Below are 61,017 nucleotides of genomic sequence, written 5' to 3' on the forward strand. Positions count from 1 at the left end.
GAGTGTTAAACAAATGGGATAAGCATTGACATCTTAGGATCTCCAGGTGGAAGGGAGAGACTGCACCTTTTGTAAATCTCAGAGGAAAAAAAATAATAATAATCCAGAAATGAAATACTTATTATTACCTCCGGTGTTCATACAATATTAAACAAGCGTTTTAGGTGCTGTGGAATATGTGTTACTACAGGAGTGCAGCTAAGTTATTCTGGAAAATAAAAATAGATATATGAATTTGAGAAAGGAAATTTCCATTACTAATTATTCATACAAACAGTAAACAAACAGAAACCACATCTTGCTGGTTTCGAGATTGGGGAAAAAAAAAAAATAAAAATAAAAATAAAATAAAGGAAGGCTTGGGGAAAGATCATCAATGATCAAGACAGACAGGAGGAAGGTAAGGTGAATCTTAAAAACAGTACTGCATGACTTCAGTTCATCAAAATGTATATGATCTATTTATGTGCATGCTTTCTCTAAATGCATGTACGACATGAGAATACAAACTACAGCTGTGGAAATGGAAATGAGTATGAAAGGTTGATTGGATGGAAAACCTGTGAAAAAATACTCAAATTTCTAAAAAAGTACTAAACTCTTTGTGACAGCTCATACATTATCTACCTAAAGTAAAAGCGCTATGAGAACTGAAAGGCTGAGCTGATTTTTTAATTATTATTATCATAATTAGCATTAAATAGATTAAAGGAATCTTTAATATATACCAATATCTAAAAAAAAAAAATTGCTCAAAAAATATTTTTAACCCAGCTTAGCAAGAAATAAAACACAGAATGGAAAATATCCAAGTCCCCTCAGCCTTCCCAAGATCTTTACTGCTTAAAGTATATTCTAAAATTCCCTCTTGTTCCACTGAGCTTTTTATTCAGTAGATAAGAAATTATATATATATATATACACATATATATACATTAATATACATCCATATGTATACATACATGTCAAAACCTAATGCCAGTAATTTATGACACTTTGTAAAATGGAGCAAAAGTAGAGGAAAGATCGATCTTGAAAACACAGGATTTGAGATGTAGACAGTAATATAAGGTTATAAAAAGGTTTACAGAGCAGTAACACACTTAAAATCTCCTCATGCAAGCTTTCCCAACAACAGCCTGAAAGCAGGTGTGCCAATTAGTCTGGTCACAGATTGTGCAGTGAAGACAGAGGCCTCTTTAGTGAAAGTGTCTTGGAGCATATCCAGTACCAGTACACGACAGTGGATATGACACTGTCAAAATCAAGGCTGCTATGGCTCAGATTCATAAGTCACCTTGCTATACAGATGGTCTGAGAGATGAAGCATGGAGGAAGAACACTAAAATGCTAGTGGCAGAAGTCATGAACTGATTGTGGCCAACTGCACAAAGCAACATATGACATAGCCTGCTGTGGCAGAGAAGAGTTCCTTTGCATCCCTGTGCTTACAACAAATTCCTGGTCAGACGGCTTGTTTAGGGCAGTGAACAGTTTGGTATACTCAGTTTTCAAGATAATCAAATCCTTATGGTTAACATTTGACAGTGCAGGTAAGATTGCTCTAATGTGGACTGAGCTCTTGGCATCTGTGGTCTCAATGCAGTTTCTAGAGGAAAAAAAATTGCTCAGGTAATACAGATTAAAGTTAAGTAATGGTCAAACAGTTATACTCAAAAATTATTAGGGACTGAGTAATGATCATCTTAGGTCAGAATTAAAATTACTACATGAACTACACATTATTTTCAGACTTCATGCAAGGGATCTTCCTTGGTTCTCTGCACTTGTACTATAGAACAGGCAGGGGTTAGACAAGAGATAAATATGGAACAGCAACAGCAAAAGGCTTCCTTCACTGAAGAGTTTATAGTCTAGTAAGGTAAAAATCTTGATAAGAATAATGTGCTCACTGTGTGGGCAGCCTAAGTTTTATGTGTTCTTAATTATTTATTTCTTTGCTTCCAAGTGCTTTGGTTTATAAATGATGTGTACAAGCAGTGTTGGTAGTCAGATAACTTAATTGTTTTGGTAGTATAAAAAGGCATATGATGTAATGTCAATAGACTGCACCTTGTGTGCATTACAGAGATTTTCCATGTTGATGCTGATCCTCTAGCGACAAAGCTAATGATTCCTAATATGTATACAGGGTAAGAAAGAGGCTGCTGCGATAGACACTTAATAAATGGTTAAACAGATTGGTGGGAGAGCCAAGAATAAAACCCAAAATCACATCTTGGCTTTGAACTGTTTTTGGAATGATATAAACAGATGCAAAAGATTTGAATGCAAATAAAACAAGAAAAGAAAAAAGCCTGAGGGCAAAATTACCAAATTAATGCAGCTATTTGCCCATACGTACAAACTTAGCTTCCTCTCTTCACACAGACTATCCTAAAAATATGCTCCAAACAATGCCAAATTTAGGGGATGTTTCCAGTAGTAATCCAGGCTCAAAAATATTAGTTAATTACTGTAAGGCGCAGTGAATTTCCTTTTGTAGGTGTTTCAGTAACATAGTATGAAATAGCTAATTAAAAAATAAACATCCAAGTGGGTATTCACACCTTCTAGCTGATATCATCTGAATTATGCTCTAGGAAAAGTTTCTCTCCACTGTGTGGTGGTTTTACTCGGGTGGGGGGCCGAGCTCCACTGCAACCGCTCTCTCACTTCCCCTCCTCAAAGAGGAACAGGGAGAAAATACGATGAAAAGGGCTCAAGGGTTGAGATAAGGACAAGGAGATCACGCAGTAATTATCGTGACGGGCAAAACAGACTCAGCATAGGGAGATAGTAAGATTTATTGCCTTTTACGAACAAGCTAGAGAAGTGAGAAACAAAGGAAAGAAACCAAAAGCACCTTCCCCCCCATCCACCCTCTTCCACCTCCTCCCCCCGAGCGGCGCAGGGCAACAGGGGAATGGGGGTTATGGTCAGTCTATAGTGCTTCTTCACCGCCGCTCCTTCTCGGTCACTCTCATCCCCTGTGCTGTGGGGTCCCTCCCACGGGATGCAGTCCTTGCTGAACTGATCTGGTGTGGGCTGCCCACAGGCAGCAGCTCTTCACAAACTGCTGCACATATGGGTCCGTACCATGGGGTCCATCCCTCGGGAGCAAACTGCTCCAACCTGGGTCCCCCACGGGCAGCAGCTCCTGCCAGGTCACCTGCTCCTGCGTGGGCTCCTCTCCACGGGCTGCAGGTCCGGCCCGGAATCTGCTCCGGCAGGGGTCTTCCACAAGCTGCAGTCTCCGTCGGTGCAGGTCCACCTGCTCCACCGTGGTCTCCTCCACGGGCTGCAGTGTGGAACCCTGCTCCACCGTGGTACTCCATGGGCTGCAGGGGGACATCCTGCTTCACCATGGTCCTCACCACAGGCTGCAGGGGACTTCTGCTCCGGCGCCTGGAGCACCTCTCCCCCTCCTTCTTCACTGACCTTGGCGCCTGCAAGGCTGTTCCTCCCTCCTCTCACTCTCCCAGCTGCTGTGTGGTGCAGCGTTTGTTGTTTTTTTTTTTTTTTCCCTGTCTTAAATATGCTCTCAGAGGCGCAAACAACATCACTTATTGGCTCAGCTCTGGTCAGCAGTGGGGCCCTTACCAAACATTGGGCAGCTTCTAGATCCTTCTCACAGAAGCCACCCCTACGGCCCCCTGCTACCAAAACCTTGCCACATAAACCCACTACACACTGACTCACTGAAAATCTACATTTCTGATCATTTTACCTGAACAATTTAAAGTAGATGGTTTGCATCCTTTACTATCATCCATTTGTGCTGAAGCAAAGTAGAACAGGAAATACATGAAACAGAATGAAAGAAGAATAAAACCTAGACAGCTATTCTCATTGTGGTCCAGCCACCCAGGACTGGGAGCATTAATTGCTCGGGTTCTCTTAGAAGATGACTGTTAGGTAGCAAGAGGAGCAGGAAATCACCTCCTCTAGTCAAAATAGGAGAAGCGGCTAGAGCAACTGTCTTTCCTCTCAATAAGCTGATACATATCTACCTGCATAAATCTCAAAAAGCCTGAGCGTCATGTATGAACATTTGGCACACTGAAATGAATTTAGATTTTGGCAGTGATTTCAGCAGGATCAGAATTTTATTAAACAGTTTTTAGTAGGCATGACATAGGAATGTATCAACAGAATGGGAAGAAGACACAGAATAGTTTGTATATGTAACAACGTCTCTAATGAAGCCTGTAAAGAAAGAGATCTATGCAAGTCACTACCATCATTGCTGTGATTCACATTTTCTTTTTAGCTGCATGTCTACTAACCCCTTCCTTTCCCTCCAATTAGCCAGATTTACATTCTACCAGCCCAAAGTAGGGCATCTGACACTCCTGAGAGTAAACTGATTGGATGAATAAGAGCAAAACCATTATTTGTGATATCACAGACACATCAGTATAAAATAAAGTATTTGATTACCAAGAGGAACTAAGAGGTCATTTACCCTTTTCCCATTATTTAGCTTAACAACTGAGACTTTGAATAATAATTTGATTTAAGTTGTGTCAAAAGCAGTTACACTACTAATAACAGTACTGCCTAATTACCAATATCATCATGCTTTTGGGTGAAAATTAACCTCATAAAACGCTTATGGTGTAGAAGGTTAAGTACTTAGATTACTTTGTACCTAGAATCTGACCCAGAATCTCAGTTTCATAATGCCAGACCAATTTGTAATTGATTTTATATCGCCATTGATTATTACAACAATGTAAGACTTCATCCAATTGAGTTATAGAGGGGAAAAAAATCTATCACAAAGATACAGAAGCATCCATCAAAGATACATTTAGAGCAAATGGACAATGCACTTTTTTTTTTTTTTTTTTTTTTTTAAGTTGTAATTGTATTCAAGGGAATGACATTTAGCAGCCATCGACTGTAGGTTATTGAAATATTCTGTGACCTTGGCTCCACTTTCAAATGGAAAGCAAAACCACAAATAAAACTGCAGGGAATAAAGAAATTGAATTTTGGTCGCAATTACTTGTTTTGAAAATGTTCAATAGTAAGATAATGATCTTAATTACTCTCAAAACTACCAATTTTGGAATCAGTGCTTAACCAAAAACCACATGCTGAATAACCCTATAATCTGTAAATGGACAGAGTTCATTGCAGATGGAACCTATCTACATATACACAAGTGCTTACTAGAGCACACCATTTATTTTGGTAAGAGCATGGTTTTCTTGCCAAAAAAAAAGAGTACCAGTATACTCCTTGGAGTGTATAAGCCTAAGGAACATACATGCAACATATTATAGTTTATTTCATCATAACTACATAAGATGATAAAACTAATAAATATTAAAAATTATAATTTATCTATTTAAAATTATAAACTATGATGATAAAGTTGCAGCCACATTGGGTAGGCATTTTCCACCCTACTACATCCTGGTACATAAAGCAGTAAGTTTATGTTAAACAGTAAGACTTTCTAATTCATGTTACTACTTCCTTTAATGCAAATCAGAATGCAAAATAAAATATTTTTTTTTCTTTCATTTCAGAAAGGACAGAAAAGTGTAGAAGTTGAAAGTCAGGCCCCAAAGTTCTAGTTTATTGAAGAGTTATTTATTTACAGCTTGTAATGTCTGTACAACGAATTTAGCTGTTAAGTAAAGGAGTAGGAAGAGAGGAGAAAGAGAGAACAGAAGCTCTTTGCCTGACAGCAGTTGTTAGAGCAGCACTCGTGATTATCGTAATGGGTTCACTTGTCAAATGCCTTTCATACCAAAAAGCTGTTAAATGTGAAGTTGAGGCTGTGGATTTTTTTTTCCAAAGAACAAGCACTCCTTTCCCCCACCCCCCACCCCCCTAATGAACATTAAAAGCATTTTAGTGCTTGAAGGAATCTTATTTCCAGGGGGATATCACAGCATCTACCTGTCTTCCATTGGTTCTGAACACTTTGTTCATAACTTCAAACAATGAGTCAGCATGTAAGATTTCTTTTAGAATTTACAAGTAACAAAGATATAATTTTATCTCTTTGACCAGCAGCATTCATAAATAAACTCTATTTCTCACTTTGCGTTCCCTAAAGAGAATGAACATTCTACCAACTGAATTGATAGCCTTTGCTCATCTTTTCAGCTTTTTAGTAGTGAAGTTTCTTTAAAAAATCAAAGATTAGTACTGTTTCTGTATCAGTCAGTAACCTGACCCTAAGACTACACAGTGACTACATGAATGTATGGACTCACACCCACTGTAAATAAATAAATAACCCTTCCTCTACTGCCTCAGAGGCAAAAGCTTTGAAGAGCAGAAAAGAAAACAAGCCTTTGGTTCCTTTCAAAGAACACTTCTCCCATGCCTTCTGCAGGGTATGGCAGTCACAAGCATGGCTGGTGCAGGTTGAATGGCAAAGCACAGTACTGTAGCAAACACAAGTGGCTGCTGCACTACAAGGGAAGGAATAGCAGGGCTTCCCCGTCTTCTTGTGCTGGAGAAAAAAAAAAAAACACTAGAGGGAACAGATGGGCAAGCAGTGAAAATTATAACAACTGAAAAGACTGATGATTGCTCTTAATAAACGAGTCGTTTAGGCAGCTACTCCACCCTTACAGTGGTGGAAGGGGAGCAGTTTTAGCCTTTTAGCCATCAAAGTAGAAAAAATACGAAGATGCATCAAGAGGAGAAAGGAAGGAAGCTATGTTACTTCTGATGTTTTCCCGTAAGCAATGCTCAGTGAAGGCAGTTATTCACTGGGTATGTGGTAGCCAATTATCAGTGGATCAGGAAACATATCATCCCAAAACATGATTGGGACCATGATATTTAATGATAATTACAAATATATATATAAATATATATATATATGTATCTGTATTTCCTCACTTTTTTTTTTTTTTTTTTTAAGGAGTGTTTTGAAACTACAACAATGTTGCTAGGACAAGATTTAGACACATAAAAATATATTAACAAGATTAAAAAGAGAGTTGAAATTGTCTTTTTTATTATTATTATTTCAGACTACTACTAGATGCATCACTTACACTTCCAGATATGCTAAAATAAATTCTAGAAGATGGAGTGTAATTTGCTTTCGGTGTTAGGCTGGGGAAGCTGGCTTACTTCCTTTGCCCTTTGGTGTAGTGCAAGTCATTTCACACTTGTATATGATAGCTATCTTGTTTCAAGGAGAGGGAAGAATAATGTTTGTGTGCCTCATAGATTTGAAAGAAATATATTTTTCTTTGCTGTGTTTGAAGAGAACTTCCAATTACATGTTGGAGAAGAGATGAGTGTAGGGTTCTGTATCTCAGCATTGCTTGAGCTTTATTGGAAAATACTCGTGGAATCATAGAATGGTTTGAGTTGGAGGGGACCTTAAAGGTCAGCCAATTCCAACCCCTGTGCCATGGGCAGGAACACTTTCCACAAGACCAGGTTGCTCAAAGCCCCATCTAATGTTGTCATAAACACTTCCAGGGACTGGGTATCCCCAGCTTCTCTGGGCAACCTATTCCAGTGCCTCACCACCCTCACAGTAAAGAATTTCTTCCATATCTAAACTACCCCCTTTTAGTTTAAAACCATTACCCCTTGTCCTATCACTACACTCCCTGACAAAGAGTCCCATCCCAGCTTTCTTGTAGATCCCTTTTACGTACTGGAAGGCCACTATAAGGTTTCCCCAGAGCCTTCTCTTCTGCAGGCTGAACAACCTCATCTTCTTCACAGGAGAGGTGCTCTAGCCCTTTGATAATCCTTGTGGTCCCCCTCAAATAGAGGCTTGGTCAAATAGATCCATGTCCTTCTTGTGCTGGGGACCCCAGAGCTGAATGCAGTACTGCAGGTGCGGTCTCATGAGAGCAGAGTAGAGGGGGAGGATCACCTCCCTCACCCTGCTGGCCACACTCCTTTTGAAGCAGCCCGGGATATGGTTGACTTTCTGGGCTGCAAGCACACATTACCAGCTCTTGTTGAGCTTCTCATCAACCAGCACCCCCAGCTCCTTTCATCAGAGCTGCTCTCAATCTGTTCTCCACCCAGCCTGCATTTGTTCTTGGGATTGCCCCAGTCCAGATGCAGGACCTTGCGCATGAGGTTTACAAAAGCCCACCACCTCCTGAGTCTGTCCAGGACCCTCTGGATGACATCCCTTCCCTTCAGCACATCACCTGCACTGCACAGATTGGTGTTATTGGCAAACTTGCTGAGAGTGTATTCAATCCCACTGCCCATGTTACTGACAAAGATGTTAAACAGTGCTGGTCACAATACTGACCCCCGAAGAACACCACTGATCACCGATCTCCACTTGGACACTGAGACGTTGACGGCAGTTCTTTGAGTGTGACCATCCAGCCAATTTCCTACCCACTATCCATCCATCAAATCCATGTCTCTCCACTTTAGAGACAAGGATATCATGGGGGACAGTGTCAAATGCTAGGATAATTATAATTATTGTTCCCAGCTTACCTAAGTTAATAAAGATCCAATTTATGAGGCATTTCTGAGATATTTCTTTTAGCTTTTAAATCATCAAAGCACCTTCAACTCACTTGAATCCTTAGAGACATCCATTTGTCTGCCAGCACACTATAGACAAATTCTAAGCGTAGTATTCCATTACAGATACTGCAGTCTACCAGCCTGCTTTCAGAATTAAAAAGGACAATAAATAAACATTTTAAAGGATAATGAAGAGGAGGAAGAGAACATAATGGGGAAAAAATCCCCCCCAGATGTGAAGCTAGATTTTCAATGTTTTTTATAAACCATTTCCAAGTCAAGGTAACAAAAAGAATGAACCAGCATATTCAAAAAAAATAATAAAAAAATAAATAAATAACTCAGTTCTTTGCTACTGTTCCCCAGGAGATGTACTCAAATGCAATTAATATCTTTCTGATAGACAGTGAGTTGGAAATATGGCATCACAGTTATTGGTTATGTCCTTTATTAGAAAGACAAGTGATTACTCCAGGTTTCCTATTATACATATTGAAGTAATAAAAGTTGCAAAAGGATTAATTCTGCAAAATAGCACAAAAAAAGTAGGAAAAAATCAATAGCAACAGGAATCTGGGGAATAGAATAATAAAAAAAAAAATAAATCACAAGTGCTAGAATAGTTACTTGTGAATGACAGATGAAAAGCATAAATCAATAGACAGCTTTGAAGAAGGTACCATAGGAGTAGATGAATATATACTCCAAAAAGATTAATGTTTTGTGTATTGCAGACAAAACCAATGGAACCAGACATCACAAAATGGAAGACAGCATTGCAGCCCATAACACTTGGTAATGATCTTGAAAGGTAGCTGATAGCTGACTGCAGAGAAATTACATCACACTTAATTAGGTAGGATTTTGTTCAGCTTTGAAAGTATTTTCTTGATCCTTTAAATATAGCTTATTACCTATAAACTGCTCATAATTTGAAAACATGCCTTCTTCTGAACCAAATGGAAGCAGTAGTTAATACTATAATTTTGCATTTGTTAACTGTTTTTTTATCAATTGAAATGCATCACTGAAAAAAAAAAAAAAAAAGACATTGAGAAAGAACTAGTTAGAAAGTTACCCATACACACTTTCTGATTTGAAAATGGTGATTCAAAATGGTTCCTCTTCTACAGCTTCCTGGAAATTTTTATGAATAAAACTTTTTCAAATTCCCAAGAAAATTTCTACTACTAAGCATGAATCTAGCAGTTAGGGTAAAGGAGATTAGAAAAAGGAGGAGACCAATTCATTTTCTCTGCTTAGATTTGACCAAGCAATGTCCCATCCATTCTGTATGTCAGGAGAAAAATCCCTGGGAACAAGTGGTCATTATTTTATGAAAATTTTCCTATCATTTTATTCCTGTTTCTGATACCAGTTGCTTTGTAGGGCTGTCATTTCCCAAATCCAAACTAATACAGAAGAGGCAGTTCTGTGTTTTTGTTGGTAATGAAGTTTTAAATAGATATAAAGTCCAGGAAATGGAGTCATCCAATGAGATTCCATGAGATTCCATGAGACAGCTTTTTTTTTTTTTTTTTTTCTTTTCTTTTTTGGTAACTGACATCTGTGTAGTGTGTACTTCACATCCTGTTATATATACTCTTGTACTCCCAATGCTAAAAGCAGACAAGCACGTATATAGCAGCTCTTTCTTTCTGAAAGTTTCCTTCTGATGCACATCAAAGGACATTAAAATTATGTAGAAATCATATAAATGATTGATTTCTGTGCTGTGGTGTCTTGAGCCTTGCCTTGATGTTAACACAAACAGTGTGCTATTCTCATATTGAACTAGCCCAGCTGGAACAGTTGTCACTAGATTAAGAGGCAGGCTACCTGAACAAAATGTCCTGAGAAGGATTTTGTTCCGTAGCTCCTATGCTCTGTTTCTGTCTTGGGACAGATGAGTTGGACAGGCATGAATATAAACAAGCAGATGAAGGAAACAAAATTGGGAGTTCACATTTTGCTCTGCATAACTGAGTATAACTGAGCATATCTTGGAGATTGAACCATCCTCTATTGTTCTTTGGTACTAAAAAAAAAAAAAAAAAAAAAAAAAAAAAAGTTATTACATCTTCAGCCCTACTCAGCAGACACGTAGCTCTGGATGATCTGGTACCTCATGACCTACCTAGTGTATTTTTGAGAAATTTGACTTTATTCCATTCCCTTTTCTTAGCTAAGCGAAAAGAAAAAACAAGGATATTGAGACTTCACTCTTTCTTCTTGTGAGCACATACCTATAAAAGTTTAAAGTTGGAATAATCTTTACGGAAACTTTGTGAAAATAGCCACAGATTTCCAGAATGAACAGGGAAAATGTGAATATTATTTCCCCATTTTTCTAATCTACAAGAAGCTATTTTCACAGCTGGTTTTCATCTTCTAACTTTGGTTTATACCTATACTAATAGCACTATCTATAGCTATTCTTCAGCTATGTTGTAAAAGTCTACTTCCCTTGTGTCAAAAATAATTCTATGCTGCCTCAGGCATTATTTCTAAACTTTTTTCACAGAGCAGTGTTTGCGAAGTCATTTAACTCTCCTTTTCCTGATAAGTTCTCAGTTGTACTTTTGATATATTTTACTCAGGGTTTCTCTCTGACCAAAGGATGGACACCTCTCTTTTCCAATTAGTTAATGGTTTTCTACTTTCTGCTGCTGTAGTTTCCCTCTCACTCATCATCCTCCGTGACCTCAGAGCAGCTGGAACTCTGCAATTAGATTAGACAGGCTCATGCAGCTCAGCTACAGAGAAGCTGCTATAGTACTTCTGTTATTTGCATCCAAAAATGTGCCTGAATTCTTATTTTGTTGTATAAATTGTAGTAATGACAGGTGTGCATGGATGGACATAACCATTTCCAATACAGATGAAAGTATGAAAATAATGCAAAGCAGAACAAGTAGGAGATAGGCACACTTGTTTTTGTAGCACAAACACAGAGACGACGTATAAGCCCTCCTAAAGGCTGTATTCAAAACAGTGTTCATTACGCTAGGAACAGTGCCACAAAAGGAGAGCTAACAAAGACAGAATGGTAATATAGTCCAGTGATTAGGAACAGCTTATTATTAAGGATTCCGTAATTGAGATTATGCCTGGTAAGGAACTAATCTTTCCATTTCAAGTATGCTATAATTTTAATGCTAGGGCAAGGCTACTGGTAATGCTAGTATGCTAGTGCAGGAAAAAAGGATTTTACACAGATTGACAAATCTCTGTTTTACCTTCTGTCTTTAGTGAAGCAATATTAAATGAGGTTGACCCAAATATGCTCTCTTATCCTCACTGCTTATATTTTACTAATATTTTAAAGAGATATGAGCTTTAGCAGCAACTACTCATGAGGAATCATTTTCTCCATTTCATTAGCCCAGTGTTGAAAAAGTAGAGTGAAGGCCATGTACCGAAAAAATCTCCTGAAATGATAGGTAGTAAAAGAAACAGAAGGTAAAAGCATCAGTTGAAAATGCAACTGAATGAGATGATAAAAATGAATCGCTGTTCAGCAAGTACCCATCACCTACATGAGGGTATGCCAATGTCCATACAGCTTAAATAAATACATACATACATACATAAATACAGCAGTAGTAGAGGAAGTAATTGTTGCTTCTATTATTTCCATCTATCTTCTTAGTACATGCTGAGAAAGGAAAACCTATCCCTATTTTTATAGAAGATGTTATGTTAGTTTTTTTCTTTTTCTTAAAGAGTTGTGGAATAAAATCTTGCACTCTTAGCAATGGTTCATCTTCTACCTCAGTGACTCTCTGCTATTAAAGTAAGGGCAAGATCACAGAGATGTTTGTGCTTTAGCACTTTTTTATTCAAGTTTCAGCTCCCGTGACTATGACATTTCAGTTTCATATACATGAGGGTCAAATATAGGCTGCTTGAGCTCTTTCCAAACATTCAGGAACCTACCCACCAACCATACCTTCTCTTAATCTCTTGCATTTATTCAGACAATGAAGAATCCACATCTTAAATCAGGAAACTGAACTCTGAAGAGTTGATATGGATGAATATAGAAAAATATTTAGGTCAGATTTTTCGACTCAGAAAGTCTAACTGATGTACTCTGAATACCAATGAATAATGAAGCTTCTATTTCTATGATGCCATTACTTTCATTATTATACTAATGTAAAATAATTTCCATGATTTTGCTGATGTAACACAATGCTTTGTGTAGCTTTTTCCCTCATAGTCCTCCAGGTAGTAGGCTGGCAATGGGCAAGAAGCTGGGAGAGGATACAGCTGGGACAGCTGACCCAAATTGGACAAAAGGGTATTCCATGCCATATAACATCATGCTCAGCAATAAAAGCAGTGGTACAAGAAGAAAGAGGGGTGAGGGTGGGGAAGGGAGAAGTCTGGTTTCCAAGGTGGACATTCCGCAGAGATTGTCTGATCAGTTTGCTAGCAGGAGGTAGTTCATGATGACTTTTGCATCATGTCTGTCTTCCTTCCTCCCTTCCTCCCTTTTTTCCCGTTTAAACTCATGTTGACCCATGAGTTTTCTTGCTTTTGCTCTTCCCATCCTCTTCCCCACCCAGTGGCAGGGAGAGGGAGAGTGAGTGGGTGGCTCAGTGGGCGCATAACTGTTGTCTGGGGCCAATCCAGAACATGTACTAAGATACTATATGTATTTTGTCTTTGCCTGTATCTTTTCTTGCCTGCCTACCCTGTCCTCTTGCTTTTGGACAGAAATAAAGGACATCATATGGAGAGCAATCCTCTTCTCTTTTAAATTGTCTCAAAGTACATCATTCAAATACGTCAAATGTGTTACACAGGGCACTGCGTTTTTAATGAAGCTTGGTGTTTTGCAGCTGACAACTTGACATAAGTCAATCCTGTTTAATTGAAACATTTTTTAAACTAACGTAATTGTTTCTCTAAGAAAAGCAGCTACCCATTGCCAAGTTCACCCAATCAGTTCTATTTGCATAAACTGATATTTCTAATACAGACACACATAGGTGAGTCCTTCAGTGTCTGCCTGAAACACAGTCCAAACAGTGATTGCACTTTACATCACTGTAATCTTGCTAGTTTGGGTATTTGTAACCCAGAGCAGCATGGGCTCAAGCTTTAGCCATATTAAGTTACCTGGGATCTCAGGGCACGTGCTCAGCTAGGTCAACCTGTAACCGTGTTCAGTGTAGCCAAATGAACTTGATGCAGGCCAGCTGGGTTATGTGAAGCTTCACTTTAGAATCTCAGTGAAGCCACAACCTCTGTTAGTTGCAATGACTCTGTATATGGATTCTCATAACACAGAATTATACGGTCATTCTATACATTTGCTTTGTTTACAAAAAAATGCTTTCCAGATACCACAGTCACAAGGCAAGAGAGACTATTTGCTCTGTCTAGTAGCCTGAGAAGTTTTCATTAAATTCCTGGAGGAATTATTCAGATATTTGGAGAAAGAATAGGATCATTGCAGATATTCCAGACAAGATTGTCTGCAACCACTTATTGGCACAATATCTTCCAAAAGGTCATTGATTATTACCAACCGTGTCTATTAAAATTCAATTTTGTATGACATTTTAAGAAGTGTGTTGGGCGATAAATTGCTAGATTTAAAGTATTTTTCCAAAGAAGAGAAGGTAGCCACAAGGGCGGATATGCATTGCAGACCAGTAAGATTGCAATAAACTAGAGTACACTATCAATCTGGTGAATTGATGCAGGGTTTTTCATCCATTGCATTTGCTGTAATAGAGACTGCAGTTGTCACAGGAAAAGTATAGCATTACCAGACTTGATAACTATTACAGTGATAAATACTAATGGATAAGACAATTCTTGAGATGCACACAGCAGAGTTGATATCTAATTTGTTGCAGCTGGGCCTGAAAAATATCTTTCTTTTGACCTTTTCTCCAGTGGACCCTATCATTAATGACCACTGGCATAAATGTGGGCCTGAAGAAGGGATTTAGGTGAAGTCTCTTAGGATTCTTTCCTCATCACCCTGTCCTGCAACAGACCCCTAGAGACAATGCTGCCAGCAGTGGGGAAGCCTAATGCTTGCGCTTATTATGAAAATAGGGAGAATCATTTTGCAAGAATGGGCTGTCTAAACAGTCCTATGATTCTCAATGATCAAGTGATTCTCTGATATGCTCGTGTTTTCCCCAGCTACACCAAAAACAAAACAAAAGTAGTAACTCATCAGAGAAATTACATTTAAAAAAAAAAAAAAATCTTTTGATTTATAAGTAGCTTCGGGAACAACAAAGATTATGAAAACAAGTAACATATAATGTTCCATATTTGAACTCTCTGGTGTGTAAGAACATCTGAACTCTGGAATAACCCTTCCTGTGAATGCATCAGTTAAATCTTTGTCCCGTGGGAGTTCTCTGGTACTTAACAAGGATTGAGCTCACCCCACATCCTTTCTTTCCTTTGAGGTGAGCTAGTACTATCTGTCTCTCCTGCAGCATCTACTGTCACAAAATGCATAAGCTACTGTCTCTAAGCATGTAGTATCTTTGTACCAGAAGAGTTAAATATCAAACTGAATGGTGGGAAAGAGAAATAGCCCAACATCATAATCTGCATCTTCATAGGAAACAAGGTTGCTTACTGCCTATGGGAAGGTAACCCTCAAAATAACTATAGGATATATGGGTAAGTTTTACATCTTTGCTATTTAATTGTAAGAACATTACTCATATACATTTAACTGGTGTAGAAACTTCAGCAATGAGGGAGTAAGAAAGCAAACATTTCCTGAACATCACTTCACACTAATGGAAGCATAAATCTGCAGTTACTCAGTTGAGTTCAATGAATCTGCTTTACATTTACACTGCTGTAGCCAAGCATGAAATTCATCCTGGTGATTTATTCCACAGATGAGATAGATCTAGGCTGGACTCAGTTCTGCACTTAGAAAATGTTCCATAATTGAAAAATTCCTAGTAACTGGAGATAAAATTCATGGTTACAGAGTGTTTCCAGAGCTAAAATTTTTAAATATTTCAGGGATTGAATTACTATGAAAAGCCAGAGATATGCAGCCACCTGTGACTTAAAGTCTGTGTGTTGTAGATATGGAAGGGCTCTTAGGGCTTGGCTGTAGACTATTTCTATAAAGCTTATTGCTCCTCACATTTCAGCAAAGGATTCAGCTTCATGTTGAAGCTTCCTAAAACTGTAATACAACTTCATACAGCAAAACAAAAGTTATAACCTAAGAGACAGAGTTGGTGAAGGAAATTAAATAAATCCAGAACAGAAATCAATTAATCACTGTACTCTGATCTTGAAATACAAATACTTAAACCACTTTCATCATAATTACATAGAGATTACAGATGTAAAGAAAACAGAGATAGACTCTTCTCAGTCATATAGATGGCATGACAAGAGGCAATGGGCAGCAGAAATTGAAATTCAGAACATTCCACCTAAATATAAATAGAATCCTCTAAATGAGGACAGTTTAAGATTTCTGTGATATTACTGCAAATTATTCAGTTATATGAAGCAGCATTTGAACTTATACAGAAATCAGATCATATACCAAAATCTATCTACATCGTATTTCATCAGGTTTGTGTGTGTATCATTGTTGTTGTTTTATTAAGATTTATCCATCTTTAGAAAATTAACTCTTGCTCCACAGCTCTTATTCTTCCTCTACAGAGAAAGCAGATGAACAATCATTGGCTGCTAATGATGGCAATTGATATCACAGGATCAAGGTCATTTGTATGGAACCCTTCACTTCTGCCCCAAGAACTGTATTTTAATTTACTGAACCTGCATTTGAATTTATTGAATGTTATTATTTAAAGAAAATTGAACCGGTAAGACGGAAAATGTCTTGAACATTGTCTCCTCTCTCTAAAGGCAAAGGAGATTTTCTGCATTGTCCAACATTGGTCTTACCTTATTATTATTGGACTGAAACTTATTATTATTATTTAAGTGTCTGATTGCCATCACAGCTTTGTATAAGGCTCCCATGTTCAAAACCATGAAAGAACCAGGAAAACAAAAACAAAAAACAAACACACAAAAACAACAAGATAAATTAGATGTTTTCCCCCTCAACTAACTACAGTCTCCACCCTTTTCAGTAGCTGTGCAATAGATGCTCTGTAACAAAGTTCAGAAGAAATTTACATACCCATCTGGGTAAAATATAAAATTCATTAACACCTTATCTTGTAGATGAAAATTGCAAATTTAAAACCTTTCTTCTTGTGAAAAACTGGAGACTTTTTTTTTTTTTCAGTAGTGTGAATTGATGTTTCCCATCTTTTACTTCAAGTGTTTGGTGGGAAATGTACAATTTGCACTTCAAAGACTCACTCCAGATTAGTTGTGTGCTTTGCTGCTTCAGGAAAGTCTTATAATTGTATCATTAAAGTCAATAGATTTCCATATATTTAAAGTGACAGGCTTCCATTTGTTTAATTCTGTAGGAAGCATTAGATTACATATTGTTCAGTGTGGCATTTCAGCATATTTCAATCTCTGATGTAGTTATTTAATCTCAGAAATGATGAACTGAGCATCTATTACAGTATGAATTCTCGTGTGTGTGAAATAATTTAACAAAAAATCTTAAAACAGGACATATAAATAAGCCACAGTCAATGGCCCAAAACAATCCACTCATAACAGTTCCTCCTGCTTCAAGCCATTACTCAAGTATACAGTTTAGCTTTTAAATCCATGTGGTACCAGACCAAACCCTGACAGCTTTACTCATGCAATATTCCTGATGGAAAATATCCTATCATGAAGATGTCAGAAAAGAAGCTGTCAGACTACCGATCAAGTCCCTGGTGCCATCAGATGAGTTCTGCTCTGTTTACAGTGAAACTCTGCAATAGCACAGAGGCTCTGAAACCCTCTTTCTTCTGATTCATATCATATGTAGAGAACATATCTTCATGAAAGTATTTGGAAAGCTAATGTGCTTTCACTTTAGCTTAAGCTAAAGTACTATCACAACAAGTAGCTTACATGGCCTTGCTCTCAGCTGCTAAATCTCTGCCAGAGCTCAAAGCCAGATCATTGACACCATGCCATGTGCCATTCCCAACACTGCTGCACTGATGTATGTGGCAGGAACTAAACATCACCTGCATGGCTCCAGGTGCCTGGGACAGAGAACTCTTCACCGTTTGGCAGCGGCCAGCTTCCCTCCACATGGAAATATATATTAAATAAATAAATAAACATGGCACACTGCTACCTAGGAAGAAGGGGCAAGCTGATTATAACCGTAAGAAATTATCAAACCCTTGGGGGCATTGTTTGCAAGAAACTCTGTGACATTATGGTTCAAGGGCACAGTACAAAGCACTATGTATCACACCATTCCAGGTGCCATGAACAGCTGGGGCCTATGGGCCCTCCCTCCCCAACCAGCCTGTCCCACAGCCCCACTGAGGTCAGCCGGGCCAGTAATGGTGCCTGGAGTGGGCCACAGCCCGGCCATCCCCAGGTACTACCACAGACCCCGGGCCTGGCTGGCAGGGAGCAGGCTCAGAGGTGTGCCCAGCTTGCTGGGGCCCGGGGCCAGGCTCAAAGGCAAGGCCAGGACTGGTGGCAGCCCCAAAGGAGGCCTCTCCCTGCCTGCCCACCATCCCTAAGGCTCTGCCCACTGCCACAGGGCTGCCTCCCCTGGGCATTGTGATGCTGATCTGTCACCAAGTGGAACTATCAATGTACAGTGTTTTATTTGGCTTTTTTAGCTTTGATTCTGTGTTGTCAGTGACAGCTTAATGCTACTGTCCTCCCCAACACAGCATTCAGTTAACAGAAGTGGTGAGGAATTAGAGCTCCCCCAGTTCAGCATTGCTGATTTAAATGCAGTCACCCCCTTTCCTGAGGTGGGAAAGGCCACAGGTCTGATTTTCCTATTGTGCCAATGAATTTCCTTCTAGTAAAAACGGCGAACAAAGAAGTTACACAATCAGAAGAAGAGATCCAACCCCATGTTTTAATTTCCATTACTTGATAACCTCAGTATAACAAAAAGCGAAATACCTGCTTCAGCGATTCCAGGTTGCCAAGCACTTCAGCTATGGGGTCACCACCCCTCGGCTAGGGCTGGTGAGGCTGTGGCATGTGAAAGTGTAGCACCAGGTTCTGGGCTGGGCATCTCTAGGCAGACCCAGACTGCGCAAAAAGAGGTTGTGCATTCCCTTCACATTATCCACAAGGCCTCTACTCTTTATCTGCAAAATCAAGTGTTTTGATTTCAGCAGTGTCCTTGGTCAACAGATGGCCCATGAAAATATTTCCCCTGGATGATATGAATGATCAAGTAATAAGAAAGCTGGAAAGTGTGTGGGAGGAAGAGGAAGACAAGCTCTCTTCACAGGCCTTGTTTTAGGATAAGTGATGTATGTTAATACTGTGTCTAGATGCATGACAAGTTTGATAAGTATAGAAGGAAGAAAATGCAGAGGTCTTGTGTAAGGTAAAGGTTTTAATTTGACATCAAGTCTAGCACAGCTTGGCCTGACTTGGAAAACAAACAAACAAAATAAACACAAACAGAAATCTCTGAGAGATCTAGTACTTAAACATTGTTAGCTAATCTGATTTTTAGGGGTAAAATAATGCTGTGGATAATACCTTTTTTTTTTTTTTTTTTTTTTTTTTCACTAAGAACTCTATCTTCTATACTTCTGCATTCCAAATGTCTAAATAGCAAGTGCTTTACAAGTTTTAATGCACTTACAACATTTCTGAGAGACAGAGGAATACCATTGTTTTCCATTTTACAGATGAAGAATGGAGACAGAGGATGTGGAACACTTTATTGATGGCCATGAGTTGGAATTGTCATTTCTAGGTTATTAGGCCACTGCGCTATATCAGGCAATACTTTCTACTAGATTTTTTTCACCTGATTATGGATAATTCTAGATAGAAACATCAATAACATTTCATAAAAAAAAAAAAAGTAGGGTGCCATTCTCTCCTTCCTTGGGGGACCAGTAGTGAGATCTCCCCCTATTCTTTAAAAAGGCTAGGAGATAAAGCAGAAGTAATAATAGACATCTGAACTGCATTCAGGAGATTCTGCTCCTTATCAACTTAGCCCAGAGCAGAAAAATCTGTTCTGAGAATTTTGGTCTCTGATGGGCCTCCTAAGCCAAAAAATACCAGCAATGATATAGAGCAATAGGTTTTGCTCTATATCTCCAACATGGTTTTAATCTAGTCTCCTCACACAGCTAGGCAGAGAAACTTTTGGAGGTGGGGATACAGGACCCATGGGACCCATCTTTTGCCAGAGCTGAGAAAACCGGATGATGTCCCAGATATAAGTACCATTAAAATCAGATTAAAATTACCAACACCTTGCTATATAGATCTACTTAGGTTAGCAGAGGCTTATTCTTTAAGATAAATTAATAGAAGCCTATCACTCTCACTCTCCCATATGCCATATAATTTTTAAATTTATTTTTTCCTCAGTAACTGCATCTCTGCAGACTCTTTTGCTGATATATAGGTATATTGTCATCTGGTTGAAATAAAGCTATGTTCGATATAAAAATTAGTAAGACTAGGATGAGGGCCTGAAACAAATTATGATCTTCATATGGCCTAGTGTGGAAGCCATCAGGAGACAGCATGTAGGTAGCCAGGCACTAATGTTATAAAACACAATAGCCTTTGCAAGAGAGACAGAAAACATCCATCAAAATTGCACCTTCTCCCTTGAAGACACAACACCTGGCCTGTTTTTTGACTCAGTCAAATCAGAGAGCAGATACATTCATTCACAAAAGAAGGCAAACAGATTACAGCTTATAACATTTAGCTATCCACATATACAGTATATGCTAATTTATAAACACTGTTAGTATCCTCGCCTCTATTCCCCGCAGTCATCCTGATCCCATAAGAAAATCATCTCTTGTAACAAGAATCTCAGCAGCTGTAAATCACATGGTGTTTTGGCTGCCAACAGGGGTCACCTTGACTAAGGAAGAGAATCAGTGGAGGTTCTTTCTGTAGGATTTACCACAGAACTGTCTTGGGGAACTTTGTCTTGGGAAGATGCTACAAACCCTTTGTTACTTATGATTTCCATGGCCCAACTGTTTCAAGCCATCACTAGCAAAGGAAATGTGGTGCCAACAGTAGTTGTGGGGAGAATCAGAATATCTCCCCAGAATGCTGCAGGTTTTTCTCCTGGCCTTCTATAAATGAGCCTGAATCCCTCCCACCTTCCAAACACATACTTCCTTCCAGAATACAACACATTTTTTTCCTCTATAGAATAAAACAATATAAGATTATACAAATGAAACATTGCTTACTTTTCCACTGCCTTTTGCCGTAGCATTTTCTATTGAATGGTATTCTCCACAGACATATATCTCTGCGTATTTATAGCTTATCTGCATAGATCATGTTTCTCCTGTGCACCTAAATTCTGAACTTTGTTCCAAATCTACTGAAGTCTTTATAATCTTTTCTCCCCCTCTGTAAGTTAAAACATGTTTTTGGTTGGTTGGTTGGTTGGTTGTCTTTCTACTAGGTAAAACAAAAGCCTATAAATTTAAGGAATCAGTTGCATTATTTCTGACTTGAATTTATGTGGTTAAACTCTTTGTGTTCGTAAACCTGTACCGCTTATGAATTCTTGATATAAGTGAATGTAATCAGAGTTAGTCATTGCTTGCATTGACAATTTTAACACTTCAGCTTAAAAAAAAAAAAAAAAAAAAATCAGTCTCTTGGAATTTGTTTTATATTTTCCAACCCTTTTGTTTTTACACACTGTATGGCTCTAATAAGATAAAAGGAATGCATAGTGCAAAAATGTTTTATTCTTTCATCCTCTTTCAGGAATTAAAACTCCTCCAATGTATTATAGATAATTGAAAATTTAAAATTATGGGCTCATTTTTAAATTAAAAAAGAAAACTTTTGCAGTACAATACAGTCTGGGAAGTCTGAAAGATAAGAGGAGCTGTTATGCAGCATTCAGATAAGGTCCTTTGCAGTGCTTTGCAATCAGGCAAGATTCATATTCATTTTAATAGAAAATTTGCAGAAGTGTGCATGGCTTTGATATTGAAAACTTTCATATATGGAAAGCATGGTCATAGGAAAGGCGTTTTTTGATTAAACAAGTAAAATATCTAATAAGGAATCTGACTGGAAAGAATGAAATACAGGAAGAAGTAGATCTACTGTCATCTCCACTAGCTGCATTGCCCTGGATTTGGAAAATTATATAAAACCATTAAACAAATTACTTCAATGGATAATGGACAAATGATAGACATCTGCACAATGAAGTACATTGAACTGGAAAATTCAAGATCACTGTTGAATGTTCTTGTTTATGTGTATGCATATCTATATCATGACAGTTTTCATGCTGAAAAACATCTTAAACATACATATATACATAAATTGTAAATACAGTACATAAATATATGTATATTTATATTGGCTTCAATAAGAATTCTTATAGTTTTGAAATTAGAATTTGCTCTTGGTAACTTTTTTAAATTGTCCCAGAAAATGCTGAAATATCATGACAGACTGAAATTCAAATCTTATGTTTTGTTTCTGGTTTTGTTTTCTTTTCCCATTACTAAATGACATCTGAGTAGCAATTACTCCTACTGATGTCATAATAACTGAAATATTCTGTTATTCATATTTTCTTTCTAAAATCAACATGAACGATTGAATGGTATCTTGATATGGAAAAAAATAATCTGTTGCAAAAATAAAATAAAATAAAATAAAATAATCAGCATAGGAACCTCAGAAGACAAGAAAATCTATTATAATCTTTTGAAATATGCCTTCTGTGTCTGCTGTAATGAAAACACTGTGAGAGGCACATACTCAGGCATCTTTGTATTGATTCACAAAACTCCTACTATTTACCATATAGCTGTAATGATTTCAAAGAAAACCTGAAATATGGACTAAAGATGTGCTTTCAGAGATGTTTCCTTCTTGCAGTAAAACCAGACCATTCCCATCCTCTGCTTAATTTCTTCTTCCCTGAGCTGTTCTATACAACTGTTCAGAAATCAGTGTGATAGGACTGATTTCTGCAATTTCCTGAGCTAAAATTATTTCAGAAATGTATTTTAGCTTACTTTTACCACAAAGGGGTTTGGTTGGTTGGTTGGTTGCTTGTTTTTCCATTGATCTCATTTTTTCCTTTTTAATAGTATGCTGGTAGAAATGAGAGAGCAATAAATTATGATGAAGGAAGGGGAGACGGGATGTTTCAGGTCACCTTGTCAGCTTAGGAAAAAGCAGCCAGGTTACGAAGTTTAAGGGCTGAAGAGACTGACCTGCAGAAAGCTGACATAAGTGGTAAGACTGCAAACTGCTCCAGTCACAACAGAGATTTCCTAACTCAAATCAGGCTTACAGTCTATTCAACAGCTCTGGTAGTGTGACCTAGCTATATTTGGGAGAGGTAACTAGCCACAGCAACTAGGGGGTCCACTGAACTAGAATGACCATGAACATCTTCTATGAACTACATCTAGAAATAAACAAGGATCTGAAAAAGCTCTTTTCATTTCTGCTTTAGTTGCTATTAATTTCAAGCCAGTCTATTTACTGACCTAGTTCATCCATATTGTGGATAAGATTTCCAGCTCCCTTCATTTTTAATCACTCAAAAATCACAAACTATTTATTGAGAAAAAAAAAAATAAAAATGTGACTGTACATACTTCTAACTAAGCGCACATCCACGAATCTTCAAAATGTTCACGCTGGAATACTTCACAACATAAGCATACCATACCAAGTAGATAATTACTGGCTTTCTTACTCTTGCCATTCTGCAATTTGCATTTCATTTTGCCAAACTGCTAAGCAAGAAAATATGGAAAAAGAGTGACAAAGAAAGCAAACTTGAAGTGCCACCCTTAACAAGTTAAAAGTCAGTAAAGATAGTTTTAATGATATTCTCTGGAATGACTGCAGTGTCAAAGCATATTGAAAAAAATAATGAAGTGCTTCAGAATAGGCACATAATAGACATTTAAAGCCCTAAACTTTGCAATATGCAAGCATATAATTAGGAGAGTGCTATATAATAAACACCAATTAAGCCAGAACAATCACAGGGGGAATAACAAACTGAACACTAAAGCAGGAATACTAAAACCATCTGCACACTGAAAAATACCATGAATTCAAAACAGTCTGTGCATAACTGAATACCTGAAAAAATTATTTATTACCAAACTGGGCAGAGATGGGAAAGGATGCCATAACAAAAAAAAAATCTTTTTACATATCTCTCCAACTGAGAATAAATTAATATATATGCAATACGTAAGAATTTGCTTCACAAAAGAAACTGCAAAAGAAAAAAAAAGTGAGAGTAAGAGAACCTACAATCAACTGGTTACAACAAGAAGTTTGGGTCTGCTCTCTGTCAGATTGAGCTTGCCACATTAGCAAGAACAACATGTCTATGGAGATTTATTGAACATCTTCATTTAGTGGCTCACCTCATCAAAGGCACACAAAACCTGGAAAGCAACAGCCTGCATCTGTAACAGTTATTTCATCCCTTTTCTGGCTAGTATCAATATATCTCCTTCACATTCATTTTTGATAACATATTGGATTCCTATTTATCATATCTAAAACAGAAGTGTTTCATTTTCTCGTATATGGACTTCTTGCTACCTCTGTCCACTAAATAAAGATTCTCATGAGGACTTAAATCTAACTTCATGAGGAACTATGTCAGTGGTAAAATTCACATCAACGGGTATCTGCACCAAAGAAGTACCCATCAAAACTATATTTAACCCTCTAGCTGTCACAGGAAACAAAACCTTAACCATGAAGGATAAATGTGTGAATAAACTGATGGCTTCTCACAGATTAGTTATTTGAAGAACAGTACTTCGGTTTCATCTGGCATTAGCATTGCAACCTGACATACAACCTTTTGGTGCCTGTGGATGCAGGTAGCCAAAAAATGAGCAAATTCCCCTTCCAGAGCTCTGCAAAGTGATGGCATCAACAATAATGACAAGAAGGAAGAAAATACAGAAAAGGTAATAAGGACAAGATGCAAGGGATGTAGTTTAATTAGGATGCAGTTTCATTAAATCTGGCAATATTTCTCAGCAATGAATTCTTCCTCCTTTTATCACTCCATCATCCATGGGGAGGGTGCTCATCAACCCCCTGACATGGTGGCAACACACCAATGGCTCCTTGGCTACAAATGAAAGAAGCTATGATGACTGTTATTTGTTACCCCGCAGTCTCAAGGAAAATTGGTACTCTGATGCCCTTCTCCTGTTCTTGCCAACCCATTTCCAGCCTGGTTTATTAGATAACCAACCCTTGTAATTCCCCTTCCACTGCAGATATGGCTGGATAAAAATCAAATCAAAGCAAAACAAATAAACTTATTTCACCTGCCCATACACGTGTGAAGGGAAAATTTCACTCTTGCTCCCTTTCAGTCTTCCCCAAAGTACAACAGTCAGTGCAGATCCAAACACAATCTTCTTCTGATCCAACAGGTGGAGAGGGAGGACTGAAACCAGCATTTGGCACTGAATGAATGTCAGGGCCAAAAGGGCCTGGGGTGTCGTTATTATTCCATCCCTACCATGCACATGATGCAACTTTCTCTAGTTCCTGAATAATAATCTCAGCTGATGATCCTCACTTTCCAGGTGCAAAAACAAATTCAGGAATGACCTCTCTGCAGAAACTCCCAGACTTTTCAAAACCAGAACCTCAATTTTTGTGCTATAGTAACAAAAAGACATCTACATGAGATGTTGGACATAGTCTGGGAAATAGGAGATCTTGCCTCGAAAGCAAATTGGTTTTAATTCTTTACATTCATGTCCCTTATGGACCCTTCTAAATTTTTGCCTCTGTGTTGTTTAACGCTAAATGATAAATTAAATATTAGAGTTCTGTATTTTTTGAGAACACATTGTTTCTATAAAATTAAAAGCCATCAGAGAAAATAAAATATTATACTCAACAATATTGATCAGTGTAAATTATGCATGACTCATTTTGAATTACTTCTATAACCCAATATTCTCCTCTTGCTAGTGGGAATAAATTAATTATAACATTAGGAGCCATCGTACAAAGGTTAAAAACAGGCATGCATGCATTCAATCTACAGAAAACTAAAAAGTTTAGGTTAATGAAATGTCTGAGGAAAAGAGTCTCATTAATTAGCAGATTCACAGCATTCTTCACAGCTATATTTTAGAGATGCCAAACTGTAATATATTAATGCTGTAGGCAAAAGCTGCATCTCCATCTAGAGAATCATTTCAAGCTTATTTTATTCAATCTTGGATTTTTTTTAACTGATTTGTATGCTATAAAACACTGACTCTTCTTCAAAGTATTGCATGAGACAGAAATGAAGTGTAATGTGTATGGCCCTGTACATAATGAGATAAAGCTACTGAAAGAGCTCTACTTATTTTTATTTTTTAAAATGAACTTCATATTCAAAGTTTCATTAACATGGTATGTGAAGTACATAAGTGTTTATAGATGTGTTCCCTTTATAATCTTTCTTTTTTTTCTTTTTTTTTTTTTTTTTTTGGAGGGGGGAGTGGGTGAGGAAGGAGGAAGAGAAGGGTTCATCCAAACCCACTGGACCAGCAGGATGCTTTCCATTGACTCTGGTGAATACTTTAGGACCTAGTTACCCAGAAAAAAGTGCAGTACTTTGCAACCTAAAAGACTTGGAGCTTTCTGTATAATATGTAGAGAAGATGGATTAAGAAGTATTGGGGCTGGCTTATGACAATATCCAACCTTCAGTTGTGACCTCAAAGCCATTTGTGAATAGATTTTGTAAGGATTCTTTTTTTATCCCTTCAGTCTTTGCCTTTTGAAGAATGTCAATAATGTTACTGTTCATTGGGATTGTTTTCATGAGATGGGCACCTGTATATTTTAAGCAGGAAATTCATTCTGTCACTGTGCATTACCTTTAAGAACCAAGCAGTTAAGTAGCATATGTGGTCTTGTGAGTTGTTTTTGTTAGGAGGAAAAATCACTCCTGGAGGGAGGAGCAGGAATGGGTGAACTGCCAGGCTCACAACCAGTTCCAGGAATGGGGACTTCTTGTTCTGTGCTTGAGTGGGCAGGAGGAGGAGCTGCCCACTGAGCCAAGTTTTGGGTGGCATGGCTCCCAGTAAAGAGTGTACCAGGGTAGAGAGCAGAGCTTACTGGAGGCAGCATTTCTTCAGCTGACAGACAGTTTAGAATCAAGCTCTAACTTTAAAACCCAATCATCTGAACTGGAACTGAGCCCATCTGGCTCATGGCTCATCTCAAAGCTGGATGCAGCTATGTATATGAACAAAGCCCCACTTTGGTCACCAAGTGCTTTCTTAATATGTCAAAGTTCTTTTTCTAGATAACACTGCACCTTAAAATCTCCCCCATTGTTACTCAGCTTGTTCCAGAACTTTTTTTTTTTTTTTTTTGGTCTTTATTTTAACTTTCTCTTTGTGGGAAAGGAATTCACAGGTGGCTCAGATCTCTACTTTGACCTGGCCCCACCAACTTCCGTCTTTTCCGTGCTCAGTGGTGGGTCCGGCGGGACTTCCACATGATTTAGAGGGGCATCCCCAGAGTTCTCACCCGCAATACGCATTAAAAGTCAGCAACAGTTCTGCAAGGGCTGCCGCTCCTAGTGTTGACATCTGGGCCGCGGAGCAGGCAACCTCCTTCTATGCCTCCCTAGCCTTTAGTGTCTCTAATACCATTCGCCACAACTCACAGACAGTTTTCACCTCCTTTTCATCTTTTGAATCCCCCATTGTAGTCCTTTCCCACATGGTATTCCCAAACTCCCACCATTCCGTAACAGAGAACAGCAGAGCAGTCTCTCTAAAATGTCCCCAACGTTGTCCCAGCTTAATCAGCTTAGTCAATTGCTTTCCCATTGTCTTGATACCTCTCTTAGAGTGGTCTCCAACAAGCAACGTCACCACAGCCTCTACTTCCATGGCTGCGCTTTTCCCTGGGAGGCAAGGTCTGTGTCTGCCCTGGCTATGCACACAAGCAGCACTCCTCCCAGCCATTTAATTTCTGTCCTAACTTGATTAACTTAGTTCAATTGCCTTCCCATTGTCTCGATACCTCTCTTAGAGAGAATTCCAATGAATAACATCGCTGCAGCCTCCACTTCCACGGCTGCACTTCGTCTGAGAGGTAGGGAGCAACCCTTACCCATGTCTGCCAAGCAGCACTCCTCTCAGCCGTTAATTTTCCCAATCCCCTCCTCCTCTAGCTGCTTAATGCAGTCTCGGAGAACTCAGTCGAGCTGGACTATCTGGCAAGTAACCATCCTCTGCTACCAGATGCTGAAAGGGAGATGGTCCCGGAGTAACGATGCAACCTCGATGCGAGTATAGTCGTCTTCCTTTACTGCATGTTCTAACAGAGTATATATAGGCAACTAACTACAGCACGCGCTGACAACAACTTATCATTGGTCTAGCTTCTCCGTGCACTCATGTCTAGCTTGTTTCCTCATTATCTCTAATTCAGGGACGTGGGAAAGAGCACAAAGCCACCTGCTAATTCCTTTCTCACATCTCTTCTTCTGTTTGTTTTTTTGTTTGTTTGTTTGTTTTGTTTTGTTTTTTATTTGTGTTGTTGTTGTTGTTGTTTTGTTTGTTTGGTTGGTTGGTTTGGTTTGGTTTGGTTGGCTTGGTTTGGTTTGGTTTTAAATTCTGTCACTTCACACTGCTGACCAGGTTGAATATTTGCATTCTTTTTTCTGGCTCCATTCTTTGATACAGGTCACCACTGTCCTGCCTGTTACACTGCCCTCAAATCTTCAAGCTTCCCAACCTATCCTATTAAAGATGACACACACAGTTCAGCTGGAGCGATTTAAACAGTAGGTCTTCACTATCAGTTAAAATACACTGAGGTAGCAGTTATATTTGTAGGAAAGGCAAAAGGCTGAAGAGTTGCCAGCAGATATCTGCCATCTTTCTCAGTGACTGTACGCACATTGTCCATATTGTTCCTCATTTAGCCTATCAGTCCTCAGGGAAATGCTTCAGTCATCTGGGTAGGTCAGCTTCTTTTTGAGTCTTAACACCTACTTGAAGATATTGGGTAAAGCCTTTGTTATTTCCAGTAAAAAGGTTTAGCTCCTGCTGACCTCTCCAAGACTACCCACCACCCAAAAAAAAATAAAAAAGAAAACCAACAACCCACAATTGTTTTGTGTGGGCTGCTGAAGAGCTGGTGGAAACTCTTGATCAGCAGTAACTTGGGCTTCATTTCATCCAGTGATGTTCCTTTTCTTTCCTCAGTATAACATGCAATAAAATATATATGTAGCTACTTCAAAGAACAACCAGACAGATAGTAAGAGCAAGAAAAAAATGTTAGATTCAGAAGACATATATATATATATTAAAAAATCTACTCTGTTTGATTGCAGAAGACAGGGCAGATGGACCAGATACAGTATAAATCAGCACAAGCTCTTCACTTGATAGAGCTAAACACTACACCATCTGACAACCTGACCCATTATTACGTTTGTTTAAAAATTGGTTCTAGTTTAAGACATTTTGTAGAAGTATTTTTTCCTCATTACTTCCTCAAAGTATATCTGGCAATTTTGCTGACCAGAACAGTTTTTCTCCTTTTTTTAGTTCAGGAAGAATGGAACATACACACACACACACACACACAAAAAAAAAAAAAAAAGAGAGAGAGAGAGAGAGAGAGAAAGGGCAGAAAAAAAGAAAAAATCAGGTTTTTATTAGATCTTTGGTAGATCAAGATACCAATTATCATGAGTGTACTAGGGATCCTATGGGTAAGTTAACAATAACCTATATGAAGGCTGAAGATTTTATTGCATACAAATATGTAAAGTGTAAAAGTCTAATACCTCTAATTAAACCAGACCCAGGAGGAGACAGATCTTAACAGACAAGCAGAGTCATACCATTTCTGGAAATTTTCCAGTTTATATGTGTCTCTTCAATAATGTGGACCTACCAGGATCCCATGTGTTTTGCTAGTCAAAACATTGGGGAATATCCAAAATTCAGCTATCTTAAAATACCATAATATGTATCATATATACCACAACACCTTCAAAACCGTAAGCACAGAGCTTGACACATTTCATACAGTTCTCTGTTCCTTTAAGGAAAATCAACTTAAAATCAAATGCTTTAAATTGAAAGAATTGTTTTGAATAAGAACTGAAAAGCCAAAGCTCCATCTGCTCTGCATCCACGGTGAAGGCATCTTGCTATATTTTATAGGAGTAGGGGTGTGTCTTGGCATTCAATACATGACAATGCATGCACCTCATGTTGAGCAGTATGCCATGCTATGATTAACTCTACGCCTTCCCCTGAGGTTTTCCTGAAGGGTGGAAACTACAGACTAAAAACATCCATGACCATGGAGTAGACAGGTGAGACAGAAGACTGGTAAAGCCTTTAGATGCACTTTGCTCCTTCCTTCTGTTGTAAACTTCCTTAATAGTAACAAAGGCATAGCTTTGCATAGTATGCACAAACCAAATCTTTTATGATACTTTTGAGCACTACAGAAATCTTTGATCTTTGAGCAGAAAGTAGTTAATTGCTTGAGACTGCAATTAGGGTCTTGTTTATGTGCTTGCTTAATTCTCATCTTAATCAGTCACTCAAATCACCCGGAGTTTAAGTGCTTTACTGACCCAAGCTCTAAAAACCTCTTTAACTGAAGTTGAGTACTCACTCAGCCAAGTACCTAGCCTCAGATTTCCAAGCAAGATAGCTTTCCAAACCATAAGAATATCTGGGTGCATTTTTTAACATTTGACACACAATAAAAAATATTCATTGACTTGCATACTGAGCAGGTAGGGTTCCCATTTTTAGAATTTAGCAGATGTATCTTCTGCAGATACTGTTAGGTTTGTTTTTACATTCATCTTGAAGATTAATAACATCATAATCTCCACTTTATTTTCATCTATCTTAACTTGCTACTTCTCACTCTCCTCCTGAAGAACCCATTTTGAGGATATACAAGGGACTTGCAGCTACAGAATTACATTAATATATATTCAGATATGGGGTTGGTGATTATTCTGATTCTTCTTTCACTTCCTTCATTTCCAGTGCCTTTCCTGCACCATAATTCTAGTGTTGTAATTTATTTCACTGGAGATATTTCTGATGTATGTTGCAGGGATTTACTGATATATCAACTGAAAAGAAATAGTAACCTGAGATAGAAGCACTTCAAAATAAGCAAAGTTCCCATTTTAAAGGTACAAAACCATAGTAAGTACCTTGTAAGTCAAGACTGCTAACCTTCTGATTGCTTTGCCTTTTTTTTTTCTTTCTATTTTTGAATGGATAAAATGTGTTTAAATTGGATTGTCTTGCATAGCTAGCATGTGGAGTTCCCAGTCATAAAACACAGTAGATGTTTATTCTGCATATATTGTTTCATTTGTTTTTACATCCATCTTGAAGTTAAATAACAATATAAACTTCACTCTCCTTTTCACCTGTTTTTTCTCACTATTTCTCAGTCTTCTTCTGCAGAACCCGTTTGGAGGTTCTAATTTTCTCTGTTACTGAGGAAGGCTACAGAAGTGATTAAAAAAACAAAAAACAAAACCAAAACAAATCAAACAATCAAACAAACAAAACAGATAGATGAATTGTGCTCCATGGCTCAACAGTAACTGCATTACAGTCCATTTTTGGACTTCCCAAGGGAACAGAGGCTCCAAGGCCATGTGGGCTACACTATACTGATGTAAATCCCTGTAGGTTCAAGGAGCTGGTTTAAGCTCTATCTACAAAGCTGATGGTAGTCTTCCTCTTTGGCCTGTATCCATCATTTACATTTTACCTTTTCTACATAAGGCAAATGAGTACCTACAGATAGATGAGATAGAAACTCCCTCCACTCCTGCTCTGAGCTGCTAGCCATGAGATAGCTCATGTTGTCAAGTCACTTGGCAATAATGGCAAAGTTAATAAGCTTTGCTGAGACTGGACATATTAATTTGTGTTTTAGGGAAAGGTCTTAATGCAGAAAATTTCCAATATATACTGCTACATAATTCATGTGCGTGTCATATTTGTTTCAGATTTTACAAAAAATACCTACTTATATTGGCAATGATCTTCTTAAAAACTTGCCTGGGGAGTTTGGAAGTTTCTGTTCCATTGCCCTGAACTTCTCAAGGCTAAATTCCTCACAAAGACACAACTACAAGGCTACTCCTTTTACTCAGGAATCAGAAGCTAAAACAAACACATCTTCATAATATTTTGCATCAATTAACAAATTACGTTCATTGAAATTTTAGGTTTTCTCTTTTTCCCCTGCAGTGATATATTCACTAGAATAGTTATGGACCATTTGTAGCTGGAGTTTACTGACTGCCACAAGATCAGTTTAGTCTGCCAATTGTTTATGATAGAAATTTCATTATGCAAAACAGTCTTCTTGACTAAATATTGTATTTACATAAATACTGAGACAGATTGATATGCTTAAGAACACATTAATAAATTACAGTCCATTTAATTTACTTGTGCTTTTTTGTTTCCTAATCTAAATAATGGTTTACCTCTCTGCAACAATATTTAGAACAAGTGCACTTTGTCTTTGATACCCGAAGTATTCAAAGGCAAAGTTTGGTTGCCTTTAAACAAAACAAAACAAAACAAAACAAAACAAAACAAAACAAAAAAAAAAACAGATTTCCCTTTGCTGACTCATCTTAAAAACATTTGAAACTCCATTGTCTGAACATAACAGAAAAAAACTACTAGTACAAAGCTTAGCCTCTGTCCTTTGAAGATCAGGTAGCACAAAAGGGAAGCATTCTTGAAGTGATCAAGTTTTGTGCATGTTGCAGTTTCCTCAACAAGGTTAACCCCACATTGGCATGCTTAGCTATAGTGAAAGGAGTAATTTAAGATGTTTTCTGTATTGTTGCTAGCTTGTAGTTTATGTGAAAATGCTGCCCTCTTCTGACAACTTTTTTTTTTTTTTTTTTTTTCCTAAAATCTTAATATCTTTTTATCATCTCCAGTTATACTTTATCATTTGTTTACCTGTACATTGTATTGGTGGGACTGTTATCCCTTTCCTAACAATTGTATTCAGAACAACGTAAGAAATGTAGAAATAAGAGTACATATGCTATGCAATTAATGTGTAAATGGCATGCGATTGATAAACATGGTAAAAATCACTGCCCCCTTCCCTCCCCCCAATTACTCAAGCAGGAAGGCAGAAAGCACGTGAATATCTGGTATTCTGAGGCATGGAAGAAATACTAACTGCCATAGGCGTCACACTTTCATTTTTTAAACTTGTCATCTTCTCATTTTCAGATGCACACACAGTATGGATACACAGTGTTTGGTCACTATCTGCCTAAGCCTTTGGGTTTGAACAAGGACTGTGCTTTTGACACAACCTTTTCTACTTACCACAGTCTCGTTTGCATCACAGAGCCATATCTCAGCACAGTCAGTTGCTTTCAAAAGAAATTGAACTGAAAGATTCCTTCCAGGAGTACACCTAATGCACTCTGATCAGTACTGGCAAGTCAGTGAGTGGAACCAGAAGAGATTTTGAGGACTAGCTCGAGCATACAGCAAAGGTATGGCAAGCAATCAAGTCTCACATCAGCTGCTCCATCCCCTCCTTCCTGACCATGGTAGTTGATGGCCACAGTCACTGTCTCCAGCTGCACTGAGGTTGCAGCAAGTGAAGGACCTGAAGGCTGAGCATGCTTAAAAGCTACCATGTTACTTTTTTTTTAGAGCAAAAGGCTCTTTATTAATGTTTCTCTCCAACACTCCTGCAGTACACAGAAGGATGCAGGGGTCAAAATTAAAAAGGGAATTTGATGTCACAGTGCAGAGCTTCTTTGGCAGTGGCAGTGAATCCAGAGCTCTGTGGCAGTAGATACATAGACTTCTTTCTTGTGAGAAAGGACAAACAATTCAGTTGGAATTCAGAACTAAACACAGACTTTTAACTGTAAGCCCATTTAACTCATTGACGAGTTAATGTAAAAAAATGTATATTAACAGTCCCTAAAGTAAGGATGGACCCAAGAATCCCTCTTCCATTGAATACTCTCCTTGATGGGCGTACCTTTGCTTTTTCTAGCCCAGTTAATCATGGTCCCTATCTCGAATGAGACATCAAGAGGAGGGGTTAAGTGCTCCCAGCCCGGGACACCTTACAGCATGAGGGCAAAAGCACTCCCTTGGGGATCCAGAGATGTAGGCCTAAATCTCCTGAATGCCATGGTTGACTAACTAGTAGTCCAGATGTCTTTTTAACCCTAAATTGTACTTGCTAGGAAGCAGCAGCCTATCATTTTCTTTACACTTTTTTTAACAGAAGGCAGAGTCTGTCTCAACTTTTGGTGTGGACTTTAGTTCAAAGCATTAGATGTGCACCAGGTTTGCCCACCAGACTGAAGGGAGAGGTTTGTGAATGCCTAGACTTCAGATATTGATTAGCTAGGAGGTAGTGTCAAACTGTTCAACACTAGGACTGATGCACAAATCTGGATATGCTCAGAAGAAACATTGCAAATGTCAAACGTGAAAAAAAGAGACAGGAACTCTGATAGCTGACAAATGCATAGGGTAACTCTGGATTTAGCATAAATCCTGATTAAGTACCTCTTTAGGTCCCTATGTCTGATTCCTTTTCTCTCTCACATCATTTGCCATCCAAACAGTAATGGCTTGTGTGATTGTTAATTACCCTGAAATGCTCCTTTAGAAGTAACTCGTAACTCTATTTACAACATTCACATAAAAAGAGCAGATGTTTTTAGTGAGCTTTCTTCTTCCTAAAAAGTTACCTGCACTCCCTTCAGCCTCTCCTTACTAAATTGCTTTCCACTTAGCTGCCTATAAAGCTAGCCTGTAATTCCACATCTGCACTTTACCTTGTACAAATAAGGAATCTCAATGTGAAATCAATCCTTAAGTTATCTGAGGCAGAGACCATAAAAAGCAGTCTTAACTGTGTATAGCATCACTGAGATCAATACAACCTTCCCAAATTGAACTGGCAAATGATCTTGTTCTACATATCTTTAATCTGGATCATTTCAACCTGTTGTGAATTAAATAAGTGATGTAGTGAACATCTCCTGCATTATATGTTGTCTTTCCTCTAAGTAAGCTACTGCTAACTCCAGTGTCTACCTGTACTTAATGAATTTCTTGATATACCCTTACTTTCATGACACTTGAAATAGCACGGTTAAAAGAAAAGATGGATTTATCAAATACAAATCAGGTCTTACACAAACACTGGAAAAAATATGTTTGTATTAGCTTTATAAACCTATCACGTCACTCAAAAATTTCATCTTCCTGTGAATAAGCATTAAATAAAAATACTACATTAAAAGTTCCAAACTTATTGCATTTGAATGAAATAATTTAGAATTTATTACTGTAAGCATATACTAGCAAGATCCCTTTGGTATTACTACAATGATCTTGTTAATTACAGAACCTATGTTTACTCATTAGATACATCTTTCTTCATGTGTATAGAGATCGTTCCTTATGGTTAAAAGCACTAGCTACAAGTAAACTACTAAGATAAAGTTAACAACTTGTCTTTACAAATTTGGAATGGTTGTTTTTATTTTATTTTATTTTATTTTATTTTATTTTATTTTATTTTTTGGTGAGTGTGTGTTTTGTTTTGTTTTGTTGTTGTTTGTTTTTTACTGGAAAAAAAATCCCCCAAGGGTCAGTACAGCATCCAGTATTGTTTAACTTATTCATTAATGGCTTAGACAAAGGGATAGAAGGCCTTCTCAGCAAGTTTACTGATGATACAAAACTGGGAGAGAAGTTCGATACCCCAGAGTGCTGTGCTGCCGTTCAGAAGAATCTTGACAGGTAGAGAGATGGGCAGAGAGGAACTCTCGAAATTCAACAAAGGCAAGTGCAGGGCCCTGCACTTGGAGAGGAATAACCCATGCACCAGTACAGGCTGGGGGCTGACCTGCCTGAGAGTAGCTCTGCGGAGAAGGACCTGGGAGTCCTGGCAGACAAAGGGTTGACTATGAGTAAGCAATGTGCCCTTGTGGCCAAGAAGGCCAATGGGATCCTGTGGTACATTCAGAAGAGTATTGCCAGCAGGTCAAGGGAGGTGATCCTCCCCCTCTACTCAGCCCTGGTGAGGCCACACCTGGAGTACTGTGCCCAGTTCTGGGCTCCCCGGTACAAGAGGGACATGGAACTACTGGAGCGAGTCATAATGCAGGGCTACTAAAATGATTTAGAGGCTGTAGCATCTCTCATATGAAGAGAGGCTGAGGTAGCTGGGCCTGTTCAGCCTGGAGAAGAGAAGGCTGAGAGGGGATCCAATCAATATCCATAAGTATCTGAAGGGAGGGTGTCAAGAAGATGGGGCCAAGCTCTTCTCAGTGATGCCCAGCAATAGGACAAAAGGCAATGGGCACAAACTGCAACACAGAAAAATCCACCTGAACATGAGGAAAACCTTCTTTACTGTGAGGATGACACAGCACTGGAACAGATTGCCTAGAGACATTGTAGAGTCTCCTTTCCTGGAGATATTCAAAAGCTGTCTGGACACAGTCCTGGGTGATAATGCTCTAGGGGACCCTGCTTGAGCAGGGAATTTGGACTAGATGATCTCCAGAGCTCCCTTCCAAATTCAATCATTCAATCATTCTATTATTCTGTGAAAAAATATGTCCACTTTTTTTTTTTTTTTTTTTTTTTTGGTATTAAAATGAAGTGTTGGTGGATATTTTGTAATCTGACAGAGAATTCAAACAGTACTGTAATCAGTCCAACTGCTCTTTTGCTCCGATGCAGAACTGAGTTATCATTACCACTTGCTTCAGAACAGGGAACCTCAGAAGATTTTCATTTTCTGCCTGACTGTGACATCCTCTGCTGAGCTTAAGAGAGCTGACAGAATTAGTACAAAGTAGCATGTGGCAGTGGGCCATAAACAGCAATGCATTTCCAAACAATTACAGCACATTTTTGCTGGTGCTGGGAGACACAAGGATGGAGTCCAAGTGCTTATCCACTTGAGAAGGGCAATTATGCACTGGAAATGCTCTGTCTGGAACAGTTCCTCTTACAAAATGGAAATTACAAACTAAACCGGAAAATTAAAAGAAAAAACCAAAGTGTTTCTTTGTCTTATGTTGATTACTGGAACCTCCTGATCAACCCCACTGCTCCTTTCCTCTTCACCCAAAGCTTACTCCAAACAAGGCAGCAAATCAGTTTCTTTCTTAGCAAACCTTAGATAGGTATGGTCCTCAATATATCTTATACAGGTATGCTTAAAATGTGTGAAAATTACCTCTATCACTGTTTAACACCAATAGTCATACCTGTATGTCTCCTTGCATTTTCAGCAGCACCTTTCTTGACATTTATTCCATACATTCATAATGAGATAATTCTAGAAAAGTATCTCAGTCTTCAATTCTTCATACTTTCATGCTCATTTCTTATGCTCTACCTCACAATTCAATATACCATGACTGCTTGTGTAGGCACCATTTTGCCAGTATGTTTATATGATAGATAAAGGATGCATGGGGCTAGCAGCCTGCTATGACTACTGCCTAAAAGCAACTTCTCCTTTCCAAGGGCTGCAATACCAGAGTTCTGCCCTACTTTGGGGAGCAAGTAAAAGGCAAAAGATATAATTTATAGTGAAAATGCCAACCGCAGCAAATCCTGAAAAGGCAGATGTGTATCTCTGTCTTACAGAGTAAGCTGTTGAAAATTAAGCTCATATGGTTAAACAATGTAAAAAATAAAGGGGAAAAGTCCCCAACCATTTGACAACTATGTCAATCATAGCTGTAGTAGTAAACAAGTACTCAGTATCATTACTGGAAAGAGCAGTACATCTACCCGTAATGCTGCCAATTTCGCTACAATACAATTTCATTAATTTTTCCAGACAGTAACTTGCAATTGACTATCTCAAGCAAAACAGAGGTTTATAGTCAAAATTATATTCATACTCAGTACTTCAGTTCTTGTCAACAGGACATAAAACCAAAGCAAAATAATAATAATAACAATAATAATAATAATAAAAGCAAGAATATAAAACATTACATAAATAGTTGAAATGCCTTATCTCAGAGTAACTGGAGAAAGCAACATTAAAAGGAACCTTCAGAGGCCATTTGATACATTTCTCTTCCTGAACATCTATGTCATGCATTGAAAGATTATTTTTCGAGGCATTTGAAATTTACTCTCAGGTCTCTATGCTTCCTTTTAAATGACATGAGAAACAGGTATTTGGAGGCAAGGCGATGAAGCAAAGGAAGCTCAGAGACTTGTAAAGGGAAACCTAGGGGTGGTGAGAGCACGGCTGGGCAAAAGCCTACAGAATGAAACAAGCAGAATAGACAGTCAAAAAAAAAAAAAAAAAAAAGGAGGAGAATGAGATGATGAATTACAGAAAAACATATGCACACAAACTCCCCACATTTCCTTCCATAAGCACATACATAAGCATACAAATGTGGAATATATAATGTGGAATAGTTTATTATTATTATTATTTAAAAAAAAAAAAAAAAGTCAGTCCCTGAGCAAATCTGTCCACAGCGCCATACTCAGTTTCTTCTTCTATTTAACTTCCAAACTACACTGGCTTGTGAGTATCCTGTATTTTCTTTGGTTAATCCTTTTTTTCTAAAAAAAAAAAAAAAAAAAAAAAAAAAAAAAGGAAAAACACCACAAACACTTGAATATCAGACCATGTTCACAAACAGATCAAACAGATTTGTTTGGCTGAAAAGAAAAATCCAAAATTCTTAAAAAAAAATAATAATAATTGATGGTAGCTCTATGGAGCATATATATATATATATTATTTTTTTTTCTTCATTTTCTCTTTTATATAAATATCCTATGAACTAAGTACACTGGCTTACAACAACAGTTAAACAACAACAAGAAAACCAACCAAACCAACCAACCAAGAAACAAACAAACAAACAAACAAAACCACAAATTGCTAACACTATTTCTTCTAACCCAGCTGTTGACTTTCAATACAACTTACAGTTCATAGGTTTTGGACATCCCACACCATTGACATTCAGATGAAATTGGCCACTAGGTTGCTTTCGAGCAAGGACAGTGTAGGCATGGGAAAGGAAGGAAAAGGATAATGTGCATAGGATTCACTCACACAAGAAAACACGGTTAAATACATATTAAAGGAATTAGAAAGAAAAAAGCTTAAAGAAAAAGAATGCACATATCTCTTTTTCAATCAGTACCATCAGAAAGGCAATCTGGCATTAGAAAACTTTTCTGAACTGGTGGAAGAAATCTTTATGTAGGATTTATTCCTGTTCACATTACAGTAAGTGAAAAGCTGTCATCAATTACAACATAAGCAGCAGTTCTAATTGCAAGAGGCCCAAAAAACAAACACAATATAAATGCATATATTTCATCTTCAAATTATTCTCTTCAGAATAGACTTTAGAATTACTTCATATCTGAAACATCACTGGCCTGTCCATAGCTTTAACAGAAAAAATCTGAGTGGGTGCAATATAATTCATCTCAGATGAGGATACAGATAATTAATTTAAACAGCAAAGTTACATATGTGCTCACAAAACTTATTGTTCCAGTTCTTAGAGACTGAAACACTACATACTGAGAAAACATAAATTCATTTATCCAATGAACATAGCACAGCAAAACTGCTATATATTAGATCTGTAGATCGCATGTACAGTATATTAAATTCACCTAGTAGACAGGTAATTATGTTTCAACGTAAAAGCCATTATAAATAATAAATAATTAAATATATGTATGACTTGATTAATAATGTGCTGAGATTATGCACATAATTCATCTTTAATTCAGTAGTTGCCTCACCGGTAACAAATAATAACTAATAGATCATTGTATGTTCTCTATGGTGCATTGATTTTATTCAATTTTCCTAAATACATAGGTACCAGAACTTTTCAATGAATTTCACCCCAAGGCACTCAGAGGATGTAATGCGTATTACCATACAGACTCTTGAAAATAAATCTATCTTATCTCATTTCCCTTCTTTATCCTGAGGAAGAATCAAAATGTCACTGCCATAAGAGAAATTAAGTTAGTAGAAGCTCTCTCTTCATGTGCTGTTCTCTGGACAGGGGATGGGTTTGAAGGTCAGTTCAGTGTTCTCCATCAGTACAAAATCATATCTGCACAGCGGCACCCTATGAAAGTAGAAACAGAATAAAAATATATACATATATGTGCAAAACAGAAAATTTAAAATTAATAGAAAAATGTTTTAGTATCTGAATTATTAAACCTTCAGTATTTACTGCCTCTCAGAGACAGTACTCAGGACAACAACAAATGTCTTCTTGTCTAAGTTTACACCCTACTTTATGCATCACTAGAGTAGTTTTGCCAGACTGCAAACAATCAGGGCACTAGATGGATGGTGTATAGTGGCATGAGAAAGAAGAGTACCACATTAGTCTGAACTATGAAGGTGCTATAATTCAGCCACTAAAGCTATTAATCTGCATTAAAATTAGTTCTTTAGAACAATGTCCCAAGCACGGCCCAATTCCTGTTAACACACATCTGAACAATTTATTTTGAAGTTCCCAGCTAGAAAAGTTCCTCTTCTTTCATTCCAAGGACAGAAGCAAAATACTTCTTCTTAATAACTTCTCTTTCTTTTCCTTTTTTTTTTATTTTTTTTTTTCAGCTGCACGTATAAGGAAGTTCCATGCAGGAGTGTAATTTATCATCTAAATGCCTAGAAAACTCAGAACTGCACAATCCCACGAACATATACAGACATCACAAAAGGAACCTCTCACACACAAAATTTTACTTTTTGATGTCAACAAAGAACTTTGACATTTGTTTATGCTTTTAGTGCAGAGACAGGTCACAGCTCTGCCCTTTATGTGGTATAGAAGGTGGTGAGAGCTAGATGGGACAAACAAGTGACTGACACAGCCTTTCCTCTGATGGCACTTCTAAGGGCATATAAACTACGTTACTTATCTTCTACATTGCTGTGAACTGGCTAAACAACACAAATCACCTGAGACTCGGAATTAGGTACAGTGAAACACCTAAGGGAAAAAAAAGGGCTGAGAAGGAACATCCCACAAGGCACCTTTGTTGTCATAGGAGTGAGATTTCCAAACAGTCATGAATCCACTTACCTGCATGTGAAAGGACTGACAGATTCCTACATAAGAATTTGAGGCTCTTCAAAGGCCCCACAAAAGCTAAAACGGTAGATTTTACAACTAAGATCAGGAGAAATTCTGTATATTTTGTATAATGAAAAACGTAGAATTTAACACAGTCCTTCATCCACAATTTGTTTTGATTTGAATATAATGGTTTGCTCTTACATTATTTTTGTAGAGGGAGAAAAAAGCACAGAAACTGACAGCATTGTAAAAATCCTCACAAAAGACTGTGAAAGAATTCACAGGACAAATTTGCAAACAGAACAATATAATATTATATATTTCTTGAATTTACTTTCAGTTTACAGTGCTGTATTTCAGCACATTTGCAACAGTAATCGCAATGCAACAGCAGAGTGTGTTTGCATAGCCTGTTCTCCAACAGAAGAAATCACCTGGGAGGATTCTATCACAGAGGACACAACAGTTAGACATGATGATAAATACTAGAAGTAAAAGCATTGTTTCCAACATTTTTTTATCTCATTTGAAGTGAAATCTATCTAAGTTTGTGATTATCAAGAACCAGGCATGTCTCCTGGGAGTGTAGACCTGAGAGAGGAGAGGGTTCTCCAGTTCACTGATAAGTAGCAAAAGGCAAATGATTTTTTTTTGTGCAGTGAGGCAATCATAAACTTTCATCTCATGTGGCTTCTCTTCCATCTACTAAAAAGCAAAGACATGCCAAGCATGCTCAACAGAGATATTAATAAGGTCTTCTTTTTTTTACTCTTCCTGTTCTTGCTTTGGTTAAAAATAAATATATAAGTAAAAGAGTTGGCTGGACTAAGTATCTGTGAAACATTCACCTTCCTCATCAGTTGAGTCTGAGCTGAGTGACAGATTCAAAAGCTTTCTGGGAGAACTGACACCTGGATGAACACAAGTTATGAAAGCTTTCTGTTTTTATGCATGAGCCGGAATGATTTATCTTAGAGATCAGAAGAGTCTGAAAATTATATGTACCCTTTAGCACTCCTACACTCCCACACCAGCTGTGTGAATAATGGGTCAATAAACAATTTTCAGTGATATTCCCCAGACTCCCACCGTCCACTATTAACCCAAATCTGGGGAGAGTGAGACTCTCTTTTATCCCTGCACCTGTCTCCTGGTTTTTACCTATTATTTTGTTATATGAATAATTTAAATATTTAAAAGTAGTTTCTAGTTAATTATCCTGCATTCAAGTAATTCGTGTAATTACATGTAACTAAATAAGGTAAATATAGGTAGTCATAATTACAATGAGCAATTATGTAATTATACCAACCAATGGTGCTGTAACATCTGCATTTAAATTACCTTCACATGCTGATTCAACACACTTTTTTCCATCACTATCTTAAAGTATCTAATGCCTGTATGACTGCCATCTGATGAGATTCCATAAGAGGAATATTAGCGGATTCTATATTAAAACAAATCAAGTGCATTTTACTTTAAAACTAACAACAGTCAGAGTAACAGGCATGAAAACTCAAAACAATAAGGATTGTTCACTGAAAGCATTCAATGTTTGCTAGATTATTAATCTGAAAAAGTTCCGAATAATGATAGGCTTCCATGAAATGCCTCTTTTGATTTACCACCATTAGGTTGGGGAAAAAAAAAAAAAAAAAAAAAAAAAAAAGTCACAGTATGATTTAGAGCTTTGACTATCTCTCATCACCAAATGCTTTTAAATAAAACCATTCCAGCTCACCTGAGAGTTTGAAATTTATGGCCTTCAACAAGTTAACAAAGTCTAATGCATACATATTTGGAAGTACTATTTTGATTACCAAGTGTTCTGTTTCTTTTTAAATCTCTCCCACCTGTCTTCTCCTTTTTCTCAGTAAGTATGAAATAACATTAATTTAACAAGATTTCTTAACTGTTACAAATTATCATACCTGAGTCCTTCCGGACTATTATCATATACCAAATCAGAAAGTCTCAGTTGCTGTTTCTTAAGTTAAAAAAATATACAGACTTAAGACTTACTCATATTGTAACATTATTCCCACTCATTAGTTGATTACCATGAATATAATAGAATAGAATAGAATAGAATAGAATAGAATAGAATAGAATAGAATAGAATAGAATAGAATAGTTCAGTTGGAAGGGACCCCCAAAAATCCTGAAGTTAAACTGCCTGACCACTTTAGGGCTAACCAGAAGTTAAAGCATGTGAATGAGGACAGTGTCCAAATGCCTCTTAAACACTGACAGACACGGGGCATCAACAACCTTGCTAGGAAACCTGTCCCAGTGCTTAACCACTCACATGGTAAAGAATTTTTCCTAATACCCAGTATGAACATTCCCTGGCGCAGACTTTATTTTAAAATCATACTTTGTTGAATCTGCTATTCATGCAAAGCAAATATATGTAATAACTCTAAAATAACGTATTGTTGCTACTCCAGGGTATTTCTTAACTTTTATATGTAAAATGTTATTTTCACAAGATCAAAATGTAAAATTTAATCGCTAATGCTATAGTAGAGGCAACTTTGGAGATGTAAAAAATCAACATATGGCAGCACTGCCGAAGTATTTCAATAAATAAATAAATAATCGAAGTGTAATAACAACACTTGGTATAATAAATGCAGATTATTTAAGTGTAGGAAAGCACAGACTATGTTTTGCTCTTGGAGGGTCTTCACCATCAGCAACAGGACCAAAAGCCTATTTCAGTCATAGAAGTGCTCCATTCCACGTCTAAGAAAAGCTGTGTGCAGACACATAATTAAAAGCAGAAAAGTACTCCGTAACATTCATCTTCAGGAAGATAACTTCCCCCTGCAATCACTGCAGGTGTAAGTCAGGCTGACCTCCGTAAGTGGTCCTTGAGAGCTCCTTCAGAGCAGACTGCAGCAGCAGTCTGCTGTAATAAGGAGCATGTATGACTTTAACACGCACAAGAGTACATTTGAGGGTGCTGTGTACTAAGTGTTAATGTACAAAACAGCTCTTCCACATGATGAATTTTATCCTAGATACGATTAGAAGAATATTCATGCATTTATGAATATGTGATAAAACAATCAATAGAGGCAAGTACAAATATCTGAGGAAACATCCAGAGCAGTTTAGCTGACACACAACTTTGATGAGTAACAAACACTTACCTTTCTGGATTATTAAGAGATTTCAGCCTCATCTGAAGAATCCTAAGCTTGTACTTTGGACCTATTAAAGTCTTTGTAGAAAAGGTCAAGGAAATTTTTGATATTTTCTCAAAATCCCGGGAAAATCCAGTCAATATTTTGACTCTCTTATATTGCTGGAATGTTGCAACTTCACTAGAGAAAAATATGATTTATAGTCAGGTTTTTTTATCTGAGAAATATTCATGATTTCCAAGAGCTATTACTAAGAACAGAAATCTTGCAAGATGGATCAGCTGAGAATATTCAGAACAAGGACACTGATAACTGAATTCAAGCAAGTGGCAGACAAAAACATGGGCTAGTTTGGAAAGGAAGGGAAAATCATTTCAGGTTGAGAAGCATTGCCTCTGACACTGAGCCATATCAGATCCAGGGAAAGGAGCTGTGGCCAAGACTTAACAACCTCTTGACTTGACAAGTCTGAATCAAGGCTTAGGAAACTCAGGAAATGAGTTCTACACAGAGATAAAAAAAGATTTACAGACAAAGCATGACGTACCTATTCACTTCTGATTCTATTGTGTTTCCAGCATAATCAGTTATTTTAACTTTAATGAAACCTCTCCTAATGCTTTTATTCCAGGTAGTAATATACAGTAAGTAGTTATACACTGCAAAAACAAATAGGAAATAGTAAGATTTAAGGAATGAATCTCAACAGGATACAGTTATTATCAGCACCCTTTTAAAAGTATTCACTTGGTGATGGTAATAATAGTGACCCTTCACTTCTGAGTAACCAGCTAAAGCCAGAACGAAATGGCTATTGACAAAAAGCAGCTTCCACATAACAGCTGTTTGGAGGTCTCAGTACTTAACGTACATTTTTTTCCAGTTCTTACATGGAAACAATTTGCACCAGAAAACTGCCATCAGAGTTAACATGAGGAGTTAGACCTGACCAAGGAAACAATGCAAAATTAAGCCCTAACTGGCACCTTCAGTTCTCGGCAAGCTCTGCAAAGTGGGGATATCTGAGCTACTATTGTGGTGAAACTATCACGTTATCCACAAAAGTGACGCATCCAGAAAATAGGTGCGGTACATTGGCAGGAAGAGGGAGGAAAAGCATTCATGCAAGTTTTATGGCTAGGCAAGCCAGGCAGTTAGCTAGGTGAGCAGATGAGTCAGGAGCTAACAGCTGAAGAGAGACATTATTCTCGGTCTTGACTGCCCAGCCTGAGCAGTTGCAGCAGTGCACATCCTGTGAGCACCCTTCTCTCAGAGGAAGCCAACAGGCCCAAACCTACTTTTAAGGGGATAGACCACATGCGTACTAGAAAAACTGTGTGGGGGTGACTGAGGAGAGGAGGCTGGCTGCTTTTCCACGCTCCAGTCCCTTCTGCCCTTCCATGGGATGGCTCACAGCATCAGGATAACACACTGACTGCCAGGGACTGATGCCCTCAGAGCACCAGCCCGGTTGTGGAGGGAGGACAGCATGCAGCTGGCCTGCTCTGCCATGCCCTGTGAAACACTGACTTGGCCTCCCACTGCCCTTCTGCAACCACCACACATACTGTGACTGTGCTATGGCTATCCAGAGGAAATGCAGCATTACTGCTCTTGAAAATTTGGAAGCCAATTCAATCCATTCTATCTTCTTTCTGGCATGTTATTCTTTAACAGTCTCTCCTAAAAGGCAAAGCCTCACCTTGAATGAAAAATTATCCTACTCAGATTTACAGTTTTATGTAGTGCAACACTTCTTGTATTTTTCTATTTCCTCATGTTTTCAAACATCTATGAAATAAAATAAGGCTTAGTTAATAAATACTCTCTCTTTCAGACTCATTTATTAGACTTATTTTTCTTCTTAAATTTGCATATTTTCCCTGAAATTCATCTTGTCATTACAATTTCTCCTTATTCCTTTCCATGTATCTCCTCCTATGTTTGGTAATAATCCCTCTGTTTTCTCTCTTCTACCACCCCTGTCCCAGACTACTCTATATAATCTCTTTTCTTCTACACACTCTTTCCATCAGGAAAGAATCAGGATTCTGCCTGAAAGAATCAGGATTTTCAATAAATGACCAGACTTTAATATGCGTGAGAGTGAAAGTAAAGCCATATTTTTCCCCAGGAGGAATGAAATGAGGAGACCTAGTAGCCTGTGCAGCCTTGAAAGTATGGAACAGCAAAGTCCAAGCAGAGCTGACAGGGAGAGGAGCAGTGGTAGCAGGTGTTGAGTAGAAATAACACCAGGAAGAGAAGGATCTATTTTTCTTCTCTGTGTCAGGAAGGGGGAGAAGATTTGACTTGGGCAGTTTAGAGAAAAAGGGTTGGGAAGACTGGAGTGTGTAAAGGACACTCAAATAGGCATTGTAACATTAAAGTCAATATACTTGAAAGGCAGTTAGCAACCCATATGCTCATTCTCCTTCATCTGCCACTGTGGAATACACATATGTAAGCAAATTTAAATTTGTGCCTTAGGCTTTGCTCCACAAGTCTTTTTCTCTGCACACCAACACCACTTCATTTTGTTAGTCAGCTGCGCCAATAACCCTAGCACTAGGTTATATAAAATCTGTAACACCTTTGTTAACCTCTGATGGGCCCTTTGGAAAAAAAAAAGAAAGAAAGAAAAAAAAGAAAGAAAGAAAACAACAACAACAACAACAACAACAACAACAACAACAAAAAAACAGTGATTTAAGCAAGCACAGTTACCACAGTAACAAAAAATAACTCAGTCCCTGATCACAAAGCTTTCTGAGAAAATGGAAAACACTAATGGGAAAACTTGATTTCACTTGAATTCCATATAGGCCTATCCCTATACCCCAAACCAAAGAATTTGTAACATCACTAATTAGAAGGGTCTCTTGATAAAAACAGATAAAATCAGAAATAGGATGAGAATCTAAGCTAGACCTCCAAATTGAAAGGTAAACTGTTGTAGCTAAAGCCCACATCACAAGAGTTCACCCTGATATGGCATAACCCTGATAAAGTCAGATGGGTTTTCCTCCTCTGTTTTCTTCATGGATCTTTAAAAGCTGAAGTAGCTTTAGTTCACTGCAGGTCACTTACCTCCCTGGGGAGGAACATACAAGTGTTTTTTTTTCCTTCCTTCACCCAAGGAACTCTTGCCAATTTTTACTCTCTGAAAATGGCAGGAACAATCCAATCTAAGCAGATTCTCTCAGCTTTTTCCCTGTCACTTGATTCTCATTTTTTTGACTTTCTTATTACTCTGGCAGTCAGTCCATTTCATTACTTTTAAAGTCATGTTTCTTTCTCAGTTAACATATTGCTTACTCTTCTGCCATAAATCACTCTTCTTCTTCCACCCAGTCTGCAAGCTGACACTTCACTCATGGTTTGCTCTTTTTCTATTGCAGCTAACAGTAACTTTCTGCTTTTAACATGTGTTCCCTTCAAGTCAGCTAACAATTAACAACCATAACATTTCTTAAAGGCTTTGTTATGTATATATGTATATGTATGTGTGTGTGTGTGTATTCAGTCACTTACTGCAGAATGGGTCGTTGTCTGAAGTATCAAAATAAGCTTTTGTTGGTGAATTCTTGAGTATTAAATGTTTTTTCCAGCTATCAGCATAATAACCTGAAATTCAAAGTTTAAATATTTTATTTCAGACATATAGCACTATCACAATACACATACAATTACATAAAAGCAAGTTACCCAAAGTGACAGACTTGAGTTTAATTTTCTTAAACATCCACTTAGAAAGTAAATGACTTGGAAAATGCAGGAATATCATAAGCATAACAGAACAGACCAACATACCATACATACGTATTTCATTTTTCTAGTATATTAGTGTCACTACAATTGATATAATCAAGTAGTTAGAATGTATTTAGTGTGAATAACATCCTGCAGAGGTAATAAAAACAAAACCAAAAAGTAGCTAACATATTTGCAGAGAACAATTACAGAACAGCTTCACATTTAGTAAAGTGTCTTCCTTTCTTTCTTGAATCATTAGAGTAAGGATTTTTAAATCCCGTATTCTATAATTGTGGATATGATTTAATAAAACATTTTATGCTCTTTAAACCTCCTAAGTTCTTGCATGCAATGTACTATTTTTTTATGTAATTATGCTTTTTGTCTTTGGGTCTTGATAAAAGTCCTTGTTTCTAAAGTGGCTGATGCTATTCAGTCCCTCTTGACTTCTTTACCTAGAATGGACAGTGAGGGCTAGTTCTGGGCTGCAAAGCTGGCACTGCAAGACAGCAGGTGGGAAAGCTTGCAGCAGAAGGATGCTGTTTCTCCTCCAAGTTCCCGGTTTCAGCTGCCTCCCATTTCCTTATAGACTTTATGGGTATTAAAATAAAAACTAAAAATGAGGGCAGCTGTTCGGTCATATATTTCTCCACCTCTAGCTCAGGCATTCTGTTTAAGTGCATCAGGCATGACTAATAACTATTCTGAGGAAGTCCCTGAGTCTTCCTTCCCTATTCTAAGGTCCTGTTATAGCTGGATTTTATTATAAAATAGTATACAGATAAATCTATGTTTTTTCTTCAATCTAGACCTAACTAATATAACTATTCAAGGACATACATCAGAAGACAAGGTATGAATTGAAAGTTAACTTCTATTTAAATACTCTAAATACTTTTATGAAAACCCTGCTCTGCCAACTAGGAAATGCTCACATTATTGAAACTGTTTTCACTGTCCCTAGGTCTTTCCTAAAAGTAATAAAGGCCCAAACAACTAACAATCTCTACAGATAGGAGCTTAATTCCAAAAGAAGAGCCAGAGACTCCGTGAAGTTGCTATTAACATTATTACTCTTAATCAAAAACCTCAGGTACTCCAGGAATGATAACACACTACAAAAGCCTAAAGAGATGGGCTTAAGTAGAAGCAATTTCTCTATATAGAGGAAATGCATTCTGAATCCATTTCAGACTAGAAAGCCTAATAACCAAATATTAGTAACATTCAGCACCCTATCTAACAGAGCTAGCTATAAAGCAGACAAAGCCTTAAGCTTTGAACTGTTTAAAACAGTATGCAGCTCTACCCTCAGTCAATCTCATCAGATCCCTTAGAAAGATGCTACAGATCCCTGGAGCAGGCCCAGAAGGAGTAAGACTGAATTCCTGAAAAACTTCACCCATCCCAGAGCAGATATGGCAACTCTTACCCATTACTGGACATGACATTGGTTGGAAAGCTTCACAATCAACACATTTTCCTCTCTTATAATCTGAGTAAGAGTCACAAGGATATGCTATTATGTTGCACTTTCTTTTCAAAGATGATAAGAAGAGGAAGACAGATCTTTGATGGTCACATTTAAAATACTGCAATCCTTCAGGAAAGAAAAAATGAAATATACAAATAATATGTCATCATTTTTCTTCAGGAAAGAAAAGATATTACTCAAATAATCTCATTTAACTAAATAATTCTTTGTTAGCCGTGTCTTTATGCCCTGTTTAGTTGACCACTGAATGTAAAAAATGGATGCACACACAAGAAGAAGAATATAAAGACTGTTTTGAGTATTACGGGTATAGAGAAAAATGTTCAGGTTTTTATATACAAGAAATAGTCTGTCTACTATGTCCTATCAAATTAGACAATTTTTGTTATCAGGCATGAGCCTGCATTATAATTGGCTTTGTTGCCACCAATGTCACAACTGATCATGTGTAATATTTAAGTAGAAACGCTACTGTGAGCACTACTTCATATATATACAATCCATATGTATACATAACATATAAATAATAATATAATATACCAAAAAAACATCTATTCAAAATGATTTAAAAACAAACAAACAAACAATGGGTAGCAAATTTGCCTAAGATATATGGAGGTTGAAATAAGCAAAATTCTGCAACAAAAGATCATGCAATAAACCCTTGCCTTCTATGTCATTTGCGAGTGATGCTGTCCAAATCACTTACATCTTCCCCTGCAACATCTTTTCCCATACCTGACCATATATAAACACAGGAAAATAATGATCACTACATGCATATTATATATATATGCATGTAGTAATGGTATGATGGGATATGTACGCATACGGGAAGATTTTTATTAAAACCAAAATGCCCAATGTCTTTAATTTTCCTTTTTTGCTGAATGAGAAGGGAAAAGAAAGAATACAGTGCCCTCAGACCCAATAGTACTCTGAATGGGAAGTGCCCACTGAATTCAGGTTAGACATCTTTGATTTGAACTCAGACTCTTTTCTCATTAACTGAACAAATTTTTATTTACCACTGAATACTGTTTGTGGGCAACCAGGCTGATCCATTCCTCCATTTGGATAGAAATCAATGGTTCCTAAAGGTTTCTTGAAACCTAGTACTAAAAACATCACAAATTAAACAACAACAACAAAACAAAACAAAAAAATTAAGCAGAATTATCCAGTGAATAATTTATCATTAGACTGCACTACAAAATAACACGGATCTTTTGAAGAAAATATTTGCAAAAATGTTGTTCTTTTGTTCTTTAAGTGGAATTCATGTTGAGTTAAAAATTCACATTTTTTTTTTTTATTTTTAAGAAAAGTTATTCAAATGTAAGTTGCAATCTACAAATGTGTGCATGACTCTTATTTCCACAAAAGAAAAAGGATAGGACAGAAGCAACTCCTTAGTACTGCAGCTGAAACATTATTTGCATGAAGAAATTTATGAAATTATGTTTTCTCTAGCAACAAAAATTCTTTCCTGATGTTTAACTAGAGGAAGATTTCCCATTTTTTTGCATAAGACATTGAATTCTGAACTATGCTAAAAAAATAAATCTTTGTTTCTCACGTTCCATAAAAGAAACATGACTGATTTCAGTAAGATTTAGCTCAATCTGACCTACCTTCATTTCCACCTTCCTTACCTTTATTGACATAATGGGAATGTTGCAAACATTGGTATACTTCACATATAAATTTGTATAATAAAATGTTAAGTTTTAATATTGTTTAAAAAACTGATATGAAACTACAAAAATAATGGGCCACGTGATAGATTTGAAAGGTTTCCTCATGTTTTGAGAAGAAAATTAAACCAGATTATAATATAAAGAAATCAGACTACAATGTCCTTCAACCTTACAGTAATACATACATATTTTAAGGCAGTGGATCTGAACAGTGTGTACTAATGTGTTAGAGCTGAGACTGGTTATCTGAGAACAGGCTTTAATTCAGTGATATTCACATGCTTACAGCCTCTGTGTTCATACACACTAGCACAGTAAAAGAATGTTTACGTGACACAATTTTGCAAATAATAGTATCAGAAATTAATGCAATAGACACGTTTTATCCAATGACTTCTTGGTTTTGTATTCAGATACTATAGCATACAGGGCATAAATTATTACATTTGCATGGCATTAAGTGGACTAATGTCTTTATGTTTATCTACACATGCCTTCAGTATTGTTGCTTCAGTATTTTCAGGTTCAGTTATGAAGCTAACTCATTCAATAACAGGATAACTCATGTCATAACAGAACAAAACAGGTCATCATTGCTTAAGTCATCATCAAAATTGAGTTTCAATTTCTTGATGAACAAGCTTACGGAAAACATGATTTCAAAAGCATGCTCACTGTTAGGAAGCAACAGCACAGCAATCCACCCAGTAAAACTACTGCAATGCCATATGCATGTTCCTGAAACAGGTTATCCCATCTCTTTCCCTTTTCTGCCTATCCTCTAGCTGAAATAGGGAAGTTAGAGCTATGTCATTACCATCAGTATCTGTATGAATTACGTCAACGAATATTGCATCAGTACGATCCAATCTGCCCTCTGGTGGTTCTCGAGTGAATGAAGGGCCTGCTGGATCAAGACCTAAATGAAAATGACATTAGCATTACAAATCCTGAGGTCTGTTTCTACAGTTATATACAAGATTGACACGTGAGCATTATACATCAATGACTTACCCTTTTTCATGAAGTAATACAAAGAATAAAAACAAAACAATTATTCACAAGTTTCTATTCTTCAACTTGCTGAGCTAAGTAAAGCAAGGTTTCCTAGTACAAGACCAAGCCGTATGTTTAAATTTCTCTCTCTCCTATTAAATTTCTCTCTCTCCTGTTAAGTTGTGCTCATCTCCACATTCTCCAGAACAACTATAAGCCAACTATATTAGGAATCAAATCAAATTATTTTATTTTTATTTTTTTATTATTTTTTCCCCAGAGAATACTACTCCTATTATTTACTTCATAAAAATAAAATATGAAATGTAGCTGCTCTCATCACCAGAACCCAGGATAGAGACATCTTGGATGGGAGATGATTTCAAACATGGCTCAATCATTTTACCAGTTGGTGTTGGAATTAATTATAGGAAAAAAAAAAAAAAAAAAAAAAAGTTGTTAAAAAGAAAATAAGTGCAATACTGGTTTTTTTACACAATTTCACCTGAAGCAGGTTTGGAAATACTATACTAAAATCACAACTGAGCTATGACAAGAGTTTTCAGCTGACATACACAAACAAAACTTAATATCTAAGAGGAGAGAATTTGGGTGGTAAAGTATTTGAAGCATAAGCATTTCTTATTCTCCTTCCTTCTAGCAACAGAAAATTATTGTTGTGCAACCCTGAAGCCTAACAGATAGTAATTACTGTCCTTCACAGGAAAGAATAGTCGTTAGTTGAGGTTTGCTCTGTTCCTATTTTCTTGACAACAGAAGCAGAGACAAAGGGGAGAGGGTGGCAAAAAAGCAGCAAAGATGGAAAATGTAATTGTCAAGACAAAATGTATCCTTACACTTGACTCCTAATTTCATTCTCACTAATTGTGAGATAGGTCTAGCACATGACCTTAGTTTATTCAAGACCCATCAAATTTGTATTATGATTTAACGGGCAGATGTTCTTTAAGAACTGGTCTAGAAAGGTTTACTCTCAAGATCAAGATTACCAAGATCCAAACTACCACAGCGGCTCATGGAATGCCAGGATTAAACACTCATAGTATCCCAGGTGACAAAGTTTATTGCTTCCATACATTACTCAGTTTTATGTTTCAGAAGCCTCAATTTTTTAATTTAATTATTTTTAATATAGTTTTTCCAACACCAGCATGGGCCACTTTCTTATAGTTTTACACCCAACTTGTTGGAAAGAAACAGTATCAAAACAGTCGAGATTATGAGCCTTGTGAGTTTGGACTATCTAGTCTTTGACTTCCTCTGTATTTGAAATGACAGGAAGGTGATTGGAATGTTTCATACAATTCCATTTTTCCTTGAGCATCTGAGTTCAGAAATGGCATAGATCTACTAGCTCACAATTAATATAAGGAGTTAGAAAGGCGGCAGACTTGTTGGCCTAGTATTGCCATCAAGATTGTCCCCAATCTGTGAAGCACAAAAACCTCTAAGGAATCGTGTAAAGTGGAAATGAATATTTATAACCAAAGGAGTATAGCTTATCAAACTTTTAGAAAAGGCCATGGCTTTCAGATTACTGTAGTAAAAGGGGAGGAGTATCTAATTCCCTTTCATAAAACTAGCTACTGGCTTCTGTTACATTTGGAAAAACAAAACAAAACAAAACAACACAACAAATCACTTTAGTACCCCAAAGAGATGGTTAGGAGCTATGAACCTCAAGGTGCTTCCTTTCAGCCTGAAAACAGCTGCTCACTTAAATCTTAGAAAGTAACAGAGCCTTCTTACAATCTTTTCTAATAGTTAGCTAAATCAGCTTCCTCCTCAGCATGCTAGTTGCCGTGAATTTAGGTCTTGCACAAGGATTATCAGGAGCCTGTGTATTCTGTGGATTCTGCCCTAGGAACTAGGAACTAGCATTGAAAAGCTATTCTTAAACTTCATGTCCCTGAAGGATGAGGGTATTCAAATTTTCACTGTATACATCATTCCCACAGATGACAATGACGATTTGCAACAAATATTAGGTAAGATATGCAGTGTCCATACACAGGCTGCACACCTGATTTAAGCTTCCCGTTGCAGGTTGCCCAATATAGTAAAGCCCACACCATGCTCAGATAATTGGAAGTGAAACTAAATGCTTGTGCCTAATTCCTGTGTTTTGACCAAAAGCTTCTGAACCTCCCTTAAGAGGGACCTCATTTTCTTCATCAACCAGACTGAAACTCAGATAGCACATCGCTTAAGTTAAGTGGCATCTGGATGCAGCATTTAGTTTTCATTTGAGAGACTAGAGGTAAACACTGGAAAAAATGGGAAATTTCACCAGTAACAAAAGTTCTCAAATAATAATTCTGTTCTTATTTGTTGATATAATAATAATATAACTGATATAATAAATCAGTTCTTATTTGTTGATATTTCAATACCAGCATCTATGTGATCTGTAGCAATATCAACAAAACAGGGTACACTAGAATACAAGTATCAGAATTAAAAGCCTTACCCGTAATTCTGCCAAGTTTGCCATCATACTTATGGCCAACAAAACCAGCAATATGAGCCCCAAGACTGACTCCAATCATGTGTATAGAGTCAAGAGAAGCTCCATCTGCCTATCAGAAAAAAATACAAAACAAAACACACACAGAGTTAACTGAGCAGACATCAGCAGACTGTTTTAGTATTTACATTAGGTTAATACTCCAGGCTATATATTGTAATTCTGTAACTTTAAAAACAAATGGAAATTCCAAACTTATTTTCAGTTTGACTTTCTGTAACAGCCATATATTGTAGTAATTATGAAATTAGGAAAAAAGGAAACTTGAGTCACATTTCTTCCAAATTGTCACACCAGTTTATTTGAAAAAGGAGAGTATAGAGATGGAAGATTTACCAGATACAAGAAAGACGAACCGAAACTATGAACAAGGGGGGCAGGGGAAATCTCTTTGTGCCTTATTTTTCCAGTATAGTAAATTAAAACCGTAATACCATTAACAAACCGCAGAACAAGTGAATAATGGTGCCATGTGCGCACCTGCAGGAAAGTCTTAACAGGCCTATTCTACAAGGCTAACAGTATTAAAAAAAAAAAAAAAAAAAAAAAAAAAAAAAAACTCAAATTCCACAAAAACATTTTATTACTACAAAGCATTAGGAATGCTGGGAACATGAGAACAGCTGGGAAGAAAAATAGTGAATAGAGAAGAAAACTCGGGTGATAAAAACTCAGGTAATAATGAACAAAAAAAAAAGATACGATTACATTTTTTGCTGATTTGATTAAGGATATAAATCTAGTGAAGAAACCCAGTGAAGAATACTGGCGTCAGCAACTCTTTCAGCAGCTACCCGTAGAATCAGGAAGTTTATATAAATTTATGACAAATATTTATATATGTCGATTTCTTTTTTATTCAAAATCCTTAACTATAGTAATTTAATATTGAAAAGAGTAGTGTTATGTTTTTATTTATTGCTGCATGCTATTTGAATAACTCTCACTTCTCTTCCCCACTGGTGCATTCACTCTTTCCAGAAGACTTAAAATTTTCATCTGACTAAAGAAATGAGATGCAGTCTTATACATATTTCAGTGAAAGGGAAATGAGAACTCAGGTGAGGTTAAAGATATGCAGTAATTACTGCATGCAAAATTAGTAAATACTCTGTTAAAGAAATATCACTTGATATTCTCACAGGGCTTCTCTTTAGATATAACTATATTTTAAATATTCGTTCCCACCCAAACTATGTTATTTAAACTTGTTCAGAACAGATACAACTCTCTTCCTCACCAGCATCTGGTCAACATAGTTCTTCAGTATTTCTGCGACTTTTCTGCAGTTTTCAACAGCGGTTGTATAAATCACAGTTGTTGCACCACGATTCCAGTCAACTATAATGAGATTAATATCCCCAGAAGACAGTAGGAGCTCCTTTATATCACCTAGCCATGCTGGTGGAGACCCTGTTGGTCTGAAGCCATGAATAACAAAGACAGTTTTCTTGGAGGTATTAAGGTACTCAGATGCAGTAACATTAATGAGTTTCTCAGAACAATTTGGATTTTCCCTTGTGTATAGCAGTAGCTGGACTTCGAGTTCTGTTCCAGATAAAGCATTGCCTATATTAAGGTCTGTAAATTCAGGACATTTTTCCTCCTCATCTGAAAAAGATGAAAATGTTATTAGACAGTAATTTGATGAGTCAGACTAAACAAAATATCACCTCTTCACTTTTCTTTCCACATTTATCCATGGAAAGTGAAGAACCAAAGAACCTAAATTTTATTTACTCCAGACTTTTGGAATGAGGTGCCAGAATGTGTGCTGAATGAGTAGGAGCTATAGTTACATTAATGACTTTACAGATATAACCTTTCTCATTATTTCTGAACCATATATTTTCTCCATAATAAATAAAAATTAGCAACCAATGTTGATAAAATCATTCACTTAACCATCAAATTTAGGTTCTCAGAATTTTTTCACAACCAGCATGTGTTGTATAAACAGGAAGACCATTGTGGTTGGTTCTTCCTCTTTTCAGACAGGGTGTCAAAGTTGCTAATCCTTATGCCATATTATTCGATCTAGCAATAAGAAACAGTTATCTGACACTAGGGGATGATCCAGAATTCATCCCCAGTTTTGGATCACCATAAGCACAGCATTACCAAGAAACAAAGAAACAAGAAACAAAGGGTACTGTCCTGAGTTTGAAAAACTTAGCTATATATAGAGGACACAAGAAAACCTGCAATATCTAGCATTTCTGTAGTCGGACAAAACAAAATTAAGCTTTAGATCAGTCAGGACCAATAGGAGGATGGCAAATTCCAAGAGTCTTCTACAAAGACTTAGTCTTACCCCAAACATCAAAAGGTAAGGCATTAAAAAGTAACCTTCGGCTACTGACATCATAATGTGTGGAAAGTGGTTTCAGGATTCTAGGCATAACTCCTTTGCCTGTCATAGTATTTCTGTATGACCTGTTCACCTTCTCTATGCTTTAAGTATTTCATTAGCAAAGATATTTGGGCCAGTCTGTTGACTTCTAATGGACTACTTTAACTTTACATAAATCTTTTTTTTTTTTTTTCCTTTTTTTAAAAAAAAAAATATTTGATGGCACTTGTGTCAACTTTCCTGCCATTAACAATTTTGTAAAACAAAAGTCAATCAACTTCTAGAAAGCAAAATTAGGAAGGGGAATAATGCCTACCCAGTTCCCTTAAAAAAATGAATAATAATAATAATTTTAAAAAGTAACCTGAAATTTCTCAGTACCCTTGAGTTATAGAAGAGGCAGTTCTAGCTCTTCTCCTTTTCCCAGCACCTGGTTAGCAGGCAGAACCAAATTCACCACATTTGCAAATCTGAGGAAGACAAAGAAACCTCTACAGTTTATAAAAGCTTGCAAAGCAAGCACGGGGTTCCAAGGTATCTGAAAAGTGTGTTTGATATCATAGCAGAGGTCTAAATGAAGCCAAACAAAGTGAACTGCAAAATTTAAGATGCAATAAAGATGAAGTGAAAACACTAATTAGCTTAGGGAACTAGACCAATAATGTCTTGGTCAAACCATGTATCTACAATGGTTAGACCAGTCAGCACTGGACTAGATATCAGGAAAAATAATGGATATTTTCAATCCAGTGTAGAGTTGAAGTTACAGCATGTTAGAAATGGTCTGAAACTGCCTGTCAACTGAAAAAAAAATATCATGCCTATCATTACCTTATCATAAATTACAATAACTTCAAAGTTGTGTCTGGGAAAAGTTAAAATTACTTGTATTTCAAAATAAATATCACAGTTCTCTTAATTTAGATATTGAACAATTTAAGTAACTTTTACTGTGATTAATGGACAGGCTAATGACTGATACAGGAAGACAACTCAGTTTCATTGCTGAGACTTATAGAAGAAGAAGTTCAGAAATCAAGAACTGTTCAGCTGCAGTTTTCTTGAATTTAGTGTAAACAGTCACTTGATTACAGTTTTGCTGTTCAGATTCATAGCTAAAACATTTTTTTTTTTTTTTTTTTTGCCTAAAAGTGTTCTTATGTTTTGATTCCTTATCATATCATTTGACTGGGAGAAATAATTCATATTTTGTAAAGTCAATGGAATGACACTGACATAAAATAGAGTCTGATCCATGGAAGGGAAAAAACTACCACAAGGAATATATTTTAACTGATGAAACCTGTTTACTTGCTACAAAACATCAAACAGAAAAAAATCATTTACTAAAGGCTATGTAATAAGAGCAGAATTGTTCACTGAAAAGTAAAGAGGAAAAAAAATAAAAGGTCATTGTGAAATTAGATCAGTCCTAGAAATAAATATGTAGATTTAATAGTTTAAGTTGTTAAGCAATGAATCATTAAGGAAAATTTTTTCATACTCCTCTTTCTCTTTGACACCTGGAAGGAATGCCCAGGTGCCCTTTGTGCACACTTGTGAGAGTACTCAAGTACACGGTTCTGTACAGGGTTGGGCAGTTATATAGGCAGTTTAATTCAGTTAATATACAATCTCAACTTTCCTGTGTATACTTGTAAGCACATAAGTGTCTTCTGTGGTCAAAAAGGGGGAAATCTTAAGTGTACACTGCCTTTTCGTAACTAAATTATACTACTTTAAAATATAACACAACTTGAAATGCTGTCAAACTATCAAATCGGCAAAAAATAATTTCAAACTTATAAAAATAAGTGCTTAATAAATATAAATAGTGCTTAATACAATAGAACTATCTTATAATTGCCTCTTTACTTTGTACAAAGTGCACATACCTGAGTGTGTCTCTGTCCAAAGTACAGCAAAAGATAAAGAATGAGGCTTTGTTCTATTTACTTTAAAATAGGAACCTTTGGCTCAGTTTCAAAGCAATCAAATTCTCTTTACTAACCACCTGCTTCACTAAGCACAGTTTTCACAAGATTTAATCTTTTGGCCAAATTCTATAAAGAAATATTAGTTTTCTTTATACTTGAATAAAGCTATGAGACTGTATCACACAAGGAACAACAATGACAACAACAAAAAGTAGTTCTTACCTGATTTCACCCCATATACCAAACAGATGAAGAAACACAATTTCAACATACAGAAACGGAGAAAAGTAATACGTAGCATCCACAAACAAGTGGCAAATTAAGTGCTTCCTTATAGCATACCAGAATTCTAAGTTAACTGAATGCCCCTGATGAAGTAGGTGACATGTAGAGTAGGAAGCAGAAAGCAAAACTCTATTCAAGCTTCTGCAATTCATGACTCCTCCTATTGAATGACTTCAGTAGGTAGGGTGATCTCTGGGTTTTCAGGGTTGGGACTGTTTTTTAATCTATTTTCCTCTCTCTTCAGTTATCACCAAGTTTACACGTAAGCAGTTGACGTTACGTATTACAGACAACTCAATTAGGAAGCAAAGTAGCTAGGTGTACATGACATTCAGAGATCCACCATGTCTGGTTTTGTTTTGTTTTGTTTTGCTTTGTTTTTAAGTGTGTCTTTCAGTTGTAATTAGGGGCACTGAAATGGGCAAAAGAAATTTGCAACAAAAAGTCACTTGGGTGACAGAAGTAGTTCTATGTAAGAACCTGAAAATAATCATAGAATCATAGAACTGTCAACATACTGACTTGAAAGAGACCCGCAGGGTTCATCAAGTCCAGCTCCTGGCTCCACACAGAACCACCCCAAAATCAGACCTTGTCCTTGAACTTCTTGAACTCTGGTGAGCTTAAGTGCCATGACCACTTCCCTGGGGAGCCTATTCCAGTACCCAACCACCCTTTCAGAGAAGCGCCTTTCCCTAACACCTAGCGTGACCCTCCCCTGTCCCAGCTCCATGCCGTTCCCTCGGATCCTGTCGCTGTCCCCAGAGAGCAGAGCTCAGCGCCTGCCCCTCTGCTCCCCTTGTGAGGGAGCTGCAGGCCGCCATGAGGCCTCCCCTCAGTCTCTGCTTTGGGTTGAACAAACCAAGGGACCTCAGCCACTCCTCTAACATCTCTAGACCCTTTGCCTCCTTCAGAGCCTTCCTTTGGATGCTCTCTAATACTTTTATGTCCTTCTTATATTGTGGTGCTCAAAACTGCACATAGTGCTCGAAGTGAAGACACACCAGAGCAGAGTGAGACAATCTCCTCCCTTGACCAACTAGCAATGCTGTGCCTCATGCACCCCAGGATACAGTCAGCCCTCTTGGCTACCAGGGTACACTCCTGACTCACATTCAGCTTGGTGTTGAACAAACCCCCCATATCCCTTTCTGTGGGGCTGCTCTCCAGACTCTCTTCTGGATATACATCTGTATGTATATCCAAGGTTGCCCTTTCCCAGGTGCGTAATCCAGCATTTAGTCTTGTTGAACTTCATGCAGTTGATGATTGGCCCATCTCTCTAATTCATCATGGTCTCTCTACAAGAGATCTCCACAACTGAGAGAGTCAACAGCTCTGCCCAATTGCCACATACAAAATTACTTAGTATATATCTTTAAGTCAAGCATTCAAGTCATTTATGAAAACAGTGAAGAGAACCAGCCCTAAAATGGAGGCCCTGCTAGTGGGAACCCTGCTAGTTACTGGCCACCCATTTACTATAAACCCTTGAACCCAACACATCAACCAGTTGTTCACCCATTGTATTATGTATTTATCTAGCTGTATGGTGGACATTTTGTCAAGAAGCATACCGTAAGAAACAGCATCGAGCCCTTTGTCAAAATCCAAAAAGATTATATCAACTGTCTTCCCTTGGCCAACTAGATGGGTAACCTTGTCATAAAAGGAAATTAAGTTAGTGAAACAGGGCTTCCCCCTCATGAGCCAGTGTTGTCTATGGCCAATGACTGCATTGTCTTTCAGGTGTTTTTCAACCGGTAATTGTGAGAACTATATCTCCATGGATTAATTTTTACACATAATTACCTTTGGAGCCTTTTCCAATAAATCATTTTCCAATCTAAATCCAGAGGAGGTCTATGAAAGCATTTCTGTAGGAAAGAGATGGAGCATACAGCCCAAGGCTTAGGAATCTCACACAGACAATGACATGCTGTGTATTTGGGGTACGTCACTGAACTTCATTCTCTTTGTGT

General features: G+C 37.3%; 1 protein-coding gene across 1 annotated transcript; it reads right to left on the reverse strand.

The window, feature by feature from the left end:
• Positions 1-38,925: 38,925 nt before the first annotated feature.
• LIPI (lipase I) lies at positions 38,926-59,200 on the reverse strand. Its single transcript, XM_035315382.1, has 10 exons — positions 58,973-59,200; positions 55,701-56,071; positions 54,404-54,512; positions 51,734-51,835; positions 50,245-50,334; positions 49,154-49,321; positions 47,500-47,592; positions 44,516-44,627; positions 43,975-44,148; positions 38,926-39,844 (listed from the first exon to the last, which is right to left on the reverse strand). Exons 1-10 carry the CDS (start codon positions 59,049-59,051, stop codon positions 39,757-39,759), a joined length of 1,386 nt encoding a protein of 461 aa, XP_035171273.1. The 5' UTR covers positions 59,052-59,200; the 3' UTR covers positions 38,926-39,756.
• Positions 59,201-61,017: the final 1,817 nt, after the last annotated feature.

The sequence above is a fragment of the Oxyura jamaicensis genome, chromosome 1 (genome assembly GCF_011077185.1).
Source record: "Oxyura jamaicensis isolate SHBP4307 breed ruddy duck chromosome 1, BPBGC_Ojam_1.0, whole genome shotgun sequence".
NCBI lineage: Eukaryota > Metazoa > Chordata > Aves > Anseriformes > Anatidae > Oxyura > Oxyura jamaicensis.

Bases quoted from the DNA above. Each gene is read 5' to 3' on its own strand.
- LIPI (XM_035315382.1), bottom strand. From the start codon at position 59,051: ATGCTACGTATTACTTTTCTCCGTTTCTGTATGTTGAAATTGTGTTTC. The intron at 51,836-54,403 runs GTAAGGCTTTTA...ATTTTCATTTAG, and splicing joins CAAACTTGGCAGAATTACGG to GTCTTGATCCAGCAGGCCCT. The intron at 49,322-50,244 runs GTAAATAAAAAT...TCTTTCCTGAAG, and splicing joins CCCACAAACAGTATTCAGTG to GATTGCAGTATTTTAAATGT.